At 38.1% G+C, this 72,089-nt stretch overlaps 3 protein-coding genes across 3 annotated transcripts; 2 read left to right on the top strand and 1 right to left on the bottom strand.

Annotated features, from left to right (window-relative positions):
- The first annotated feature begins 46,551 nt into the window (after positions 1-46,551).
- Positions 46,552-48,488, top strand: LOC113332012 (protein CURVATURE THYLAKOID 1D, chloroplastic-like). The gene is made up of 5 exons (XM_026578667.1): positions 46,552-46,728; positions 47,036-47,271; positions 47,906-48,010; positions 48,105-48,176; positions 48,264-48,488. Exons 2-5 carry the CDS (start codon positions 47,197-47,199, stop codon positions 48,333-48,335), a joined length of 324 nt encoding a protein of 107 aa, XP_026434452.1. The 5' UTR covers positions 46,552-46,728; positions 47,036-47,196; the 3' UTR covers positions 48,336-48,488.
- Positions 48,489-48,671: 183 nt separating this feature from the next.
- Positions 48,672-51,167, top strand: LOC113296933 (pentatricopeptide repeat-containing protein At5g18475-like). Its single transcript, XM_026545310.1, has one exon. The coding sequence runs from the start codon at positions 48,947-48,949 to the stop codon at positions 50,495-50,497; it is 1,551 nt and encodes a 516-aa protein (XP_026401095.1). The 5' UTR covers positions 48,672-48,946; the 3' UTR covers positions 50,498-51,167.
- A 43-nt stretch (positions 51,168-51,210) lies between these two features.
- Positions 51,211-53,275, bottom strand: LOC113296942 (uncharacterized J domain-containing protein C3E7.11c-like). Its single transcript, XM_026545318.1, has 5 exons — positions 53,018-53,275; positions 52,313-52,390; positions 51,922-51,997; positions 51,660-51,733; positions 51,211-51,572 (listed from the first exon to the last, which is right to left on the bottom strand). Exons 1-5 carry the CDS (start codon positions 53,132-53,134, stop codon positions 51,501-51,503), a joined length of 417 nt encoding a protein of 138 aa, XP_026401103.1. The 5' UTR covers positions 53,135-53,275; the 3' UTR covers positions 51,211-51,500.
- Between the last annotated feature and the right edge of the window lie 18,814 nt (positions 53,276-72,089).

Below are 72,089 nucleotides of genomic sequence, written 5' to 3'. Positions count from 1 at the left end.
AGTCCACCACACTGGGGACTGGAGGAGCCTTACATCAAATACCTCCGGGATAACGAACTACCACTGGAAAAGAAGCAAGCAGTCAAACTCATTCAGAAAGCTAAGAGATTCGTCTATCTCGATGGGATCTTATACCGCAAAAGCTTTGGTGGAAATTTACTGAGGTGCTTAGCCGAACATGAAATCCCTACAATCCTGAAGGAAGTACATGATGGAGAACATCAAGGAAAGAGGAAACTATTTCTTCAAATTCATGAGAAAATTATTGGCCAAAAGGAAGATGATGCAGCCGCACACGTTCAGAGGTGTCACCAATGCCAAACCCATGGTAATCTCATCCACACTCCTTGTCTCCCGTTGAATTCTGTGAATAGTCGTGGCCTTTCTACAGCTGGGGACTAGATATCATTGGGAAGATCAATCCAGCATCTTCAAAACAACATGAATACATCATCACTGCGACAGAGTACTTCACCAAGTGGGTCGAAGCTATTCCTCTTCGAAGCACCACTGGAGTTACGATTGCCGCCTTCATCAAAGAGCACATAATATGCAGATTCGGAGTTCCTAAGCATATCATCACAGATAACGGAACTCCTTTTGCCAATCAAGATGTTGAGAAGCTGCTCAATAAATATGGGATCAAACAAATCTTCTCCAGCCTTACTATCCACAAGGAAATGGTCAAGCAGAAAGTACCAACAAGACTTTGATCAGGATTATCAGTCGGACGATTCATGACAATCCTCGATCATGGCATGAGCAATTACCCATGGCTCTATGGGCTTACAGAACTGCACCAAGGAGCTCGATCGGTACTTCGCCATATTCCCTTGTCTATGGAGCCGACGCCATACTTCCAGCAGAAATCAAAGTTCCCTCAGCCAGGATTGCAGCATCCAGTGGTGTACAATGGGATGAGGCTGAAATCTCCAGATCAAGCTTAGATATGCTTGAATCAAGGAGAACCAAGGTGGAAAAATATGTGGAAGCTTACAAACAGAGGATCTCCAGAGCCTACAACAAAATGGTAAGACCTCGAACATTTCAAGTAGGAGATTTGGTATTAAAGACGGCAAAGCACATTCAACAACATGTCTGCTCCTAAGTTCTCTCCTAAATGGGAAGGACGTATGTTGTTATCAAAGCAGTGTCTAGCGGATACTACAAAATTTTAGCAATCAATGGAGGAAAGGAAGGAAACATCATCAATGGCAAATGGCTCAAAGCTTATTATGCCTGATCCATGAAACAAACTACCTCTTCATCATTTCAAGCATTTTCAAAATGTAATTTCATTCCTCCAAAGAGCATGCGAATGCTCCTTTGTTCATTAAACATTTCATAAATGAGCAAAATTCGTTCATACCATGATCAACTGTTTCACCTAACTAGAAACTCAGATTTATTCAAAAAACAACAACCACAAATGCTCACTCAGAGCAAACCATCCAGCAACGGATAATCCCTGTAAGAAGCCTCGTCAAGCTTCTTCTGAAAAATCTTGGTCTTTGCCTTCAAGTCTTCGACCGCTTTCTCAACCCTTGCTGACTCCAGAGCCAGTATCCTCTCCTCATCCAGTAAAGCGCATTCATGGAAATTGCATCGCAGCCTCTGCCGCCTTATGAACCTTGATTATCTCAAGACGACGACGGAGCCAGCTTACATTGAATCGCAATATCTCACAATTCGAGATCATTTCATCCCATTTGTGCAGTTCATGGTTTTTGACGTCTCGCAATGCATCTGGTTCATTTCCTCGATGATCGGCAATAGCCCCGCTACCGTGGTTAAAAGAGTTGGAAGAAAACCTTTCCACACTTCTGTGGTAGCAATGTGACCATACTCTTCCAATCTTGGTGTACAGAGGCGCATGACATTTGGGAATCACGAATCCACCGACCACTTCATTGTCTGGGAAGGTATTAATCAATGGCTTCGAATAAGTCCAGCGGTTGGGTATTCACGAACATGGACACTGTCTCCAGTCTCCACGGATCCTGCAGAATCTTCACATGCCTGGTTTGCTTTCCTCAACCTCAACCACGGTCACGGACTTTCCACTCTTTCTTCGTCTAGCATCGACGACGACACGGACATCCGCCTACGATGAAACGAAGGAGTGTTAATCCCGGGACTCAGTACAATCTCAAGAGTCATAGGTTTACTTACAGACGATCCAGCTTCAGCACGAGCCGATCCATACCGGGCAGGAGCTCTAACAGTCCGCTTAGGCCTTGCATTATGAGGAGTAGCATTCTTCTTACAGTCCTACGACAAATCATTCTCTTGTGATCAACAATCTCGATCGAACAGAGACAAGAAGAGAAGAAGAAGAAGTGTACAACTTACTGAGATAGACGTTGCTATTTCACGCTTCGACTGAAGATCATCTTGAGAAGAAATGCTATTGCTCGACATGACGGCAAGGAGGTAGGATCAAAACTTCTCTGTACGATGAAACTGACTCAGGAATGGAAGAAATATTTGCGTGGATCATAGATTTGGAGTCTTGAAGATATATATATCAGGCGATAGTCATCACTCGCGAATAGTCAACTCAGTTACGAGTTTCACTGAAACCCTAGGCTTCAAAGATCGATACTGAAGACGCGGAGGAAAATAACGCACTGGGGACTGAACATCACGGGTCAAAGGATAGGCCACGCGGCCTTGTACACGTCATGAATTCTCAGCCGTGTGTTATGTTACTTCTCATGAAAATCGACAAGTCATGATGAATTTGGATGTATGGACATTGGTCCATGTCATGGATTAGAAGAAATCGACGTTAACAAAATGTTCATCATTCAGAAGAAAAGTCTAATTGAAGTAAAGTCATTTAAAGAAAGATATCCACTATGAAGACTAAAAGGGAATGCTCTAACGTTTAAAGAAGATGGAAGTAAAACTACTCGTCGGACTCATCCGAATTGTCAGATTCATCGTCACTATCCTTCTCGGAATCATCTTCTTCAGAGTCACTGTCAGAATCATTGGTGAAGTCCGGTGGACGGAAGATAATATCATCATCATCTGAATCCGAGTCATCTTCTGCTGCAGCTTCAGCTTCAATTTTCTTCATCATCCTCTGATGCTCTCTTTCATATCGATCAGGCTTAATGTAACGCTCGGATGGTTCCCATGTGATCTCTTTCAGAAGCATCAGCATCAGAATCAGAAGGCACTCCATCCAAGAATCGACGCTTCTCCTCAACCCTCTGTCTCTTACGCCGGGTGCGATCTTTCACGTTGACGGGCATCCTCCTTTTTGTCTTCAGCTCTCTTTTCTTGAGTTCAGCAAAAGAGACTCTTCGCTCACCCAAGGGAACATTAGGCTTCGCCCCTTCATGGGTAACCCTAGCCTTTGATTTCGCTACAGGAGCGTCGGAATCCTCATCAGAAGAGCCAGAGGAAGAAGAGGAATACCAGTAATCGTAATTGTTGTTATTGTTGGTCGACATTTTCTGGAACCGGAAGATCAAAGATTACTACTATGTAAACAAACCAACATCAGCAAAAAAGGTAACTCTGAACTCTTACCTCTTTACAATTCTACTAATGGTAGTAGTTATGCCGTAGAGTTAACACCTCAAAATCGTTCGTCTCTTCGAAAACTGCAAAAACGAACGAAACTTTATTTAATTTCCGAAACTGATTTTTCATGAAATCACGGACACAATTTTCATAATGTGAACATTCACACAACTGACCTATGAAGTTTATAACAATAAATATTTCATAAAATATTGTCTATCTTCGAAGGTTCCTCAAAACACACGTTTTGATTTTTCGAAAAAACAATTAATGCAACTTGCATACATAAATTCTCAAGGATTTTATCTAATGAAAACAAATCATGCAAATAAAATATACATCATATTTTGCACAATATATGTCACGGCTGCATATATATAAAAAACTATTTTTCCTTCGTATCGTCGTTATTTGTCTTTAAAACGAAGGTTTATTTCAAAATATTGTGAAAGCTCACATCTCATACATATGATAAAGTTTTGTATTTACATGAAAGCTCATAAGCAAAATTTTTCACTGGACACAAGTTCATCATATATATTTTCCTTCGTGTCGTCGTATTTGTCTTTAAAACGAAGGATTATTCGATTTCGTGAAAATTCCTCTTTTATGATAAAACCTGGTACACATGAAAGCTCATAACTAAGTTTTATCACTGGACCTAGGTTCATATAAAAAAAAAATCTCTCCTAAATCAGGGATTATAGTTAGTTTTCAAAACTAACGATCGAACGAACATACGTTTTCAAAAACGAGGGTTTTTCATAAAACTCACACCAATATACACACATGTATATTTCATCATGATCAAAACATGAACAACTCATGAAGGTCACAACATCAGCAAAAAAAAAAAAAAACGCACGCACCTGGTCGGCCGGAAGTTGGCGCGGCGACGGCGGCGGCGATCAGGTGGCGGCGGAACTTCAAGCTGCTGGCGTGAAGGGGTGAGGTGATGGAGAGCTGGACGTGGAAAATTAAAAAAAAAGGATTAATTCCTTTTATACAATTTTTATTTCCAAAACCTAATTTTCCAAGGATTTCCTTATTGGGCCCGACCCGCGAATCCTACCACCACGGACTCGTCGTCCAAACCAGCGGTTCAACACCAATTATGCTCATCAAACGACGCTCCAATCATGACATTGCCTTCATCAAGTCGTGGTCTGCTCCTCTAAATCCGGTAACGTCTCAACTTACGACTAAGTTCAATTACTGGTATTGTTATTTATGGCCGGAAAATCACCATTTAATGCTGACTGAGGAACACAGCTTTCCTCAGTAAGCAGGGGACTTAATGTAGATGGTGGATTTTCGACAAGGTAAAATCGTAAACTCATAATTATACGAAGCTCTGATCCAGCAATCAGACGTGAGTATCGAGACACGGGTCTCTCATCGAATTCTCAACGGAGAGTACTTTCTCTCAGAGTACATGTAGATATGTAGTCTCACGACTGGACAACGATATCTCATGAATACTGAACTTTCAGTGATTATTTCTATATAGTATCACGAGATGGACGGCTCCTAGACAGCTTGCTCTGCTAGTATAGAGCGATAACGTCTTCAGGAACAAACAACGAGTTTACCCTGACTATATAAAGGATATGACTTACCGACAAGCTCATATCGGGATAATTAATGCTCCTAGACAGCTTGCTCTGCTAGTATAGAGCCACAAAGTTAATTATTCCTAATTAAGATTAATTCTGCCGTGACATTCACTACTGAATTCCCAGAAATCTATTATTGCTCCTATTCCATGGTCGAATCCACGACTGGTCCCATGGAATGGCAATAAAATTGCTCCTATTCCATGGTCGAATCCACGACTGGTCCCATGGAATGGCAATAAACAATTGTTCTGATTCTATGATCGAATCCACGCTTGATCTCATAGAATAACAATAACTATATTATCTCATTACTCCGATTTCATGATCGAATCCACAACTGGTCTCATAAATGGTAATAGATAAATCTTAATTACTCCATTCTATGGTCGAATCTACGATCCCATGGAATGGTAATGCTCACTTTATTATTCTGAATTCGTAGTCGAATCCTCAGCTGATCCTATGAATTAATAATAAACATCTTATTACTCAGTTTTGTGAATTATTCTCCACTGAATTCCACAATTAGTAATAAATAACAACAACCGGGCGTCTGAGCTACCTCTAAGTAAGCCCCGATAATGGTGAAGTGTTCAACGACGATGCACTAACAGTCACCGCACGAACGAGTATTTCAAATACGACGAAACGATTAACCTATGCAAAATAGAAGAAATAATAAATAATTAAAATATTGACCAAGGCGCCAAGGGATTGGACATGACTGGCCGACCGTGCCATGACCAATCCCACGCCAGTTTTATATTTTATATGTTTTTATTATTCCTTTATGATGAAATCTTTATTTGAACAATCTCCTTCGTCTCGAGGAAACTCCTCGACTTCATGGGTTTTCATAAACCCATGAAAATAATATAAAATTAAGGAAAAATAGTGTGGGGCGTGCCCATTGGCCAACGGCCATGCCTTGGTCCCAGCCGGCCCCACACCTTATGGTTCCTCATTATTTTATTATTATTATTATTTCCCTGATTTCATGAAAATTCCTTCAAATCATGGTATTTTCAAAATAAAAAAATAATAATATAAAAATTAGGGAAACACGTGGGACCGGGCCCAGCCGCCGTCCATGCCTCAGCCGGTCCCACACGCCCATGTATTTTATTATTATTATTTTTAGGATTTCCTTCATCCCATGAAACTCCTTGATTTCATGGTATTTCTCTCAAATTAGGAAAATCCCTTCAAATCATGGAAAAAATACATAAAATAATAATATAAAAAATTAGGGAAACACGTGGGACCGGGCCCAGCCGGCCGGCCATGCCTCAGCCGGTCCCACACGCCATGTATTTATTATTATTATTTTAGGATTTCCTTCATCCCATGAAACTCCTTGATTTCATGGTATTTCTCTCAAATTAGGAAAATCCCTTCAAATCATGGAAAAATACATTGAAAATACATAAAAATTAGGGAAACTCGTGGGACCGGGCCCTAGCCAGTCGGTCGCGCCTCCACGGTCCCACCCTTTTTTATTATTTAATATTTTGCTTCCCTGAACTCATGAAAACTCCTTCAATTCAGGAAACTCCCTAAATTCATCAAATTTCTCAAAATTCATGAATTTTTCATAAAATCATCAAAATATTATAAAATTAAGGAAAAGGCACCACGGGACCGTGGCCACGACCGGCCGACCCGATGCCTTGGCCTCGGCGGTCCCACGCCTCCTTATTCCTTATTTTATAATTATTTTCCATCATCTCATGGTGTTTTCCTCAGTTTTGTCGAAACCCTAATTTTGGCATATTTTCTCGAATAGATGCTCAATTGCACGCCAGAAAATATCAAATTCTCAGGACTGAGACGCGGACGCCTTGGGGACACGACACGCTATCTTGACCGACCAAGATTGTCTCTTTGGCTTACAGAAGCCGGTCCCATCAAGTTTCACAGTTTTGACCTAATTTGCACAATTGCACGTATTAGGTCCAAGACTCTTCCAAACACTTTGGATTTTCATGAAGTGATCATCAGGCGGTCACGTGACTACCCAGGGGGTTTCATGACCCATGGTCGGTCCCTCACTCCGTCATAATTAAAAGGTTTTCTCACCTAAGGCTCAGACGAGCATTTTCGAATAAATGATTAAACCAGCATTGATCATTCTTTCACAACAAATCGTCAACTCTTCAGGAGTTCTTTGTATTTTCTCACGTGGGATAGACACTACATGGTTGATCCACGGTCCCATGTAGTCGCTCCCTCCTTCGTCATGGTTAAAATTCTGGCGAACCATGAATTGATCATCAATTGAAATTAGGGTTTCTGAATCCAAGGATCATCAGATTCCAACCTTAATAATTTTATGACGACCTCATGGTCATTAATTTTATTAATTATGCTCGTTCAACGACCAGTATTCTAATTAATATTTTTGGTACGCTGCCAATAATCCATCAGTTGAGCAACACGTGCTCAGATGATCAAATATTCAACAATTCATCACATGAGCAACACTTGCTCAGATGAATATTTTCTCAAACCAAGGAATATTGGTTCAACAATCAATATTCAACGATCCATCGAATGAGCAATACTTGCTCACTTCATCGCAAGAACTATACCTCTGTCTCATGACATGTTCAACTCATAAGTTTCATAACATCATGTTCAACTCAGCAACTACATGTACTTGTCGTCCCATCAAACCACGAAGTCATCAATTGACTAACATACCACGAGACGTCAATCGTGTCACTTTGGAGGATATCACTTAGGGTTTTGGTCTGGCGGTCTACGGCACGTGTGTTCAAACACAGGATGGAATGTGAGCAAGTCGTGCAATCAGTTGAAGGAATTCACGAGGTAGTGGGTGGAAAATCGACCAAGTCTCCACACGTTGAGCAACTGGTTTCAAACACGATCTCCACTTCCCCACTCCTTGATTCCATCAACTGTCACACTTCATGGGATCATGGTGTCTAAAATTCCAGCAATATATATAAGTCTCTGAATCATGATTGAATCATCGGCATCAACAGTATCATCAATCTCACATCTCATCGACAACACGAGATCGTCAACTCATCAATTGAGCAACTACTCTCAATTGAGCAATATCAATCATTCAGAGCTTATCATATTCAGAATTCACACACCCACAATCTTTGATTACCATTGATTCCACACATTTCCCAGCTTCCCTTCTACAGATCAACCCATCCTCTCTTGTGACCGAATTTACCCTGGAACGGTCATTGTCTTGATTTAGGCCGGAGTACTACAGATTGATCTCTCGAATCTAAAGCACCCCTTTTGCAGCGGTGCATCTGTGTGGGGTTTAACATTTCGCTCGGTTCGAGAGGTTTCCACATCTACAGATTGGCGACCACAGTGGGAGATTAATCTCTCAGTTTCAATATAATAATCTCACAAGATGGTTGCTCTTAGGACTAATTCAACTAATTCAAATCAGAATATTTCAAACGGCAACATTCTTCATGTTACACCTGGCGGCATGGAAGGCAGAGAGATCCCGACTTTGGCAGAGTTGGCTCAAATCCTAGAGGTCCATACCAGGAACATGGACCTGATGAAGGAGACGATAAACCACATCCTCGACTTTCTCATCAGATTAACATCCGAGTTAGGCGGTATCTCCGCTCCAGAAGCCTCAACACCGGGGACTGAAGCATCATCTGACCCTCAAATCAACAGCTTCACCACATACGAGAAGCCGGTGGAACAAGAGGTCACACATTTGATTGAAAATCTATGTGAACTCCTGCACTTCTCCAGGGATCAGCGCACATACACATTTTCAGCACTCAGCCAGATATCATCCAGCGTGCAAATAACGCCACCAACACCGTCAGTTGAAGAAGTCTCCCTAGTGCCTGGGCATTCGATCGACAACATCTCTTTTGGAGAAGAAGATCGCATAACGGATGAAGGACATAAGCGAGCATTGTATGTCACTGGTTTCATCAAAGGCAACGAATTTAGAAGAGCTCTTGTCGACACCGGTGCTTCCACCAACATTGTCACTATGAAGACTCTCAGGATGGCCAGATTCCCACAAGGTAAAATCGTTCGCTATCCCATCCTAATGACAGGATTTGAAGGAACTCAAATCCATACATATGGATATGCATACATAGATTTGAGGGTGGGGTCGTTTCGACGGAAAGCAAAGTTTCATGTGATCGAGCAAGAACCTGACTACCACATAATACTGGGACGCCCATGGCTCCATGATAACAAGGTGGTTCCATCAACATACCATCAATGCATGAAGGCCCTGCTCGAAAACAAGATCGTTCGCATTCCGGCTTCATCATATCCTTATGCTCCCTTCTGTGATACATAGTTCCTTGAATATCAAAAAGGTGTCCCGAAACCTCCAAGCAGGATTCACAGTACTCCACTTCCAAGCTGGAAGACTATCGAGAAGGCTGATAAAGATCCGTCATCCTCAGCTGCTAAAATGATCAAGTCACCTACTACACCGACTAAACGCCATAATTATCAAGTCTCAACTCCAGGGTCAAACTTCACGACCGATCGAGACGTAGAAGGGAGAGTCATTTATTGCTGACGGAAAGATTACCAATTAATCGGGGAGAACGATGAAAAGTCTCCCCACCATGAAGTATCGTGTCAGAGTGAGCTATCACTTGAATAAGAAGTCCAGGATGACCCACGACAACTACAGGACGGCACTGACTCTACCACTGACGATCTTGAAACAATCAACATTGGGACTGAAGACGATCCAAGGACAATCCTGATCAGTTCAGCACTATCACCAGAGGAGTGGACCGAGATGATAAAATTATTGAAAGAATATCAAGATGTCTTCGCCTGGACGAACGAAGAAATGCCGGGTCTGGATGACAAACTCGTCACCCATCACCTGCACATCGTCCCTGGTTCCAAAGCTATCAAACAACCGCCCAGACAATTTAGACACGAAGTCGAGGAGCAAATCAAGGTCGAAATATAGAAACTGTTGGCAGTAGGGTTCATCAAGCCTATTCTTCATCCAACGTGGCTAGCAAATGTGGTACCTGTTAAGAAGAAAAATGGTCAAATCAGATGTTGTGTCGACTTCAGGAACTTGAATAAATGTTGTCCAAAGGATGATTTTCCTATACCCAACATTGACATGCTCGTCGATGCAACCAGTGGTCACGGTAAATATAGTGGGTACAACAAGATCAAGATGTATGAACATGACGCCAACAAGACTGCGTTCCGTACTTCCATTGGAAATTTTCACTACACTGTGATGCCCTTTGGATTAAAGAATGCTGGTGCCACCTATCAACGAGCCATGACTGCCATATTCCACGACATGATGCACAAGCAAGTAGAAGACTATGTTGATGATGTGGTGGTAAAATCGAAGACTCGAGCATCTCATCTCGAAGTTCTAAGGCAGGTGTTTGAAAGATGCAGAGAATACAAATTAAAAATGAATCCTTTAAAGTCCGCATTCGGAGTTTCTTCCGGAAAATTCTTTGGATTCCTGGTCATGGCTGAAGGGATTAAAGTCGACCGAGACAAGGGAAAAGTTATTACCACCATGCCTCCTCCATGTACCGTGAAGGAACTACAGAGCTTTATGGGCAAGGTAAATTATATTCGACGCTTCATTCCTGGATTAGCTCAAATCATTGCTTCGTTCACACCTCTGCTGAAGAAAGGAGCAAGCTTCACCTGGACAACTGTTCAACAAGAAGCTTTCCATAAAATACAACATATATTATTGTCACCGGCCGTCATGAGGTCCCCAGTGCAGGACGACCTCTGATTCTTTACACAGCCTCCAGTGACGTCGCCATCGGCGCACTCCTCGCTCAGAAAGACGACGAAGGCGTCGAACGACCGATTTACTACTTCAGCCGCACAATGAGAGATGCTCAACTCCGATATCCAAAGGTCGAAAGGGCATGCCTGGAATTGGTACATGCAATCCATAAGTTCATACATTACTTACTATCTAACAGGGTCGTACTCATCTCCAAAGTTGATCCCATAAAGTTCTTGCTATCAAAGCCAACCTTGATAGGGAGACCAGCGAAGTGGATACTCCAAATGTCAGAATTTGACATAGCTTGCACGCCACCTAAAGCCATCAAAGGTCAAGCGGTCGCAGACTTGCTCGCTACTTTTCCAGGGGAAGACACAAAAACACTACATGAAGAAGTGCCCGGCGAATTCCTAGACATCTTGGTCATCAAGGAAGAAACATGGCTTCTATACTTTGATGGATCTGCCACCCCTAGTAGTGACACCGGATGAGCGGGCATAGTACTGGTGTCTCTATTTGGTGAAGTTTTCTCAAATTCATTCAAGTTAGATTTCCACTGCACCAACAACTCAGCAGAATATGAAGCCTTCCTGTTAGGATTATCCTTGGCCAAGCAAGAAGGAGCAACACACCTTGAGATAAGGGGGGATTCAAAATTATTGGTCAACCAGATGAATGGAACGTATTCTCTCAAGGAAATCACACTTGCTCCATTCAGAACCGAAGCTCAGCGACTGTTGACCTATTTGGCTGATGCAACGATCGTCCATACTGGACGGACTAACAATAGGCATCATGATTGCCTAGAAACTCTCACCTCCAAGATGCAATTTGAAGGAGCAGAGAAAATGATCACTGTACAGAGGCGTACCGTATCTTCAACTTGGCTCACTCAGATAGAAGACATTCCGGCAAACGATTGGCGAGCACCCATCATTCATGAATTCAGCAGCTCTGTTTCAGAAGGCCACGTCAGCCTCAAAGAATTGAAAAACTACTTCTTGCTCCATGGAGGACTATACTATCGAAACCCTGATGGATCTCTATCACGATGTCTTGGGAGCAACGAAGCGGAAGAACAACTCAAGCGCATACATGAAGAAATCTGCGGGCAAATGTTAGTGGTAACACTTTACAGAAAGCTTCAAAGAATGGGATACTATTGGCCATCCATGGAAACTCAGTCAAGAGCTTTATATGGATCTTGTCATGATTTCCAAACACCTCCTCATCACCTAGAGGTTTTGACAGTCCACCACACTTGGGACTGGAAGGAGCCTTACATAAAATACCTCCGGGATAACGAACTACCACTGGAAAAGAAGCAATCAGTCAAACACATTCAGAAAGCTAAGAGATTCGTCTATCTCGATGGGATCTTATACCGCAAAAGCTTTGGTGGGAATTTACTGAGGTGCTTAACCGAACATGAAATCCCTACAATCTTGAAGGAAGTACATGATGGAGAACATCAAGGAAAGAGGAAACTATTTCTTCAAATTCATGAGAAATATTATTGGCAAACCATGGAAGATGATGCAGTCGCACACGTTCAGAGGTGTCACCAATGCTAAACCCATGGTAATCTCATCCACACTCCTTGTCTCCCGTTGAATTCTGTGAATAGTCTGTGCCTTTCTACAGCTGGGGACTAGATATCATTTGGAAGATCAATCCAGCATCTTCAAAATAAAATGAATACATCATCACTGCGACAGAGTACTTCACCAAGTGGGTCGAAGTTATTCCTCTTAGAAGCACCACTGGAGTTACGATTGCCGCCTTCATCAAGGAGCACATAATATGCAGATTCGGAGTTACTAAGCATATCATCACAGATAACGGAACTCCTTTTGCCAATCAAGATGTTGAGAAGCTGCTCAATAAATATGGGATCAAGCAAATCTTCTGCACGCCTTACTATCCACAAGGAAATGGTCAAGCAGAAAGTACCAACAAGACTTTGATCAGGATTATCAGTCGGATGATTCATGACAATCCTCGATCATGGAATGAGAAATTACTCATGGCTCTATGGGCTTACAGAACTGCACCAAGGAGCTCTATCGGTACTTCGCCATATTCCCTTGTCTATGGAGCCGACGCCATACTTCCAGCAGAAATCAAAGTTCCCTCAGCCAGGATTGCAGCATCCATTGGTGTACAATGGGATGAGGCTGAAATCTCTCGATCAAGAATCGCTGAGCTAGATATGCTTGAATCAAGGAGAACCAAGGTGGAAAAATATGTGGAAGCTTAAAAACAGAGGATGTCCAGAACCTACAACAAAATGGTAAGACCTCGAACATTTCAAGTAGGATATTTGGTATTAAAGACGGCAAAGCACATTCAACAAGACATGTTTGCTCCTAAGTTCTCTCCTAAATGGGAAGGACCGTATGTTGTTATCAAAGTAGTGTCTAGCGGATATTACAAAATTTTAGCAATCAATGGAGGAAAGGAAGAAAACATCATCAATGGCAAATGACTCAAAGCTTATTATGCCTGATCCATGAAACAAACTACCTCTTCATCATTTCAAGCATTTTCAAAAATGTAATTTCATTCCTCCAAAGAGCATGTGAATGCTCCTTTGTTCATTAAACATTTCATAAATGAGAAAAACTCGTTCATACCATGATCAACTATTTCACTTAACTAGAAACTCAGATTTATTCAAAAAACAACAACCACAAATGCTCACTCAGAGCAAACCATCCAGCAACGGATAATCCCTGTAAGAAGCCTCGTCAAGCTTCTTCTGAAAAATCTTGGTCTTTGCCTCAAGTCTTCGACCGCTTTCTCAACCCTTGCTGACTCCAGAGCCAGTATCCTCTCCTCATCCAGTAAAGCGGCATTCATGGAAATTACATCGGCAGCCTCTGCCGCCTTATGAACCTTGATTATCTCAAGACGACGACGGAGCCATCTTACATTGAATCGCAATATCTCACAATTCAAGATCATTTCATCCCGCTTGTGCAGTTCATGGTTTTTGACGTCTCGCAAATGCATCTGGTTCATTTCCTCGATGATCGGCAATAGCCCCGCTACCGTGGTTAAAAAAGTTAGAAGAAAACATTTCCACACTTCTGTAGTAGCAATGTGACCACACCTCTTCCAAATCTTGGTTTACAGAGGCGCATGATACTTGGGAATCACGAGTCCACCGACCACTTCATTGTCTGGGAAGGTATTAAGCAATGGAGCTTCAAATAAGAGTCCAACGGTTGGGTATTCACGAACATGGACACTGTCTCCAGTATCCAAGGATCCTGCAGAATCTTCACATGCCTGGTTGCTGCTTTCCTCAACCTCAACCACGGTCACGGATTTTCCACTCTTCCTTCGTCTAGCATCAACGACGACACGGACATCCGCCTACGATTAAACGAAGGAGTGTTAATCGCGAGACTCGGTACAATCTCAAGAGTCATAGGTTTACTTACAGACGATCCAGCTTCAGCACGAGCCGATCCATACCGGGCAGGATCTCTAACAGTCTGCTTAGGCCTTGCATTATGAGGAGTAGCATTCTTCTTGCATTCCTACGACAAATCGTTCTCTTGTGATCAAAAATCTCGATCGAACAGAGACAAGAAAGGAGAAGAAGAAGAAGTGTACAACTTACTGAGATAGACGTTGTTATTTCACGCTTCGACTGAAGATCATCTTGAGAAGAAATGATATTGCTCAACATGACGACAAGGAGGTAGGACCAAAACTTCTCTGCACGATGAAACTGACTCAGGAATGGAAGAAATATTTGCGTGGATCGTAGATTTGGAGTCTTGAAGATATATATATCAGGCGATAGTCATCACTCGCGAATAGTCAACTCAGTTACGAGTTTCACTAAAACCCTGGGCTTCAAAGATCGATACTGAAGACGCCGAGGAAAATAACGCACTGGGGACTGAACATCACGGGTCAAAGGATAGGCCACGCGGCCTTGTACACGTCATGAATTCTCAGCCGTGTGTTATGTTACTTCTCATGAAAATCGATAAGTCATGATGAATTTGGATGTATGAACATTGGTCCATGTCATGGATTAGAAGAAATTGACGTTAACAAAATGTTCATCATTCAGAAGAAAAGTCTAATTAAAGTAAAGGCATTTAAAGAAAGATATCCACTATGAAAACTAAAAGGGAATGCTCTAACTTTTAAAGAAGATGGAAGTAAAACTACTCATCGGACTCATCCGAACTGTCAGATTCATCGTCACTATCCTCCTCGGAATCATCTTCTTCAGAGTCACTGTCAGAATCATTGGTGAAGTCCGGTGGACGGAAGATAATATCATCATCATCTGAAACCGAGTCATCTTCTGCTGCATCTTCAGCTTCAATTTTCTTCATCATCCTCTGATGCTCTCTTTCATATCGATCAGGCTTAATGTAACGCTCGGATGGTTCCCATGTGATCTCTTCTTCAGAAGCATCAGAATCAGAAGGCACTCCATCCAAGAATCGACGCTTCTCCTCAACCCTCTGTCCTTTACGCCGGGTGCGATCTTTCTCACGTTGACGGGCATCCTCCTTTTTGTCTTCAGCTCCTCTTTTCTTGAGTTCAGCAAAAGAGACTCTTCGCTCACCCAAGGGAACATTAGGATTCACCCCTTCATGGGAAACCCTAGCCTTTTATTTCGCTACAGTAGCATCGGAATCCTCATCAGAAGAGCCAGAGAAAGAAGAAGAATACTGGTAATCGTAATTGTTGTTGTTGTTGGTCGACATTTTCTGGAACCGGAAGATCAAAGATTACTACTATGTAAACAAACCTACATCAGCAAAAAAAGGTAACTCTGAACTCTTACCTCTTTACAATTCTACTAATGGTAGTAGTTATGCCGTAAGAGTTAACACCTCAAAATCGTTCGTCTCTTCGAAAACTGCAAAAACGAACGAAACTTTATTTAATTTCCGAAACTGATTTTTCATAAAATCACAGACACAATTTTCATAATGTGAACATTCACACAACTGACCTATGAATATTATAACAATAAAATATTTTATTATAAATATATTATCTATCTTCGAAGGTTCCTCAAAACACACGTTTTGATATTTTCAAAACAGCAATTAATGCAACTTGCATATATAAATTCTCAAGGATTTTAATCTAATGAAAAAAAATTCATGCAAATAAACTATACCATCATATTTTGCACAATATATGTCACGGCTGCATATAAAAAAAAAAACTATTTTTCCTTCGTGTCGTCGTTATTTGTCTTTAAAACGAAGGTTTATTTCGAAATACTGTGAAAGCTCACAATTTATACATATGATAAAGTTTTGTATTTACATAAAAGATCATAAACAAAATTTTATCATTGGACACATGTTCATAATATATATTTTCCTTCTTGTCGTCGTTATTTTTCTTTAAAACGAAGGTTCATGTCGATTACGTGAAAATTCACTTCTTTTATGATAAAACCTTGGTGCACATGAAAGCTCATAAACTAAGTTTTATCACTGGACCTAGGTTCATAAAAAAAATCTCTTCTAAATCAGGGATTATTGTTAGTTTTCAAAACTAACGATCGAACGAACATACGTTTTCAAAAACGAGGGTTTTCATAAAACTCACACCAATATATACACACATGTATATGGTTTCATCATGATCAAAACATTAGAAACTCATGAAGGTCACAACATCAGCAAACATTAAAAAAAAAAAAAAAAAAAACGCACGCACCTGGTCGGCCGGAAGTTGGTCGGCGGCAACAGCGACTGGCGGCGACGGCGGCGGGCGATCAGGTTGCGGCGGAACTTCAAGCTGCTGGCGTGAAGGAGGAGAGGTGATGGAGAGCTGGACGTGGAGAAATTAAAAAAAAAAAAAAAGAGGATTAATTCCTTTTATACAATTTTTTATTTTCAAAACCTAATTTTCCAAGGATTTCCTTATTGGGCCCGTCCCGCGAATCCTGACCAACCACGGACTCGACGTCCAAACCAGCGGGTCAATGCCAATTTATTCTCACCAAACGACGCTCCAATCATGACATCGAAGCCTTCATCAATTCATGGTTCGCTCATGCTCTCTAAATCCGGTAATGTCTCAACTTACGACTAAGTTCAATTACCGGTATTGTTATTTATGTCCGGAAAATCACCATTTAATGCTGACTGAGGAACACCGCTTTCCTCAGTAAGCAGGGGACATAATGTAGATGGTGGATTTTCGAAAAGGTCTAAAATCGTGAACTCATAATTATACGAAGCTCTGATCCAGCAATCGACGTGAGTATTGAGACACGATTCTCTCATCGAATTCTCAACGGAGAGTACTTTCTCTCGGAGTACATGTAGATATGTAGTCTCACGACTGGAAAACGGCATATCTCATGAACACTAAACATTTTCAGTGATTATTTATATATAGTATCACGAGATGGACGGCTCCTAGACAGCTTGCTCTGCTAGTATAGAGCGATAACGTCTTCAGGAACAAACAACGAGTTTACCCTGACTATATAAAGGATATGACTTACCGACAAGCTCATATCGGGATAATTAATGCTCCTAGACAGCTTGCTCTGCTAGTATAGAGCCACAAAGTTAAGTATTCCTAATTAAGATTAATTCTTCCGTGACATTCACTACTGAATTCCCAGAATAATCTATTATTGCTCCTATTCCATGGTCGAATCCACGACTGGTCCCATGGAATGGCAATAACGATTGCTCATATTCCATGGTCGAATCCACGAATGGTCCCATGGAATGGCAATAAACAATTGTTCTGATTCTATGATCGAATCCACGGCTTGATCTCATAGAATAACAATAACTATATTATCTCATTACTCCGATTTCATGATCGAATCCACAAATGGTCTCATAAATGGTAATAGATAAATCTTAATTACTCCGATTCTATGGTCGAATCTACGATCCCATGGAATGGTAATGCTCACTTTATTATTCTGATTCGTAGTCAAATCCTCAGCTGATCCTATGAATTAATAATAAACATCTTATTACTCAGTTTTGTGAATTATTCTCCACTGAATTCCACAATTAATAATAATTAATCAACAACTGGGCGTCTGAGCTACCTCTAAGTAAGCCCCGATCCAAATGGTGAAAGTGTGTTCAACGACGATGCACTAACAGTCACCGCACGAACGAGTATTTCAAAATACGACGAAACGATTAACCTATTGCAAAATAGGAAGAAAATAATAAATAATCAAAATATTTACCAAGGCGCCAAGGGATTGGATTCATTGACTGGCCGACCGTGCCATGACCAATCCCACGCCAGTTTTATATTTTATCATGTTTTTATTATCTTCCTTCATCCGATGAAAATCCTTTCATTTGAACAAATCTCCTTCGTCTCGAGGAAACTCCTCGACTTCATGGCGTTTTCATAAACCCGTGAAAATAATATAAAATTAAGGAAAAATAGTGTGGGGCGTGACCATTGGCCAACCGGCCATGCCTTGGTCCCAGTCGGCCCCAGACCTTACGGTTCCTCATTATTTTATTATTATTATTATTATTTCCCTGATTTCATGAAAATTCCTTCAAATCATGGTATTTTCAAAATACATAAAAAATAATAACATAAAAATTAGGGAAACACGTGGGACCGGACCCAGCCGGCCGGTCATGCCTCAGCCGGTCCCACAAGCCCATGTATTTTATTATTATTATTTTTAGGATTTCCTTCATCCCATGAAACTCCTTGATTTCATGGTATTTCTCTAAAATTAGGAAAATCCCTTCAAATCATGGAAAAATACATTAAAAATACATAAAAATTAGGAAAGCTCGTGGGACCGGGCCCTAGCCGGCCGGTCGCGTCTCCACGGTCCCACACACCCTTGTTTTTATTATTTTAATATTTTTGCTTCCCTGAACTCATGAAAACTCCTTCACTTCATGGAAACTCCCTAAATTCATCAAATTTCTCAAATTTCATGAATTTTTCATAAAATCATGAAAATATTATAAAATTAAGGAAAAGGCACTGCTGGACCGTGGCCACGACCGGCCGACCATGCCTTGGCCTCGGCGGTCCCACGCCTCCTTATTCCTTATTCTATAATTATTTTCCATCATCTCATGGTGTTTTCCTCAGTTTTGTCGAAACCCTAATTTTGGCATATTTTCTCGAATAGATGCTCAATTGCATGCCAGCAGATATCAAAATTCTCAGGACTGAGACGTGGACGCCTTGGGGACACAAGAATGCTATCTTGACCGACCAAGATTGGCTCTTTGGCTTACAGAAGTCGGTCCCATCAAGTTTCACAGTTTTGACCTGATTTGCACAATTGCACGTATTAGGTCCAAGACTCTTCCAAACACTTTGGATTTTCATGAAGCGATCATCAGGCGGTCACGTTACTACCCAGGGCCGGTTTCATGACCCATGGTCGGTCCCTCACTCCGTCATAATTATTTAGGTTTTCTCACCTAAGGCTCAGACGATCATTTTCGAATAAATGATTAAACCAGCATTCGATCATTCTTTCACCAATAAATCGTCAACTCTTCAGGAGTTCTTTGTATTTGTTCACGTGGGCATACGGACACTACATGGTTGATCGACGGTCCCATGTAGTCGCTCCCTCCTTCGTCACATGGTTAAAATTCTGGCGAACCATGAAATGATCATCAATTGATCAAATTAGGGTTTCTGAATCCAAGGATCATCATTCCAGATTCCAACCTTAATAATTTTATGACGACCTCATGGTCATTAATTTTATTAATTATGCTCGGTTCAACGACCAGTATTCTAATTAATATTTTTGGTACGCTGCCAATAATCCATCAGATGAGCAACACGTGCTCAGATGATCAAATATTCAACAATTCATCACATGAGCAACACTTGCTCAGATGAATATTTGCTCAAACCAGGGAATATTGGTTCAACAATCAATATTCAACGACCCATTGAATGAGAAATACTTGCTCACTTCATCGTAAGAACTATACCTCTGTCTCATGACATGTTCAACTCGTGAGTTTCAAAACATCATGTTCAACTCAGCAACTACATGGACTAGTCGTCCCATCAAACCACGAAGTCATCAATTTACTACCATACCACGAGACGTCAATCGTGTCACTTTGGGGGATATCACTTAGGGTTTTGGTCTGGCGGTCTACCGCACGTGTGTTCAAACACACGATGAAATGTGAGCAAGTCGTGCAATGAGTTGAAGGAATTCACGAGGTAGTGGGTGGAAAATCGACCAAGTCTCCACACGTTGAGCAACTGGTTTCAAACACGATCTCCACTTCCCCACTCCTTGATTCCATCAACTGTCACACTTCATGGGATCATGGTGTCTAAAATTCCAGCAATATAAATAAGTCTCTGAATCATGATTGAATCATCGACATCAACAGTATCATCAATCTCACGTCTCATCGACAACACGAGATCTTCAACTCATCAATTGAGAAACTACTCTCAATTGAGCAATTTCAATCATTCAGAGCTTATCATATTCAGAATTCACACACCCACAATCTTTGGTTACCATTGATTCCACACATTTCCCAGCTTCCCTCCTACAGATCAACCCATCCTCTCTTGTGACCGAATTTACTATGGAACAGTCATTGTCTTGATTTAGTCCGGAGTACTACAGATTGCTATCTCGAATCTAAAGCACCCCCTTTGCAGCGGTGCATCTGTGTTAGGTTTAACAATTTCGCTCGGTTCGAGGAGTCTCCTCTGTACGGTCGTCTCCTCAATTCCTTAAAAACCAGCAAATCGTTTTTCCCCATCTACAGATTGGCGACCATAGTGGGAGATTAATCTCTCGGTTGCAATCTAACAATCTCACAAGATGGTTGGTCTTAGGACTAATTCAACTAATTCAGATCAGAATATTTCAAACGGCAACATTCCTCATGTTACACCTGGCGGCATGGAAGGCAGAGGGATCCCGACTTTGGCAGAGTTGGCTCAAATCCTAGAGGTCCACACCAGGAACATGGACCTGATTAAGGAGACGATAAACCACATCCTCGACTTTCTCATCAGATTAACATCCGAGTTAGGCGGTATATCCGCTCCAGAAGCCTCAACACCAGGGACTGAAGCGTCATCTGACCCTCAAATCAACAGCTTCACCACATACGAGAAGCCGGTGGAACAAGAGGTCACACATTTGATTGAAATTCTATGTGAACTCCTGCACTTCTCCAGGGATCAGCGCACATACACATTTTCAGCACTCAACCAGATATCATCCAGCGTGCAAATAACGCCACCAACACCGTCAGTTGAAGAAGTCTCCCTAGTGCCTGGGCATTCGATCGACAACATCTCTTTTGGAGAAGAAGATCGCATAACGGATGAAGGACACAAGCGAGCATTGTATGTCACTGGTTTCATCAAAGGAAACGAATTTAGAAGAGCTCTTGTCGACACCGGTGCTTCCACCAACATTGTCACTATGAAGACTCTCAGGATGGCCAGATTCCCACAAGGTAAAATCGTTCGCTATCCCATCCTAATGACAGGATTTGAAGGAAGTGAAGAAGTAAGGAGCTACAACGACAACATCATCCTTCCACTTGAGGTTAGTGATATTTGACTTGAATTGTTTCATTCCCTAACGTATCTTTCAAGTCGTGCATATTGAAAACAAAACTGCAAAGCATGAATGACACTCTAGTTAGACATAGTATTAAGGAATACAATACGAGGTTTATTGCTTAACCATTAAACTTTTTAGATAAGACATCGACATAATCGTTTGAATGCCATTGTGGTTATGTATGGGTATAAGGTGAAGATTTCATCCTAGGAAACAATGTTTTACATTTGTTTTAAGGAAGTAAATTCATAAAAAAAAAATTGTGAATCGAAAAGGAAATCGCCAGGCATTATTGGTATTGTTATTCATTGCATATCTTGTGAACAACCAATATGTGTGATTAGTATAGCCTCTCATGACGTGTTTATGTTCTTGGTAAAATTATTCACAAAGTCCTGACTTTTGTATTGGTATGAATTTTATTAGTGAAACCGATCTTAAGTAATCACCTGAGATGGTATGATCGAGTTTGTGATTTTATGTATGACCGACTCTGGGTAAAGGGAAATCGATCCTAATAAGAGGTGCAACACATCACAAAGGGGAATCGATCCTTATATGAGGTGCAACAAGTTTTAGCAGAAAGGGGAACCAATCCTATGGACATGTGCAACACGTTTTTAGGCAAAGGGGAACCGATCCTATGGACATGTGCAGCAAGTACAAGTTAGATACCATATATATGTGGGGAACCGATCCTAGTACCTAGTCAACTGAATTTTTGGAAAGCTAGTGTGACTATGCACAATACTCAGATGGAGGTAGAACCGAAACTTGTTTTGGTAGAACCGTGAAACCCATGATTTGTGATTGACTGTTCTTGATCAATCACATAGTTCTTGAAAGTCAGATAAACCAATTCTAAACTTGTTTGGAAGTGTGGAAAATCGGTTTCAAGGTTGTAAGTATGAAAAAGGACTTACAAAGTAAGGATGTCGACATACTTTAAACATGTGCGGTAACGCTAATCTTTAATTGTTCAAAGTTATTCCTTAATAGCTAAAGGAAAAAAATCCTGAATCGAATAAAATAAATTGAGAATCTTTTATTTAATGTTTTCAATTTTATTTTAGGAAATTAAAAATTAGTAATGTGCATTTAATAGTTGGAGATTTTCCAAGAGATTTTCGATCATTATTTGGACAAAGCATTTCCAGGAATTATGGAAACCGAATTTGGAATATATTGCATATCTTGAGAATATTTTCGGTTTTGGAAATTCCTTGGTGTCAAAACTTCCTTGGCCTATAAATATGAAAGTTTGCATTTCAAGCAAACTAATCTTTCGTACAGCAAGAACTACATTTAACCCTATAATTTAATAGCCTTGGGACCACTAAATTTTATTAATTTAAAGAGATATTAAATTATCGATAAATTAATAATTTATTATTTTAAAGATAAATTAATAATATATTAATTTAGATTATATTTCCTATTGTTAACGTCAATAAATTAAATTTGACTCATTTATTTTGAACGATTTGGAATTTGAAGTGACTACAAAGAATAAGATATTCATTCATTGGAATATAATTTGTTGCAATATAATAATGCAACTCCGGGTCTTATGAATGCATTACCAACTATTAGGGATGAAATACAATTAGATTTGAATTTCCAAAAAAACAAGCAACTATTGATTCATAGTTTCCTAAAGTTTGATACGTATAAAAAAAATTCAATTTTCTTATTAGTAATTATTAATTTGTAAAATATTTAGGACCTATAAATACTTAAGGGAGATTTTGGAAATGTATTAAATTACTATATTGTCAAAATTATTATTTTAGCACTATAGGCCCAAGTAGGGGCTAAGAAATTTTATTATTTTAGCGAGATTATTATTTTAGCGAGTATTAATTTACAGAGGTTTTACAGTATCTCAGTTGTACAGTTACTGGTGAAGCCGCCTATTTGGAGAGGAGAGTAACCTAATTATGTGAAATCTCTTATGGCCGCTCAGTTTAACGTCTTCTTTGGGATTGAGAAGCTTTATTAGTACCGTTGGTGGGAAAGTAGATAATTGTGGTTTATCTTTTGTTTTCGATTGATTTGATTGACTAACAAGGTTTAACTTTGATTGCACCTAGTTTGTTTATGCTTGAGAATCTTCTCTTCTGATATAAGATTCACTCAAACTAGATCGAAGTTTCGACGGGGATCTTTAGACTGTTTGTAGATCTAAAGACATCTTGTGATAATCCATTGTTAACATACTCCGTTTTGTGCGTGATGGAGCACAAGAGATTCAAGTTGATTGTGTGCAGGTGTTTATTGAAGATCTAAGAAGATTTGAAGACAAAAAATATATTGAAGATTTCTGAATTGGGGTTCATAATCTTTGGTGTGCACAATACTTGTTTCGGTATATATGATCCAATTATAATCGGTTTATCCTTGTGGTGGATTAGATTGATTAGTTGTGTAGACCGGCATCAATACAATTCTTTGTGATTAAAAGTATTGATTGTAAAAATATTAAGAATTACTTCGGTAGTTGATAATAAGATAGATCTAAGAACCTGACGAAGGAGTTTATTGAGATAAACATAAGAGTCTTTGTCGAACTCACATCACTTGGTTGAAAAGAGTTTCTACCAAACAGATTTGTAATTCCTTTACTGTTTGGAATACGAACCAAAGGAATTGTTCCAAGTACGTGACTTATCCATAAGTTGGAGGCGTGGGAATACAAACGGAACTAAGAAATGCATTTCTTTTTGCAGTGGGATCTTGCCCAGATGAAAGAGCTTTCTCAAGCATATCAGGTGCATCAACAAGAAGCTTCTCACCTTGAGGAAGTTTATAAATCGACATAACTGCCAAAACTGCATATCTTCACATGGATTATTTTATTTTGATCGGAGGTTTTATCAAGCAACAAAATATATGTTTGGAAAGCAGTTGAAAACTAAATTCTTAGGTCTCGATCTACATCTAACCTTTCCACCTCATAAGATCTGATTTATCTTTGATCCGACTAAGATCTGATTTATCTTTGATATATTTGATCAAATATTCATATTGATCGACAACTATCATTTGGTGGTATTCTTCAGTATCCGAATATGATAGTTATGGATCTAGATCTGATTATTTCAGATTTGGATTGATCTTACCCAACAAAGGAGTTTAATAGTTTAAACATAAGAGCATTTGTCAAAACTCAACAAATCTTTATCTTAAAGATTATAGGAGTAATTCCCAAACAACTTTGTTCATTTACAGTTTGGAAGACGATCAAAAGGAGTTGAGTACATAAGACTTTACACTGGTAAAAAAAACTCAAGATAGTGATTTCTATCTAGGGATTCACGTGCGTTGACCCGAAGGTTGTTTATACATGTGTATCCCTACTCCTCTTAGGAAATTAGTAAACCTCAAGCTAAGACTGAAGGAAGAATCCTATATTAGGAAGAAACCCTTATTTGGGCAGAAATTTCAGTTAGGAAAGAGTTTTGTTTTAAGAAACACTCTTAGTGTAGGAAATAGATTCACAATAGAAGATTTTGTCGGCTGAGTACGATGAAAAGTGACTTAAGCTTTAGAAACAAATGTTAGAGCACTGGTCGGTCGAACTCGTAAGCGTTGCTATCTCAAGCTTGTTTGTCATGTTTAGTTGATCAAAACTATAAGTCTTGATTTCTAGTCTACTTATAGCTATGTCTCGGATTAGGATAGAATGTGTAGTTGAGCTTTAGACTTCACGACATTCATTGATTGAAGACGAAAATCTACTGAGGAGAGCTTGGAGGAACTTCATCAACAAAAGGTATGTGGAGACTAAAACTTAATCACTCAGAAGTATATTCTATTATATTTCCTAATGAGACTAAGTCGTATAGCTATATAGACTTTTATATTATACATATTGGATATTTCGAGTTGATTTAACTAGGTTATCTATTTCTCGAAATATGTGTTGGAAGCTTTTTGCTTTAGCTACGTTCATCATATTCTTTACGAGTTTAGTTGGAAAAGTTTATTTGCTGGAAACTAAATAATAAGTCAAAAGATGATCATGTGAAAATTTCCTTGAAACATCTTACATGATTTATGTGAGATAATCATTTGATGTCGACTCGGAAATATTCGTATTGATCATTCGATCACTTGAAAGTTACTTATGTGGATGGGGAAAAACGGGTTGCGGTTTTTCGGGAAAGTGGAGAGTCGAGCGTGATGTCGAGACTCCTCAGCCGGGAAAAATGTTAATCCTCACACAGATGCACCGCTGCAAAGGGGCTGCTTAGATTCAGGAAATCAATCTGTATGACTCCGGCCTAAACCAAGATAATGGTCGTTCCAGAGTCAATTCGGTCGCAAAGAGGGAGATGGTTTGATCTGTAGGAGGGAAGATGAGAATTGTGTGGGATCAGTGATGATCAAGGATTGTGAGTGTGTTGAAGGTTTCTGCAATAATGGTGAACTGATAAGTTCTGATGGATTGATGAATTCCTGAGAGTGATAGCTAGAGAAATTCTAGGTAGACGAGAGTCTGTCTTGTTCAATCATGGTTTCAGAGACTTATTTATATTTTCAGAGTCGTGGACACCTTGATCCCTGTAAGTGTGACGGTTTCCTGAGTGAAAGAGTGGGAAAGTGGGAGATCGTGGTAAAGTCAGTTCCATGTCGTGTGGAGACTTCTGATCGTGCAACCACTACTTTGCTAACTCCTTCAACCGTTTACACGACTTACACATATTTCTCGTTGTGGATGAATCCACGTGTCGTAGACCGCCAGACCAAAACCCTACGTGATATCCCCCCATTTGTGACGTGATTGATATTTCACGAATCGTAGAGTCTGCAGGGCAGACGTGTTTTGATTGTCAATTGTTGACAATGAGTCTGAGTTTCGTTGAATCGAGCATGAATGATGAATGGTCAACGATTCACGGGTCGAACATGTAGTTCTCTGGAGAGATGTCAGTATGATGAATTACTGACGAGCGACTGAGCAAGTATTGCTCAATCCTGCAAATTACTGAGTATTGAGAATTTGATGAGCAACTGAGAAAGTATTGCTCAATTGTGCGAATTACGAGAATTTGATGAGCAGCTGAGCAAGTATTTCTCAATTCACCAAATTACGAGAATTTGATGAGCAACTGAGCAAACATTGTTCAATTCACCAAATTAATGATTTTTGATAACCTAACGTGCAACTGAGCAAGTATTGCTCAATTCGACAAATTATGATGAATTGCTGAATATTAATCAATATTTGAGCAATTGAGCAAGTATTGCTCGTTTCAGCAAATTCTTTACTAGTAAAATATTAATTAAAATATTGGTAGATTACCGAATATTGTATAATTAATTTATATGCTGGTTGATGGATCAACATAAATTTATTAGTGTTTGGAATCGCTCAGAATGATGGTTTCACATAGCGTTTATCCAAAACCCTAAATTTCGATCAATCCTCCATCAATTGGCAAATTGCTGAGGATTGGTCATGAATGAAGAGGGACCGACCACATGGGATGATGAGCGTCAATTTTGTTCCCAGTGCTCGAGTGAGCACGCACCAGGATTCTCAGTTTGAGAGTTGGTGAAAATAATGATTAAATGGTGGATTCACCATTTACTGAAAATATTGTTGGATTCAGCATTATCTGATAAAACTAGGTATGAGAGATGGGGGACCAACCAAGAGAGCATGGGACCGGCTCTTGGTGGTCAGGTGACCATTTTTTGGTCGTTTGGAGAGTTCTCCATTGGTTGGAGAAAGTTCGGGCCCAGTATGAGCAATTGAGAAAATTAGGTAAGAATTACAAAAACGTGTGGGATTGGCTTCGTGCAAGCCCTGGGAATGACCCTGGTCATTTATGAAGTCATGCACGTGTTTCCATGATGTTCGTGTCTCAATACTGAGAGTTTCAGTATTTTCTGATGCGCTTTTGAGCAATATCGTGAATTTTCAGAAGAGTTTCATCTTGACTGAGAATTCTCAATTTTTTGTTGGAGTGAGCATGTATGCTCAATTCATCAATATTTTGAAAATATATTAAAATATTTTAATATTTAAAATTGTCGTGAGAGGCTAGCCGGTCTTGTGACCATGTTGGCTTTTGGTTTTTCGTGATTCGAGCAATATTTGAGAAAATATGAAGAAATCATGAATTTTGCTTAAACCCCAGGAGTTTCACGAGTTGAGAAAATAATAACTATGAAAGACTAGGGATTGCAAGGTGTGGGACCGGCCACGTCTCGGGAATGGCCGGCCGGCTATGTTGCCCGGTCCCGCACACCTTTTCCTATTTTATAATATTATTTTGTGAATTTTTGAAGTTATGGAGAATCCTTGAGGATATGGAGAATCCATGAGTTTTTGGTGAAACAAGGAGTTTCATGAGATTAGGGAATCATTATAAAAAGCTAAGGATTGTGAGGTGTGGGACCGACCACGGCCCGGGCATGGCCGGCCGTCTGGGATGCCCGGTCCGCACACCTCTCCTTATTTTATAATATTATTTCGAGAATCCACCAAGTTATGGAGAATTCACGAGTTTTGCAAAAATAAGGAAAGTTGTTAAAATCAAGGAGTTTTTGTGAGTTCACGAAATAACAAAAAATAAGGAAAATAATGGGAGAGGCACAGACCGACCATGGCTAGGGCACGGCCGTCCGGCCGGTTAGTGGGCCCACCATGAGCGCCTCCCGTTATTTTATTATTATTTAATATTTTCTCCTGTTTTGTGAAGGATTCCCCATTATTTCACATTTTTTGGACACTCATTCGTGCATCCGGGTGCTCAGTCGTGCATTATTGTCGAGTACACTGGCACCATTTTTGTGGGGCTTACTCAGTGATGGTCCAGATGCCCAGTTGTTGAGTATTTATTACCAATTTATGAAATTCAATGGAGAATAATTCATGAAACTGAGTAATAAAAGTGAATAGATGTTCATTATTAATTCATAGGTTCAGCTGTGGATTCGACTACGAATTCAGAATAATAAAACAAGCATTACCACCCTATGGGATCGTAGATTCGACCATAGAATCGGAGTAATATGATTATCTATTACCATTCCATGAGATTAGTCGTTAATTCGATCATGAAATCGGAGTAATGAGATAGCACCGTTGTTTTATTGCCATTCTATGAGATCAAGTCGTGGATTCGATCATAGAATCGGAGCAAATTGTTATTGCCATTCCATGGGATCAAGTCGTGGATCCGACCGTGGAATAGGAGCAATTGTTATTGCCATTCCATGGGATCAGGCCGTGGATTCGACCATGGAATAGGAGCAATAATAGATTATTCTAGGAATTCAGTAGTGAATGTCACGGCAGAAGTAATCTATTTCAGAAAAGATATTAGCCAGTTAAAGCGTCACATCCATTCTGAATGGTGCATAGTCAGGGAGTCACGACGTTGTTTACGACCTGAAGGAGTCAGTGTTCTCAATCTACGGAGAACCGCCTGAGTCTATGCACTCTCTCCACATAATCATGGAACAGTGAGTGTCACTGACGTCCTGAAGGCGTCCTCCGCCCAACTATTCTTCTATGTGGAGCTGGGTCTCTCTCCTGCAGTCATGGAACAGTGAATATCGTCGACGTCCTGAAGGCGTTAAGTTCTCAATCTACGGAGAACCGCCCAAATACGTTATTCTGCATAGATGGCACGACGAAATGCCAGCGATCGAACGCTCAGCTAGTGGAGGCTTTTCGAAAACATATTCGTCATGGCTTCGTAAAATATGAATCGTTGCATGCTTGAAAGCCGTGTCAAAAACATGCCTCATGATTTTACGGTTTTGCCCTTTGTTGAAAATCCACCATCTACATTAAGTCCCCTGCTTAGTGGGGAACAATCATGTTCCGCAGTACGCATTAAATGGTGATTTTCAGTCGACGAGATCAGTGGTTGAACTCAATCTACAAAGGTAGTTTCAGAATCCTCGATTTACTCCAATGATGTCATGTACGAGCAAATGCGCGGAAGAGGACTCTGATAGTAAGGTAGAGTGTCATCTCATGAGCGTGGAAAGATGAGGCACTGCTGATTTGGGTGTTTGGAAGCTTAGTTATGGTCGATATAGGATTTGCGGGACCGAGCCCAAAAAGGAAACCCATGTTTTATTAGGTTTTGGAAATAAATTTGATATAAAAGGGAAGAAGCCCTAAAATTCTTTTTGTGCTTTGATTAACCTACCACTCTTCATCACCTCACGAGTTCAGCAGCCGCAGGAAGAAATTTTGCCAGAGCACCAGCGTCGCTGCCCGCCCGACCACCGTCCAGCCAAATTCCGGTCGGCGCCGACAGTTTGATAGTTCCCCGTGCCTTTTTGCTATTCATTTTCTTCCAAATAGTTTGTTGATGAAAATTGATAGTTGCCCGTGATTTTGTATTGTAATTTGTACCCTCAGGCGAAGCTTTTTTCTTATAATATAAAAATAATAATGAAACTTAATAATCGCTCAAGAACCTAAGCTTGGTACAGTATCTATAGGCTATAGCATTGGATTGTTTGAACATATCAAATTTGTCATTAAGGTCCAGTAGCTGTAGCGGTAGGTTTGGATGAAACGAATGTGCCAAGCATTTGCTTTTCTTGTATCCACTGATGCGATATGCCTATTACGGTTACTTTTTTTTTTCTTGGAAAACTATTTTGCACATGTAGATTGGTTATAATCAAGTCAATATAATTAAGCATCAAAATCTTAAAGAATATAGTCCTTCTTAAGAAAATCAACGCTCACCCAAACCTAGTGGTAAGTACTGTTTTCGAAGGTGGATGTGGTGCTAGATAACGGAGTGAGGTTTTTGAAACTCATTGCAATAAACCATGATCTTATTCATGATCATAGTAGGAATTAAGTTTAAGTTATGTTTTCTACCCTATACATTCCCAATATTTTCTTTTGGTTTCCAAACATAGTCGTGGTTCCGAATATGGTAGGTTTTCCGAATTGAATTTGGTTTCGATGTCTTTTTCTTAGGGTTCAAAACACTGTAGGTCTGGGTTACCTTTTTTTCGAATGTGTTCTATTTCAAAACCAATCATATGTTGCCAAGTGTCCTCACCAGAACGCTCTTTTCACAAAACTCAAAAAAAAAAGTTTGTTTCGGCCAATAGGAAGCGAGTGTTTCCCCACCATTTAACATGAGATATTTATTCATCTAGGACTTTAAGTCTTTAGATTAGATACAAAAAGGGATCAACCATTAAATTAAAGAAAACATGATTGTTAAAGTGTTTTTCTCTTTCGCGAGACACAATGTCGGTGACTCTCCCCTAAGTTTTTCTTCCCTCTGGCTTTTTATCTAAGGAGAGAGATTGGGAATGGTAATAAAAGACTCCGGTTTTTGGTCATGTCGTGACCTTAAATTTATCTATAAGATTTAGCGTTAAAGCAAGTTCTTGGCTGAGACATCACTCGATTAAAATTACGGAAATACAAGTTTAGTAGTAGAGACTTACTAAGTTATAAAAGAAACATTGGTGAGCGTCATTTGGATCGACATCCTAGAATGTAGCATCGAGCGCGAATTTGATTGGTGTTTTCTCCTCAAAATGTTTGACATCTCCAAAAAGATCAATGGTTATGTGGTAGACGCGAATCATACTACCCTCAGCGATATTTGGGTTAGCATTTTGTGACAAACCCATTATCCAGTGTCAATAAGAATGACAGTGCATATTGTTTGAACTTTCGCTTTCGTGTGAATTCCAAGCTCTATTCCATGGAACCTCGTCGAATACCTTTATTCGGGAGCTATTAGATTTAATATTCCACATAAGTCTTAGTCTTATGGTGTGGTAATCTAGCAATCCACGTCAGATAGGACAATCTCTTAAGTCATGTGGCAGTGTTAATCTAGCAGCTAGATTAGCATTCTCAGCGCTGTTTGGTTCAGCTTAACCAATCTCAGCCGTCAAATCAAAAAGTAAATCTAGGAGCAAAGAACTATTCAACGAAAAAATGATTTTTATGGCGCTGCTAGTTCAAGTGCGAGCAAATGTTGGGAGAGAGAACTAGTGCTAACACATAGACAACACTTTTTTTTTAACTAAAACACTTTAATCTAGCAGCTCAATCTAGCTCATAGGACTTAGCCTAACTTGGATCTCTCGTAAATCTTGTTTTATTAGTAACTACAGAGCTCATCTGGAAATCCGTTTTGAGCTAACACTTCGGTTACATCACTTCCGATGGGCCTGGGCCAGGTAATACGACAACAAAGAAGAAAACTTTAGAACCATTTTTTGGGGACTACTCAAAAAATCGGGGGGATTACTCTTAAGTTTTTGGGGTGGATATTGGTAGTAATTTTCAGTCACCCCTTATCTGATTTTTTTAATACCTACTTTACCCTTGATGATTAACTTAGTTGGTGTGATGATTAACTTAGTTAGTATGATGATTAATAACTGATTAGTTAGTAGTGATTAGTGATTTATAAGTGAGATTGTTTTGTTATAAACATTATTATTGAGAGATAAGAAGAAGAAGAAGGAAATAGGAAGAAGAAAATGGGTGAACCCAAAAAAACCTATTTTGAGTTTAGTAATTATGATATGGGTGATTCATGTGATGATACCTTATCCTCAGAATCAGAACCCCCTTCACCTCCTAGTGTATATGTCAATACTTCTAATGATCCGGAAATGAGTTATTTGTTAGATGATGATAGTTTTTTTCCCCAAACTCAAGCTAACAAACCAAATGATGGATTTTATCAGCCACAACCTGAAGATGAAGCTATGGGTACTCAGGTATGCCTCATATTTAGTTAATGTAGCTTGAATTGTGCAAAACTTTGGCCAAACTGAAAATTTCTGGAAAGAATTTCGGTTAGGTCAACCTAGTTCGGTTATCTAGTCTGCAGAATAGGTAACTGAACCTTTCTAAATGTGTAGTTCGGTTACTAAATTTAGCAGACGCAGGTAACCGAACTACATGTTAATGGTGGTTTTTGAGAGTTCGGTTATGTTTTTCCAGAAAATGTAACCGAGCTATTTTTATAGAGTTTACAGTTCATAGTTCGGTTTAGTCGATTTAAATACTTTTGTTACCGAACTTTGTGTTCGGCAAGATCGCATAATATATATATAGAGCGTAGCTAACCGAACCTATATGTTCGGTTTAGTATAGTTTTTCATTTTTATGGCCGAACTTTTCCATAGAAAATCTAAAGATCGAGTTCGGTAAGGCCCCAAATTATGTCTGGAAACTACATAACCGAACTTTGGGTTCGGTAGGGTCGATAAATTTTTTTACATTACCGAACTTGTAAGTGTTTCTTGTTTATGGTATTAACGTTATGCTATTACCTGTAGGTTCCATGTGATCCAATAGAACCAATGGAAAACCAACCTTCCCCAGTTGGTATTTTGTACGATGACACATCCCATCACTACATGAATGACTTGGTATTCAAAAATCCGGAAGACGCAAAAAGTTGGGATAGACAACATGCACAAAAAGACATGTGCGTATTAGTATTGAATGGGAGACAAAGCAATACTCGCTTTGAAATGGTTTGTGATAGAAGCGGTGGTCCCGATAAAAGCCACAAGAGGAAGGATTATGTTTATAAAGGAAAGACAAATAGGAAGAAAAAAACTTTCTCAAAGAAGATTAATTGCCCATTCAAGCTTGCAGTTAATTACAACGAAGATTTGGGTGGATGGGTTCTCTACAAGGTTATGCAAGGTTGTCATAATCATCCTCGTACGGAGCATCTTGAAGGACATTTCATGGCGGCAAAGCTAATTCCTAAAGAGATGGACAAGGTAGCTAAAATGAGGACAATGGGTATTTCACCGGTTCAAATGCTCCAAATACTAAAGGAGGATAAAAAGGATAACCACTCATCTTTGTCCACAATTTAAAATGCAATTGAGATTAGAAGGAAGGAATGGAGAGATAGACAAGTAATGCAACAATTTGTTTTTTTTTTTTGGCCCAAGAGAAAAACTACGCGGTTCAAAAGGATGTGGATTCTGAAGGAGAGATAACACAACTCTTTATTGCGCATCCGACGAGTGTTCAATTAGCTCAATGCTTTCATGAAGTTCTAATAATGGATTGCACTTATAAGACGAACAAGTACGAGATGCCATTGTTAAATATTGTTGGGCGTACTTCGACGAAGTCACCGTTTACCGTAGTGTTTTGTTTCTTAAGAAATGGGCAAGAACCTAGTTACATTTGGGCACTAAAACAAGTTAAAGAAATCTTCCGAGGTGATGATATTCCCTGGGTTATAGTGACGGATAATGATGTCGCATTGATGAATGCAATAGATGAAGTGTTCCCACTAGCACATAATATGCTTTGTACGTTTCATATATGGTGTAATTTGATAAATAGGTGCAAGCCAATAATTTGTCCACCCAAGAAAAAAGGATATGAAGAGATTAAGATGCTACCGAAGCATGAATGAGCGGATGCAAAAGAGGAAGTTGACAAACAATACGATATAAATTACGCTAAATGGGTTGCTTTCAACGGTTAATGGGAATCATTGTGTTGGTCTCTTACCGAGGAAGAGTATCATCTAAATCTTGCGGAGTTTATCGCTAGGCCTGTCAATATTTGTCCGATATCCGGTATCCGTTTCCGAGTATTCGAGATCCTATAGGATTTTATCCGTTTTATCGGATATCGGATATCAGATCGGATATTTTATCGGATATTTCTTCCTTAACATATCGGAAACGGATTAGACCCCATCCGAAATGTTAATATCCGATATCCGATAGTATAGGAACTTATTTGTAATTTATCTTAATTTCGAGTCTAGTATCGGATATTATCGGATATTGTCGGATAAATATCCCATAAGTGTCCATTATGAAAATATTTTACAAGGGTTTTTAAGCTTTTCTGTTATAACCGGATACTATCGGATATTTGTCGGATATCCGACAGCTTAGCCTATCGGAATCGATATCTGATTTTGATATCCTGTAGGATATTATCGGATATCGAATATCCGGTAGTGCTTAACATGTCGGATATCGGATTTCTAAATATCCGACGGATATTTTTCCATTGACAGGCCTATTTATCGCCCATTGGGATACTCCCGATTACCCCGGTGTTGTGTCGTATGTTCTTCGCCAATGGTTGGAACCACACAAAAAGAGGTTTGTTAATGCCTATACTAACCAATATAAACACTTGGAAAATCAAGCGACAAGTTTAGTAGAGTCGGCTCACCATCGGTTGAAGAAGAATCTCTTTGGATATGTTGATAATTTCGTAACCGTGTGGAATGCTATGGAAAATTACTTGAAGCGGGACATTGATAGAATTAAAGAGAAGTTACAAAAAAGCCGTATATTCAAAATGAACGGAAAATATTCCGACCACCCATTGTTCAAAGGAATCCATTACAACGTATCTCAGCAATGTATGAAGTTGTTGATTATAGAAGTCAAGTTGATTGATAAGTGGGCAACCAAGGCGGATGAGGTGTGTGTATGTAAAATGAAGAAGTCTATGGGACTACCTTGTCACCATATGATAATCAACTACGAGCATGGCGTAATCCATTTAAGCGACATTGATCCATTTTGGAAGCATCTAAGTTTCATCCCTCCTCCAAAGGGAGAAGAAGCCGGGGAAGAGTTTGGTGATAACGAAATGGGTAGAACCGTACTAGAGATGTATCGTGGCATGAAAAAGCTCCAAAAACAAATCTTTTGGGATGACATGAGGAAAATCATATATCCACAAACTTCGAATAATGTTTATGAACCGTCAAAAGACAAACGCAAAGGTAGACCAAGCAAAAAAAGAAACTAAAAAGAAACTAAGAGAATATGCAAAGGTGTTACGTAAGAAGAAAAGTGAGCAAACCCCATTTATTAGAGATCCTTCGGCCCATGAGTATACCGCGGCAATGTACTTGGAGAAAAAAAACAAACGGGGTAAAAGTATTGAGGAGAAAGGTGAAACAAGTGAGCGAGATTTGAAGAAAAAATGTCTGATTTGTCCATTACAACCAAGCCAACCATCTTCCGTCAACGTGAAGCTTAAGTCTCCAATGTGCCCCATCCAACCATCTTTCCTAGACGTGAAGGTTGAGGCTCCAAATAAAGACTATTTGAATGAGCTACCTCTATACATTAGAGAATACATTATTTCCACCGACGACGTTCCTCCGGATGGTAATTGTGGTTTTCATGTTGTCAATCAACAACTTGGGCCTTTCATCGAAGGTGCGAAGCGAAATAATGGGTGTGCAATCACTCATATAAGGCAAAGGTTGTTGTCCAAACTAAAGGAGAATCTAGCCTTTTACAAGACAATGTTTTGCGATGGGGAGGGTAGTCTCAATGAGCAATTTGTTAGGTATCAAGTCGTCTTCATGGGGGCCATCTGATGACATCGGATTATTGGATGAGCATGCATATATGTGGACACTTAATCGCCGAGGAATTCAATCGTCTGGTTCATTATTTCTCAAAATATGCTAGTTTCACCTTCATCCCGAAAATAACCGTATGTGTCGACCAACTCAAACGAAGGAGATGTGTAATAGCATTGACTAACTACAACCACTTTATAGGCCTCCGGTTAAAACCCGATTGTCCATTACCTCCAATATGTGGAACCTCTTATTGGCCTGCATTTAATCCGGATAGAATGTTGGGTTGGTGTATCATGTATGAGCCTAACATGGAGATGTGGAATGCTTTGAAGAAGTCGGAAGAAATTGTACATGAAGGTCAAATTTCTCTTGAGGATGATTAAATGACACATGTAATGGAACTAAGTATGCTTATCAATGGAATACTATGTTTTTTGAAGAGTGGTATTAATTATTGAGTAAATGTTAGTATTTTATGGAGTTACCAGATAATAGTTCGGTTGGCACATATTATTATAGAGATTGCCGAAGTCATGTTCGGTTAGCTGCCCAAATATTTCAGGTAGCCGAACACCTATTTTTTCGATATTTTTTTTTTTGCACTACCGTTCGGCAACCTAAAAAAATTCACCAGGCAACCGAACAAGATGTTCAGTTAGGTTTATGAATATTACCAGGTTGCCAAACTGTAGTTCAAAACCCCAACATATTAACTGTTGAATTTGACATTGAAGTTCGGTTAGGAAATGAAATTACAAGACAATGCCGAACTGTACGAGATAGAAGTTTGGTTAGGTAACGAAATTACTGGACAATGTCGAACTTTTACAGGACTTTCCAAAATAATATTACATAACATTTAATATCCGAAACACGTTATGAAAAAGTCTTTAAGGAGGAGGAAATGATATTCATATTTGAAATCATTTCTCTTCCATCTTCGTCATTCGTTTTTTTATGTTAAAATGATTTCGTCGAATCCTTCACCCCTAAGTCGATACCGCCTTACAATACGAAATAAAGCCATAAATTCCACAACTTTATCTCTAATCTTTCCAAATCGAATGAACAAAGCTATATGATCACGGTTATAAGGGTTTGTTGTGTCGGAGCAGAATTTCTCATGAATTTTCCCCCATTAACTTTGACTCATAATACTATTCATTCTTCGTTCTTCACCCCTCTTTGGATAGTATAATATGTAGTTTCTGCAAAGAGAAAGATCTTCATCTAGAGTAAATTTAGGACTAGTAGCTGCCATTGTTAGCAGATTTTGAAACAAATTGTTAACTATGAGACACATATATATACCACTTAGGTGTATAACGGCTATAAAATTAGCCTTTACTTGATATTACATTCTAATTTCAAAATTATGTACTATATTTGTGTCAGATAAAGTACATTTTAATTTCAAAATTGTAAGTTCCATTAGGAAACAAAAACTTGCGACCAAACCGAAACCCTAAGTTCAGTTACATGATAAATACATGTGGTAACCGAACTTTTTTGTGAAGGCTCACCGACAAACTGAACATATATATGATACAAAAAACACTCCAAAACAAACCTAAGAGTTGGTTTCTGTGATTTCTGTATCAAGAGAATGACTTTTCCAACATGTGCAATAGCAAAATTTTGAGTCTCTAGAGAATATTTAGGTTACCTAAGAAATTATGCTTTGTAACCGAACTGTGTTAGAGCATTGCTCGGTTGAACTCGCATGCGTTGCTATATCAAGCATGTTTGTCAATATTAGTGATCAAAACTATATGTCTTGATTTCTAGTTTACTTATGACTAAGTCTCGGTCTAGGATAGTTAAGTGCAGTTGAGCTCCAGACTCCATGGCGATTATCTTACGAAGACGAAGAACTACTCGAGGAATAAGTGGAACTTCATCCGAGAAAAAGTTATGTGGAGACTTGAACTTATCTGTCAATCAAAAGTATATTCTATCTCCTACTATTGAGACAAAGTCGTATAAGTATGATAGTTTTCATACATACACATTTTTTATTTCGAGCCGAGTTTACTCGCATATCTTTTTCTCGAAATATGTGTTGGTGAGATTTTTTTTTAACCATTTTCATCTTTACTCGTGACACAAGTCATGAAGACGTTTCAATCTTGAAAATAGCTTTGATGACGATAGTCGTGAATAACGATTGTTATAACATTATAGAAGAATGTTTCAATGATTGAAATGTAGAGTTGAGATTACCAACTATGGATATAAGCATATATAGTGTGTTCGCACATTAGTGTATAAATCCATGTGCCGGAAACCAAGTGCGTGCATATGTGTGCATGTGGTATTGGTGAAGGAGACAAGTTGAGTACGCGTACCCGTACGCATACCTGCGGAAGTTTTCATACCGAAAATTTCTGCTGAGTTTGTAAGTTTGCAAACTAGTAAACCACTCACCTTAGGTACGCATACCCGTACGCGTACCCACGGAAGTTTTCGAATCGAAAATTTCTGCTGAGTATGTAAACTCAAATCCGGTAGCTAAGGTACGCATACCCGTACGCGTACCCAAGCTGGTTATTTCTCAAATCGGTTGTTCATGAACTTAAAACAATAAATTATAAGGAACGCAATCTTTGCAAACCGTGGGTATATTTCTCATGAATTGGTTCAAGTGAATCAAACCGATTTTGTTTAAAATTGTGTCTATGAATAAAGACCTAAGCAATTGAACAACTCTTGAACTAGTTCTTATCAGCCATTTGAACTAGTTATGAGAAAGATGAATACGGTTAATATGAAAGTGCTCATATGGCTAACCATTGGTTAACTATTTGTGAACCAAATAAGTGTACACGTTTAGGTACGATTACTCAAACCTAAATGAATACATTCATTTGTCTGTGACAAGCTAAGTTTCGATCTAATGGTTGAAAGATATTAGTTTGGAGAAATCAGGTTTTTTCATCTAACGTCGAATATTGAATGCTTTGTTACCAACGTAACTTGGATTGCAAACCCTGATTTGAAAACTATATAAAGGAGACATCTAGCAACTGGAAAAACTAATCCCCACACCTTTCGTGTGATACTAGTTGGTTTTGCTAGAGTCGATTCTCCTTTAACCGTAGGTTTCTTCTTGAGACCATGTCAGTTAACGACTGAAAGACTTCATTGGGATTGTGAAGCCAGACGAAACTACTTTCTTGTAGTTGAGCGATCTGATCTTGCCATTTTCTATAGTACGAGTTCAACTGAATAATTGACTTGATATTATATCTCTGATAGGGCAAGATAAAACATCCTCGTCTCATCGTTTGTGATTCCACAATATCTAGTTTCGCTACCATACAATTTAGATTATTATTAGGTGATTGATAATACTAGGTTGTTCTTCGGGAATATAAGTCCGGGTTATCAATTAGTTCTTGTTCACCTTGATTTATCAAAAGACGGAAGAAAACTCATATGTTTATCTGTGGGAGACAGATTTATCTATTATCATAGACTTTTATGTGTGATACAGATTTGTTTATTGAAGTCTTCGACTTTGGGTCGTAGCAACTCTTAGTTGTGGGTGAGATCAGCTAAGGGAATCAAGTAAGTAGTATCCTGTTGGGATCAGAGACGTAAGGAGCGCAACTGTACCTTGAATCAGTGTGAGATTGATTAGGGTTCAACTACATTCCAGACCAAAGTTAGTTTGTAGTAGGCTAGTGTCTGTAGCGACTTAATACAGTGTGGTGTTCAATATGGAGTAGGTCCCGGGGTTTTTCTGCATTTGCAGGTTCCTCATTAACAAAACTTCTGGTGTCTGTGTTATTTCTATTCCGCATTATATTTTGTTATATAATTGAAATATCACAGGTTATGTGTTGAGATCAATCAATTAGAATATTCAACCTTTGGTTGTTGATTCAAATTGATTGACACTTGGATATTGGTCTTTGGTACCATCCAAGTTATTATCCTTGTATTTGATAAAGACTCGCAAATTTCTATTTGCTTGAGTAAAGATCAAATCAAGTGAGAGAGATATTAACTCCTCGGTATACTTTTCTCTCGATTGAGTCTGACTGTCTAGTTGATTCTCTAGAAAGTATATTGGAGTTAGTCCATACAGATTGCTAATCGAAATATTGAGTGTGGTTGTTGTACCCCCGCTTTTTCAATTGGTATCAGAGCAGGCAAACACGTTTAAGACCTTACAAGTCTGTGTTTGTAGCGATCTGACTCTATGGACAGAGGTGTTATCTCTATTAACGTACCACCAATCTTCGATGACTCTAATTACTTACGGTGGAAATTTTTTATGCGAGCTTTTCTTCAAGCACGTGATTTTCAGTCATGGGTATATGTAATTAATGGCTATGATGCTCCCGTTGTGGCAGTAGGAAATGTAAACGTTCCCAAGAATATTGGTGAATATAGTCTTGCCAAGATACTTGCTGCAAAGAAAAATTCCGACGGTTTGAATGCCATCATACATGCCATTACCCCAAATCTTCAGATCCATATGTCAAATTGCACTAGGTCTAAAGATGCGTGGGATATCTTAGAAACCGTATTCGAAGGAAATACCAGTGGAAAGGAAGTTAGGCTTCAAAACCTTAATTATGATTGGGAAAACCTTCATATGGCAGATGAAGATTCATTTGATGAGTTTAATCACAAAGTGTCTGAAATTTTTAATGCATCTTTTGCATTGGGTAAGACTATTCCTGAAAAGGACATTGTGATGAAAATTCTCAGATCACTGCCATCTAGATACGATTCTAAGAAGCATGCCATCGTTGAGGTAAATAACCTTGATACACTTTCCAGAAACACTCTTATTGGAAAGTTAAAAATTCTTGATCTTGACATAAGCAGAACGTTCGCGCTCAATATTGTGACCAAAACAGGTGTATCCTCTCACTTGTCTTGGGCTGATGAATGTTGCTCCAATCATGTTGATCTTGATAAATCACTGATAATCAGAAAGGTCAAGGATTTGATAAAGAGTAAGAATATATGTGATGAATATCCATCTTCAGTTAATGCTTCAGATGATTCAATAGAAGACAAATCTACTCTGGACGTCTCAGATGAGTCTACTACAGATTCTCTCTTCACTTCAACTTTTGATTCATAATTTGAGTATGACACAGAGCTTCTTTATCTCTTGAATAAAGAGATTCTTCAAGAGAACCTTCACTTAAAGGCCTCCTTGAAAAAAATTGAGTCGTCACTCCAGGCGAAAAATATTGAGATAGAGCGTCTCAATGATAAGCTCGCCGGAACCATGTCTCTAAAGGAAGAAGAGATTAACACTCTCAAGTATGACCTGCAAAGGTTATCTGGAAGCTCTGAAAAAATTACAGCAATGTTATTTGGTCAGAGATCCTTTGGAAACACTAATGGTTTAGGGTTCAAAAGCAAAACTCAAAGCTCAAAGTTGTCCATTCCAACTAATCAAGGAACAACGACTGTTGATTGTTGTGTTAAACAGAAAGAGTCTCATAACGACGAAAAATCCTCATTAATTTGTTCGTTTTGTGGACATTCTAAGCATGATCAAAACATTTTTTGGAGATTCAGAAGGAGCAATAAAAGAATCACCAAACTTCAAGAGAACATGCAGAAAATGAATTTGGGTCCGGATAACCAAGCCTTTTTAAAAAAATCCAGATCCAGACGAGGTAAGAAATTTGTTTACACGACAACCAGTGATAAGCCACACAAAAATAAGAAGTGTGAGCATATGGATCACTCTGTCACCAACTAATGTTGGTGACGTCTGCATCCTCATTTTTAGCTTGGGAAAAATGAGGTTTGCACTAAAAGTGGCTCAAGTTGTTATTGTTGTAAATCTTTTTCTTATATTTGTTAAGAGAATATTATCCTAAGAAGATGGAAGGCGGATAACAAATCCTGAAAGACTTTTTCGATGTCTTCTAGGGTTTTGGGGTCATAAATCCGTTTATTTTTGTCCTCTCTTTCTCATTTCTGTTCAAAAGATACAATCTCATGGCTCCTGTGACTAGAGGGATCACAAAAAGAGATGAAGTTGAAGAAGTTAATGTTATATTTGCGAAGGAATATCTTCCTCAAGAGTAAAGAAAGTGAAGTCGACAATCAATGGAAAAGGTTCTTCCTCTAACTGTCTCTTGTCTGTTTGTCATTATGATTATGATTTTAGAGGCATGGTGAAAGATTTCATCAACAAGAGAAATGATTTAAAATCTCAAATTGTTTCCTCTTTGGAAAAGATAAATCACTATGAACAAATGTTTACTCTAACCAAGAACACCTTGTGTGAACTAAAAACAGAACTTAGTGAGTTAATTGACATTTCTGAAGATCTAGAGGAATTGAATGATCCCATAATCAATAGTTTCTTCAATAAGGAGAAGGAATTCTCTGTAGATGCTCTGAGAAAGCTATATAATATCTAGTAAAACTTCTTAAAAGTATTTTATTCTTGTTTTTTAAGAAGGATAACTAGGGTTTGGAATAGCCATTATTGTGAGTATACATAACTATGTCCAACGTTTTCATCTTCATGTTTTTAGATTTATTTGTTTAAATTCTAAAGTTTGGTTTGGAAGATGATTTTTGCAGTATTAATCTTTATGGTTTTATATATTGCAATGTGTTATGGGATATGTGTGTTTGCGTCCGTGAACTATTATTGTCCCATATATTGTCAAAAGTTATCTCGGTTATATGTCGATATGCATGTATTGATACAAGATCGGTGAACTTTTGACAAACAAAAGTTAAGCCTATTATGCCATTTATTGATGGAAGATAGGTTAAAATCTTTTGTTTACAAGGATTATGTCTATTATATGTCATTGTGCAAATAGTGATGGAAAATATAATGAATCCTTGTATATTCTGCAGTATTGATCTTCCCTGATCCATATTTTATGTATATACTGTGCGTCTTCATAAGTCTTCTTGTGTGAGCATTTCCAACTAGACTAATCATAGATTCGTTTGTGGTTATTTTGGTTGTGTATTCCGATTAAATTAATCATGAGTTCTCTTGTGATTAGTTTAATTGAGAATTTTGGATACAAAATCATTTTGTGGTTTTTGGTGTCCAAAAAAATCCTTATTTTCTCGTAAAAATAAGGTCGCTCTTGTTGTTCTTTCGAGAATGATATCAAATGGGAGAGTTCTTTTGAACTTGCGCTTAATTGCCATATCTTTTCCTTTGTTCCTAATGAACAAAAACTAAAGTATTAGCAATGTTAGACCTTAGCTCGGTCGACCTCGCATGCGTTGCTATCTCAAGCATGTTTTTCAATGTTAGTGATCAAAACTATGATTCTTGATTTCTAGCCTACATAGCTAAGTCTCGGACTAGGATAGAAAAGTGTAGTTGAGATCAAGGAATTCATGGCGATTCATCATACAACGACGAAGATCTACTCAAGGAATCGTGGAACTTCATCAACAAAAAGGTACGTGGAGACTTGAACTTATCTATCACTCAAAAGTCTATCTCTTCTATCTCCTACTTCTTATGAGACAAAAGTCGTATGCTATATAGACTGGATCATACACATTTGATATTTCGATCCGAGTATATCTCGCCTATCTATATCTCGAAATCATGTGTTGGTAAAGCGTTTCGCTTTGATCAAGTTTATCTTCACCTAGTGACGAAAGTCATGAAAAGTTTCAATTACTTTGAGAATTGCTCTGACGCGAAACGGTCTGTGAATAACGGCTATATAACGTCCTCTGAGAATGTTGCAATGATTGGAATGAGAGTTTAGATTACATAACCATGTATTCCTTAATCCGAAGTTTTCGAACTTTGTTGATTGAGATAAACCATAGGAATTCGCTTTGCCAAGTCCGCGAACTCAGTCTGCGAACTGACGGAAGTTCTTGTACCGAGAATTTCTGCTGGGATTTTCCAAAAACTCGTTTGCGTGTAAGTCCGCGAACTCAGTCCGCGAACCTAGTCTGTGAACTGGCGAAAGTCTCTTTGCCGAGATTTTCCGATGAGTTTGGAAAACTCCACCGGTTGTCTTAAGTCCGCGAACTTGTTTGTGAGCTTAAGAGGTTATGATCTAAAGATGTTCTCTGAATATGAAACTTAAACTACTAAGGAATGCTTTATGCAAACCGTGTCTATAAAGTTCATGAGCCGATTCAATCGAATTTAATCATCTTTGTTTCAATTGTGTCTTGTGTAGTTACATAAAATCTCATAGCAATTGGACAACTCTCTAACTAGTTCATTTTAGTCAATTGAACTAGTTATGGTGAAGAAGAACAAGGTTAATATGAAATGCTCATATGGTTAACATTTTGGGTTACTATGTTGAACCAACATACATGTACACGTTTGGGCATGGTTTTCACAAACCCAGTAAACGTCTACCCAAGTGTGTGTGACAAGATAAGTTTTCGATCTAACGGTTGAGAAATATTAGCTTGAATCTAAATCAGGTTTTCATCTGACGGTGAATATGGATTGCTTTGTAGCTAAGGCAAAACCCTGATTTGAAGGCTATATAAAGGAGACATCTAGCATTGTGCAAAACTAATCCCCACATGTCTGTGTGATACTAGTGCGCTCGCTAGAGTCGATTCTCCTTTAACCTTTGGTTTTCTTCTCTAAAACCAGGTTAACGACTTAAAGACTTCATTGGGATTGTGAATCCAGACCGATACTACTTTTATCGTAGTTGTGTGATCTGATCTTGCATCTTCTATCGTACGAGTACAATCCTTGATTGGCTTGAGATCGTGAGAGTTCTCCGATAAGCAAGATAAAGAAGTCACAAACATCTTCGTCTCACTGTTTGTGATTCCTCGACAAACCTCCTGTGTAGTCAGGAAGGATTGTAGAGAGGTGATTGATTAATCTAGGATGTTCTTCGGGAACATAAGACCGGATTATCAATTGGTTCCTGTTCACCTTGATTTCATATCTTAAGACGGAACAAAACCTAGGGTTTATCTGTGGGAGACAGATTTATCCTTTGATAGACTTTTCTGTGTGAGACAGATTTGTTTATTATCAAGTCTGTGATTTTGGGTTGCAGCAAGTATTGGTTGTGGGTGAGATCAGCTAAGGGAATCAAGTGCGCAGTATCCTGCTGGGATCAGAGGCGTAGGAGTACAACTGTACCTTAGATCGGTGGGAGACTGATTGGGGTTCAACTATAGTCCAGTTGGAAGTTAGCTTGGAGTAGGATAGTGTCTGTAGCGGCTTAATACAGTGTGTATTCAGTATGGACTAGGTCCCGGGGTTTTTCTGCATTTGCGGTTTCCTCGTTGACAAAATTTCTGGTGTCTGTGTTATTTCTTTTCCGCATTATATTTGTTATATAATTGAAATAATACAGGTTGTGCGTTAAAGATCATCAATTGGAAATCCGACCTTTGGTTGTTGATTGATATTGATTGATCCTTGGACATTGGTCTTTGGTACCGTCCAAGTTAACTCTCTTTGATAAAGACTCGCAGATTTCCATTTGCTTAAGTAAAGATCAAATCGAGAGATTGAGATATAAACTCTTTGATATATATTTTTATTGATTGAGTCTAACTGTCTAGTTGATTCTCATAAAAAGTATATTGGAGTTTGTCCATACAGATTGCTAAGCGAAATATTGGGTGGTGTTGTTAGACCCCCGCTTTTTCAAGCTAAACATAATAGAATACTGTGTTATCAAATCAAATAGAACTAAAGAATGAAGTAAACACAACATTTGGAGTTAACAGACTATAGTTCGGTTACCTGGTAAAAATTGCTAGGTAACCGAACTACATATTTCACAAGATCGGTGACCTGATAAAAAATAGAGAAGCAACCAAACTACATATTTTAAAAGTTCGATTAGCAAACAATTTTATCGACAAAACCGAACCATTCTTTCAAAGGAAAAACTGAGTTTGGTTACGAAAGTTTTTTTTGCGAGCACACCGAACTATGTAGTTCGGTCACCAGATATTAGGTTACTTAACCGAACTGTTCTTATTTTTGGAAGTTCGGTTAGAAAATCTAGGGTTACACAAAAATCTCCTAGCCGAAATGTCTACTGTAACTACCATTTTCAATGAGTTTTCATGATTTCTAATCGATTTCTTCAACAAATAACGAATTAAAAAGAATGGGTATGAAGGAAATTACCCGCGGATTTGCATTTGACTCGAATCAGACTTCTTTTCTCCTGTTGGATGCTTGATTTGGTCTCTCAACTTTGGTTGAAGTTGTTTATCAATTTGAAATTGATTTGGGAGATTCGCTATACTTGCAAGTTCAGGACTCAATCCTGGAATTCTTGGTGTCTTCTTAGAACGCATTATTTATAAAGATTGATCAATCGACGATGAATTTTTTTCGAAACGACGATTAACGTCGATGTCTACGAAAAAGAGGAAAAGAAGAGAAGAAGAAGAAGATGAAGAAAAGAAAAGAATCAGTTTTGAAACTTATTTTAAGTTTTAATTTAGGTTTTAATTTAGTGGGTTATATTAGTGGATAATGGTTAAATTAGTGGATTATTAGGATTAGTATAACATTAATTAGGATAAGGACAGATTAGTCTTCCCTAATCTTTTAGGACACCCCTTATAATGTAGGGTGGACATTTATATCACAAAATAGTCCCCATTTTTTTTGAGTAGTCCCAAAAACCGAATTATCAGAGGAGAAGAGTTGTTTTCAAAACACACAAAAAAAAAAAAAGTGGAAGAGTTGTTGAGTTTGAGAAAGCTTTGCAGCAATGGAGCTCTGTAACACCAAAACCATCTCAAATCTGAATTCCCATTGTTCATTTTCCTAACCAAATACTTCCCGTATTCACTCTAAGGCATTTCTTCCATTTAAGAAAATCAATGCTTCTCAAAGAAATCCAGGTTCATTTTTTCTACTTTTACTTTCCTTTTCTTTTTTACATTTCATATAAACCCTAGCTTCCTTGTTTTAGTTTATTCCTCCGGTGAATTTTGACAATAAAGTGTGAGTATTGAAGTATAAATGGGTGTTTAATTGATTTTGGGATGAGATTTCGGGGTTAGGGTTTTAGGGGTTTTTGACAAAGGGCAACAGCCAAGATCTTTACCTTTTTTTTGTCACCATTTAGATATTTGATTTCATGAGATTGGGATCATTGTTTGCTACTATTCCAGTTTTTTAATGGAAATGTTATTTTGTTGGTTCCAGGATTGCATCATATATCAACCTCTTTAGTGAGGGCGATAAATTCTGAAGAGGCTTCAACTAGTACCGATGAGGATCTTGACGTATTTGCTGAAAAGACTACAGTGGATGAAACTCCTAAATTTTTGCAAAACACGGTTTATGAAAAAACATCTAAAGAGGAAATGCCAAAAGAAGAAGCAGCTTATTTGACTGAACAAATGATGTCTTTTGATTTCATGGACGGGCTCAATCTTAAGGTTTTGTTCTTTCCCTTTCTTTTAACTATGAAAATACAAGTTCTATAAGACATGCTATTTACAATTAATGAAAGTGGTAACTGGCTAACTGTAGTGTTGTCTTCGATATATGTTCGAGTTTTGCACAACTATAACTATTTGTGTGAGAGTCTTTTTATGGGTACTGAAAAGAGTGCCATTATTTCAAAATATAAGCATGGATGCTCCATCATATGTATGCATTTGGCGCACTTTTCTTTATGATTTGCTTTGGATTGATGGAGATTTGGAGTAGCTCTCATCTACAGTGTGCATTTATAGCTGTTACAAAATTGTTTTTGTCATCCTGGAGGTGGGGGTGTATCTGTTTGGACTTCGGATGCAACACCGATCTAAGTTGAAATCTTCTGCAAGTAAAGTAGATGTAAATCTGTATTTCTCTAAATAGGACTCTTGGCATCTCCATCTATGTCATTACATTGTATAATTACAGATAAAAGCTATGTCATACCAACTACTGCAGGATTGGAAAATTACCTCTCTCTCTCTCTCTCTCTCTCTCTCTCTCTTTTTTTTACCTAGCATTCTTATCTAGGATCTTGGTTATTCATTTTGTGGACTACTTTGCTAAAATTATGATCACTACCATCTGCAGTTTGACTCGGAAGATGCATACTCGTATCTAGTGTATGGAAGTGGTGCTCTCATCACTCTGTGGTTAGCATCGGCTGTTGTTGGTGCCATTGATTCCATTCCAGTGGTACTTTTTTACTTTTCCCATGAGAACGTTCTTTTAATCGTCTGGGCAGGTTCATCATATTAACACCTCTAGTCATGTTCTATTCTTTATACAGTTCCCCAAGGTTCTGGAACTCGTTGGTCTTGGCTACACAATATGGTTCAGCTCACGCTATCTGATTTTTAAGGTGCGAGGCGAAGCACTTTTCAGTTGCTTATCTTGTTGAGGGTTTAGTATCCATAACTGACTAATATGTGTTTCTTCAATTTTACAGAAAAACAGGGAGGAATTGTTTACCAAAATTGTAGAGCTTAAAAAGGAGGTTCTTGGATCAACTGATGAATGATGATTCTCTGATTGATGTGTGCAAATCCCCTGCACCTCTTGCATAGTTTTCTTGTCGCCTTTGAGGGTGCAAGTCAGAGTGATACTGAATAATTTAGTTTCTAGTATAAACCTTCTTCACATGTGAATTCATGGTTCATATTGTTCGATAAGATTCAGCACTGTTTATCTTAAAATTCTGTTTGTGGAACTAAATTTATATTCATATTTGGTATTTTTTTGGTAAACAAATTCCTAGATGAAGATCAGTAGATCACAACAAGACTTCATTGGGAGGTTGTCAAACTGGGAACATAACTCAAACATGATTCTGGTGTAATTCTTGGGATATGTTACTGGTACCACCTTTTCAGCGCCACTTGAGATCAGTCAAAACGCTCGTTAAACTTGAGGAGACGATAGTCCGTTTAAGTGGGCAATGGCCAGATAGTGCGGCGCTTGCACCGTTAATAGGGCTGAACAGGTTTCTCAAAAAATTTAGAATTAGAAATCTCAAAACCCCCAGCTTTATGTTTGATTTTCTTACTCCCAGTAGATTTTTATCAAACATTTGGCGTGCCATCGATTCCACATTAAGATGATTTCAAAACTTTCAATCTTTTAACATAATCCATGAACTCAATGAGAACATCTCTGAATCCCAAACGTGGGTTCTCTTCATCATCTTCAATTCCATGGATATCTCCACTCCAAATCCTAAAACCTTCATCACCAAAACCAGACCCACCTCCATTAGAACTTCCCACTTCTCTAGAAGAAGAACAATCACAGAGAAGAACAAAGCCCAAATTCATTACACATGATTTTGCCATCACCACAATTAAGAAAGAAGAAGACCCTCAAAGAGCTTTAGAGATTTTCAACAGGGCATCAAAACAAAGAGGGTTCAATCATAACCACAATACTTACTTTACATTACTTCACAAGCTTGCTCAGTGCAAGAAATTCAATGCTGTTGATTCAGTTCTTCATCAAATGAGATACGAAACTTGCAAATTTCAAGAAGGTTTGTTTCTTAATTTGATGACCCACTTCTCTAAATCTTCATTACATGAAAGAACACTTGATATGTTTTACTTAATTCAACCAATTGTTCGCGAAAAACCGTCTCTTAAAGCTATTAGTACATGTCTTAATTTACTTGTTGGGTCTGGTAGACTTGATTTAGCATGTAAACTTCTTTCTGATTCGAGAAAAACATTTGATTTGAAACTTAATACTTGTATTTATAACATATTGGTTAAGCATCATTGTAAGAATGGTGATCTTGATATGGCTTTCAAAGTTGTGACTGAGATGAGTAAAGCTGAAGTTAGTTATCCTAATTTGATTACTTACTCTACTTTAATGGGTGGTCTTTGCAAAATGGGGAGATTAAAAGAAGCAATGGAAGTGTTTGAGGAAATGGTTTCAAAGCATAAGATTTTGCCTGATGCTTTAACTTACAATATTTTGATTAATGGGTTTTGTCGAGGAGGAAAAGTCGATCGAGCTAGAAAGATAATGGAGTTTATGAGAAAGAATGGATGCAAACCAAATATGATTAATTACTCATCTCTTATGAATGGGTCAAGTAAAGAAGGAAAATTGGAGGAGGTGAAAGAAATTTTTGAAGAAATGAGAAGTTCTGGAATGGAAGTCGATGCTGTTGGTTATACTACACTCATTAGTTGCTTCTGTAGAGCTGGGAGAGTTGACGAAGCAATGAATGTGTTTAAGGAGATGAGGGGGAAAGATTGCCGAGTTGATGCTGTAGCGTACAATGTGATACTTGGGGGTCTCTGTAGGGAAAAAAGGTTCAGCGAGGCTCTGGGGATGCTTGAGAAGTTGCCTAATGAGGGTGTACGTCTGAACAAAGCGAGTTACAGGATAGTATTGAACTTCTTGTGTAAGGAGAGAGAAATGGAGAAGGTCATGGATTTGTTAGGTTTGATGCTTGGAAGAGGATTTAACCCTCATTTTGCGACTTCGAATCAGATTTTGGTGAATCTATGTGAGGAAGGTAAGGTGGTTGATGCAACCATGGCATTGCGTGGACTATTAGAAATCGGGTTTAAACCAGAACATGAATCTTGGGCTCACTTAGTTAATTCCTTGTCTAGAGATAGGAAACTGGTGATGGCATTTGAGCTACTGGATGACTTGGTTACTGAAGGGGTGTGAAACCTGACAGGATTTTGGAGGCTCAGACGTTGAGATTATGGAATGTGGAAGGATGACCAAAAACTATACCTGTATTTATGCTTGGGAGTGTAAAAGGAAATTTTTACTCATTTTGCCATGGCTAGGCTTGTTTATATTTCTTGTCTAGGCACTATTGTGTTAAAACATAGCTGCATCATGCCACCTCGACAGCCCTGCTTCATCAGTTCTTATAATCAGGTACTTCAGGGGAAGTTATATGAATGAGAGTGAGACTTGCTTCATTTTCTGATCTTGGCGCCAATGTTAAACTGTTGGGAACTGCTCCACCATATCTGCAGCTGGTAGTAGATTTGGATGCTTGGTTTGTGGCAGCTCCCATTTTATGTATTAGATTTGGATGCTTGGTTTGTGGCAGCTCCCATTTTATGTACTTCACTCGCTTGAGACTGCAATCAAGGTATGCATGGGTGATCGAAGGATGGTCCAGGATTTTGTTAACAGGTTTATAATGTTGTGTCAGAAGTTGAGAACTGGGGCTGAACTATGCTACAGATTATCTCTAGTTTCCAGGGTTCAAACTGTTTTCTTGTTTCAGTTTGAAGAGTTCCTGTAATTGCCTGAAAACTTGAGTTTTACCACTCAAGTTTTTCAGAGAACTGGTGGTTAATCTTGTTTGTTTCTCACTGTACATTTCCATTCAATTTCGTTGTGCATTTCCAAACATGAGGAAGTGTTGAATGTACGCAACTGATAGAACGATTCTAAAGCAATTGAAGCAACAAATATTGAAATTTAATAATGGTGAAATATATCCATATCACCTTTTTTCTATTATACATGAAGTTAGACTCTTTCTTTTCCTACTTTTGAATTCATAGACAGAGAAAAAGTTACAAACATTCAAAAGACAGCTCCTAGTTCCTGCTAGTGCTACCAGAGGAATTTCCAGAAACCCGTTTGCAACACTGTAGATTTTATCGAAGGAATTTCCAGAAACCCGTTAGCAACACTATGTGGAGATTTATAATATCGACTGCTTCACACCAAGTCCGTTGCATGTTAAAATCAGACCCTTGTATTTGTTTAGGTAATCCTGCAAAATACAGAACAGCCACAATCAAGAGAGGAAGCTTACACACCAAACAGATGCAAAATATAAAATACAAGGGAATTGACTCACCATGACATTGCAATCATAAACATACAACATTCCTTTGCTGTCGTACTCTTTCCTTTTGACGGGATCGCTTAGAACTGTTACAAAGAAACCACCAATCTAGGGTCAAATTCACGTCGCTTTGTCTGTTAGTATATTGACATGAAAACTTGTCTTCACTTCTTCACACTTGTTACAAGTACGTGGAGGAGTATATGTTGTATTCTATTTCTATTTAACCCTGAAGGTTTTGCAGTTTATCGAATGAGCATAAGTAGATGCAAACCTGAGTAGGCCTCATTTATCTGTTGAAATCTTGAAGTTGCACTGTCCTCATCTTTTCGCTTATCTGGATGCCATTTCTGCAAGGAATATGAGAAATTAAAAACAACTGAACTCATGTGAAATTAGAATTGCTGTTCTTGAAAACTTATACTACTTAACATGAATGCAGACACTTCAAACCACCAATTTTTATTGGACAAAAAAATGTGACCACGAGCCACTTGTTACAAGGTCATCGATAAGCTTAGCCATAAAGTAACAAATACAGGTATAGAGTATAACTATAATAACAAGATGAGCATTCTGACAATATATATCTGAACTAATAGACTTCAATCAAAATGACCAACTGATTATCAATAAAATTTAGACATAAAAATTGAGGCACAAACCAATGCAAGACGAATATAGTTGGACCGAATGGTATCCTCCGAGGCATCCCGATCCAGTTCCAGTATTTTGTAGTAATCCTACGGCGAAAATTAAAATAAATTTACTAGATGTCAACCTGAAAGAATCCATCATATAAGATAGACCAACATAGAAATGTAAAATTGTAGTGGTAATCTGTTGAATACAACCCCAAGAGTTCTTCAACAAAACCACGAAAGGAGTCACATTTGTATCAGTACTTAACACGAAAACCTGACTATCCAATCAATTTACCTACACCCGCGAGATAATGAAGGATACAAACTTGGAACTTCTAGCTAGTTTACAACTTCAGTTTACAAAATCCCATATAGGAACCGTTTTATGGTGTGTCACAAGAATATAGAGTCCAACAATGGAACTGGGGCAAAATCCCTAAACTCAAACTGTTAAACAAAACCCGAACTAGCGAACATGCAGCACATCTTGAATCCAAACTGACAAAAACACTGTAAAATCTATGGAAACGGCATCATAAACGAACTAGGGGTGAGCTAAAAAGTAAGCAAGTTTAAACCTTTCCTGAGATTCCATTTGAGAAACCCTAAGTTTTTTTTTTTTTTTTTTTTGGGGGGGGGGGGGGGGGGGGGTTAACATAAATTACCAATTTTTTCTTATCAACAAGGGTTTAGCAGAATTTAAAGCCGAAGGGTAAAAGAAGAGACCTTAGGATTAGATAAGAGCGAAAAGAAGTCGAACCCAATGTGATTATCTTGCTCTGTTTCTTCTTCTGATTCTTGATGTTCTTCTTCTTCGAACCAGTCGACCTCCTCCCAAATCATTTTCTCTCTATCTAGTCTTGTCAGTTTCTCCACTTTTTTCTTGTCAAACACCGAAAAGTAAGTTCAAAAGTAAATGGAGATGAGATTTCTTGTCAAACACCGAAAAGTAAATGGAGATGAGAAATGGTGACTTTGCTCGCCACGCTTCTATTTCTTTACAGAGATAAAACTGTGGGTGTCAAACAAGTCCTCTTTTCTTCGAGTGATTCGAGGAATACTGTGGGTTGAAATCCAATCCCATGGTTTGTACGTAGTGAAACAAAAAGTGGGACCTCAAACCCCCCACCCCACCCACACACATCCCGTATTTAACAAATGGTGGAGTATTGGGCGGGTTGGATCTCACATTTTTGTTTCACTCGGTACAAGTTGTGGATTCAAACCCACCATGTATTTATCATATTTCCTTTTCGCCAGGTATTTTTGGACAAGATTTGATGGAGTTGTAGGTAGAAAATGGTCCATAACATTTTGTTTCGGAGTTTGAATTTGACTCGGCTCGAGTCAGACTTCGTATTACTTGTTTATTCTTGTCTTTGTTTTTCGATTTGCATAGTTGGACCCATTTTTCTGAGTAAACTCAGCCAGTTTGACCAGCTTCGCTGTCAATCCAAACGTTATCCCAACAACATGATTCTCATCTCATTTGTAGAAGAGAAAATAAGAGATCCAACCCTTGCTCATGGGAATCGATCCCCTACCTCTCGTCAGCACTACGTACGAAAGAGGGTGTGTTATCCACAGTACTAACAGTGGAACACTTGTTGTTTATATATACCTAATTTTTCTGACTTCAATTTAAAAGAGTTTGGATGTAGTTTAGGGACCACTGTACTACCCTATCAAAAAAAAAAAATGCCCGACTTGCTCTGTACATCTCACTTAGAGTTTCTCATTTAGGTATAAAGTTGTACTTGACTCATACGACACATATCATGATTATAAAGTTTTGTATAATCCTAACTTTCAGTTAGATATAACAAGTCAGTTTCAGAAGTAACAAGAAGTAAGCCCGTTATAAAAATAAATCTTTAAACAAAAATATTTACATGTTCATTATTTTATTGTTTTGAGTTTGACTCGATTTTGTCTTTTTACTCTTTGTTTTCTCAGCTATGTTCTACTTTTATTTTCTCTAACTTAGTTCTTTCTTTTCATTTCAATTTTCCCCCCATGTCCTTTCTTTTCTTTTTTTTTTGATAATTTTTATCTTCATGGAGAAGTAAACCTTTTTTTTTTGCAGAACTAATTATAGTCATCCATTGGTGGGTGTATTGATGGTGATTACACCATTCGACATGACAGTAGTGTCCTTTTTTTTGCAGTAGTATATTATCCCTTTCATGGTGGTTATAAATAATTGTTAAAGATTTTTACTCATTGCAATCAATCCCACAATCAGGATATTGTCATCGAAGCCTTCAATCTCATTCTCATTTCCCTAAGATTGATCTTGAAAGTCAAAAATTGATTTTTCCCTCCTAAACAGAAATATCAACATTTCATATAATATGCAGCAAAATTGGCTCTAATTCAAATTCAAATTTTCGTCAAGTCCAAAATCGTCATGCGATCTTCCTAAGATCTTGTAATCGCCTAATTACTCGTTATCTTTGGAAACATAATATGTCATATGCCATAAACCAAAGAAACCCTAACATAAGTTTTTTGGCTGATACTGCAACCAGGATCAGTTGAAGATGCTAGCAGACTAGTTACCTCCTTGATTGCAAAAGAGAGCAACTTTAAAGATTGTTAATTTGTTTCTTCATGTAAAAGCATTTCATTGCAAGATGTCTCTTTTTACCACAATGAGAAGAAAACCGCGAGATACCAAAAGAGGCATTCGTGGTATGACTACGATTTGAAGCTCTGTTTGGTACAAATTTCTGATGTATATTTCGCCATCGTTTATCGGTTGAAGCATAAATGACTTTATCATTATCAGATAGTGCATCTAAAAGAATATCAGAGAATTTATCAGATATTGATATGAGTTTGCACTTTAAATCTGTATTTTTCTTTTTCAGAGAAATGCACTACTCATTTTCCAAAGTGAAATCTGATTCAGCCTTTTCTTTCAAGCGACGGAGGCTATCCATTGCTGACGAATGAGTCTCCACCAACTATCTTTCTCGTGCATAACCTTTTCTAATAATATGTTCAAGAATTGTTGAGTTCTTGAATGATTTTATTGATATTGTTGAGTTCAGACTCAATTGCCTTACAGAGAGTGCGTTCTCGGTCGAAAGATTCGTTGAGATCGTTAGTGCACTGAGCGTACTTCGCGTAAAGGTCGTTCATATTCGAGATTTGATGTTCAAGAAACTTAGAAAGGTTTTCAAGATTTCTGGCTGGCTCTCACTTGATTCTGCGTCAGAATCTACTAAGAGCTTGGAGAACATATCTTCTTCAACAGATGACTTAACAAGTTATTTACCTTTGGATTCAGAAGAATCAACTAAGGAGTTATACTTTGAGGTAATTTCAATCACCTGACATAGTTAAGGCCGGAGGGAGCCATATTAGTAGGTAACATCGCATATTTGGATCGCTTACAAACACATATTTGTTAGGTTTAACAATGTTTTCCCGCTCTGATACCAATTGAAAATGAGAGAGCACCAAATACACCACCAACTTTTTCGTTCGGAAACTTTATAGATAAAACCTAATACAATCACAAGTAGGTCAAAATAAAAAACCCTTGAATCACATTGTATATAGTTTTTCTGTTTCTCTTCCACAATCAATATATATATAGACCAAAGGTTCGTGTACATGATTGTGTAGAAGAGATCTTAGATGATCTCATAAATTAATATCCAAGATCAATCTAGTCGTATCTAAATTATAAGGATATGAATTCTAACAAGTATAAAACTTGTAATCTATCTTTCAAGATATGAATTCAATAATAAAAAGAATCTTGTTTTTTATCTCAAACAATAAAGACTGCAACTATCTAGATTGATTACATACTACTTCTGTTATTCCTATTATAAAAATAAACAATATAATGCGAAAAAGGAAAATATAAGACACCAGAATTTTGTTAACGAGAAAAACTGCGCTGGAAGAAAAATCTCGGGCCTTGTCCAGCTTTAAAAACCACACTATATTATACCGCTTCAGATACTATCTTACTATCAAACTTCAGACTGGATGTAGCTGAGATCGAATTAACCCTCCAAATAATTCAGATGTAGTCATACTCCTTACATGTCTTGGATCTCATAAGATTTTACGCATGTGATTCCCTTATATGACGTCCTTTACATCCTAAGAGTTGCTCTAACCTCAATGATGAAGACTTTTGATACCTATATTCCTCTAAAACAAAAGCTTATTTGATGTCCCTTTTAATATGTTTCAATCTAGGTTTGGAAATATGTTTGCAGTAGACAAAGTCCAGCAAACCTCAAGGATCCAAAACACTTACACTCTTATCAAAGAGAAGCCTAAATCACTAAGTACCTCTCAAGAACGATCCAAACAAATCAAACAAGAGTTTAGATATCTATCTCGAGGAATCACAAAGTCTGAGAAGAAAAGAACTTTGTGATTTATATTTATCTTGTTAATGATCAAAAGTTCGTGAACTTCAATAACCAGTGGAACAACATCCATATATAAGAACTACCAGGTAAAAGATTGTCTGACAGGGCTTCACAAATCCTTATTAGAAATCTTCAAACTCGTAGCCTATAATCAGTTCTTTAAAAAAAAAAACTTAGGTTATAAAGTATGACTCTAGCTTTGCAACTAGGACACAAGAGTTCTATGGATCAATAAATCTTATTGCAAAGTCTCTCTATTTATAGATTTTCAATGCTATATATAACTTTAAACTCAACTAGGGTTAACTCGAGTTCAAGAAAATACTTTCTCAGTTTAGAATATGAAATTCCTAGTTAGGAATTCATGTAAGTATGTGAAAAGTATTCCTTGAAATTACACAAGACAGTATGCACTATGATCTGGAGTTATAGAATCGTGCACAACGATAGTCCATAGTGGATAAGTAAGCCTTTGAACTTACTAACACTCACAATTATCCACATGCCCAAAGCGGTTTTGTGAATAAAATTATCTTAGAAGTGCCTTTGAGATTTGTAGAAAAAATACTACAAATTATACAAGACAGTTTGTGAGTTTCTGTTATCTTGAATTGTATAGGTATGCAAACCGGGTTTGCAAACCTCTTGGCAGTTCGCGAAGTCAAGCTTAAAGGGCATGCGAACCGGGTTTGCAAACCCATGGTAGTTCGTGAAGTCGTAGGGGTATGCAAACCGAGATTGAAAACCTCCTTTATTCCCGAACACATATGTAAAGGGATGCAAATAGGGTTTCCAAATCTCTACAGTTCGCGAATTCAGATTGACTAGGTATGCATAATGGGTATGCGTACCTTGATCCAAACAATTCTGAAATTCTCTCATTTTTAAATTTGAAACATTCCCAATAGCCATAAATAATATCCAATGTTTTCGTGGGCAATTTCCAAATGATCAACTTGAACAAAAATAGTTTGTGTACAATAAATTGTTTTAACTAAGATTGCTAAGGATATATGAACATATATTGCTCGAATCATATTTTGAGAGTTTAACCAAGACAAGCTTGAAATCGACATTTCATATTTGCAATAATAAATTTACTAAAATCATACGACAACGTCCCATAAGATCAAATGATAGTAAATAAGATAGGTAAGCCTTTAAATCTTTATTGATGAAGTTCTCGCAGATGTCTTCGTTTGTTCTCCAGTCTTTAATATTCGAGGGATATTTAGTGATATTTGATACTCAACTACCATTTCACGACTTACTCACATTTCTCATCGTGGGTGTACACATGTGCCGTAGGCCGCTAGAACAAAACCCTAGTGAATATCCCCCAATGTGACATGATTGATGTCTCATGAATGTGGAGTCTAATTGGCCAATTGTTGACTTGACTAGACCATGAGTATTAGCCTTGATGAGTCGAGCATACTGGACGAATGTGATATGCTCTGAGACTCGAGCATGGTGTCTGCTGGGACAGAATAATGCATAGACGTTGAGTCTTGATGAGTTGTGATATATCATTTTACCAGTTGAGGTAATAATGATGTTTTGATAATTTGGATCGACGCGTCCGATGAGATTGCTCGATGATTTTGTTTTTGATGATGTTGTAGTAATGAGGTTCAAACTCTCGGACTTGTGAAGATTAAATTTAAAGATTTAATAAAATTATATACAAAAATATTAACAAAGTGGGCGAGAGGTAACCAAGACACTAGAATCCATTATTACACATGAATGATGTCAAATATTTCATAACTCTAATTATCCTTTTAATCCTTTATTTCTTAATCCACAAATAATCAAACATATTCTCAAAAATTAATTGTATCCCTTAAGCATAGATTATCTAACCAAAGCATAACCTATCTAATTGAATCACAACTAATGAAGAAAATCATGTAAACTTTTAAGAACTCTGCAAAAGCAGTGATTGAGTGAATTATAATTAAATATTAGAGAAAATTAAATAGTTACCCATTGTTCATGTGTGAATAGCTTCATCCATTGCCTTGGTTACGAGAGAATTAGCCGCTCATCATGTTGGAAAACCTCTCAAAGAATTTCATTGATGCTCAAAAATGGTTTACAAATGATGAGAATATGAGAAATACAATAAAACCGGGTTTGTAACAATTATATTTGTTACAAACCAGAGAACTACGACCCTCAGTGACAAAATAAGACTGCTGCAGCTGTGTCGCAAACGCTGTAGCAAATAAGTCTGCCTGATGTACGACGCACAGGTGTGAGTCGTTATTACTGTAGAAAAACGACTGCTGGTGCAGGTCCGTTCTTCGTGTTCTTCATGTTCATCAGCAGCAGCAACAACAGAAACCGAGTTTGGGAAAACTCGAATTTCTTCTTCTCTGGCTCTCCTCATCCCCCAGACTCTCGACACCCTCTCTATGTGCTGCTAGCAGCCTATATATACCCATTCTGACCGAGAATATGTTCTCATAACTCCAAATAATTCCCGTCAGTTAATAAAAAATATTCCCATGCAAGATACGGAGATTTTTTCCCTGTTTTGAATCTTCACGCGTCGTTGCACATCTGACACACTCCAATTAGTCTGAAACACGTCCCAGAAGTAGTTAAACACACATCCATCTTACGTCATGCACAGAAAACACGTACAATCCCGTTTAAAACTCTTCTCAACTACGCACTCCCCTGTTTTCTTCTCACCGAGAATCTAGCCAAATATACCTATTTTGATATGTCGAGTATTCGACAGATATTGTTGAATTATGCAGAATGCTCATTCCCGACCTAATATGTCATGAATAGTCGAATGAAAACGTATGATTCAGAGTATTGGATTCGATTTGAATATTGGATGGTCGTCTGTTCGAACCATATTGCTTGGTAGCACGACCGAACATTAAATATAAATTAAAATATTGGTTGCTAGAGATGGAGAGTTGTCCAATGTGGGTGAAGAAATTTCGACCAGTCAATGGGCATGAGAGCCGGCCATGGTGGGTGGACGTCCGAGCGCGCAGAAATATCCCTGAACGAGGATTCATTATTGGAGAAGCATGAAATATATGCATTATTATTATTAAAATAATAATGGAGAGACGTGGGGCCGGCCGGCCATGATGGCCAAGGGACCGGCCAGGTCTGGTCATGGTGGTGTATGGGCCACCATGACCCTCACACGTGCATTCCTAATAATTATAGGTATTTTTGTTGCTCGTTTGAGCAATATTCTAGATTTTCAGAAGAGTTTGATCTTCTTGACTAAAACTCTCAATTTTGCATGAATGAAAAAATATAACTTTGCTCGTGCGGCCAATATTTTAGAATATTAAAATAATAATATTTTAATATTCTCCGTAAGAAGCCCGGACAGTGATCACTGTCGTATGCGTCAAAAATAAATTACACTTTCTCACTGCTCAAAATATATAATATAACAAGGGTAAGAAAGGATCGTTCCCACAGAGAGGTCTAGGTTGTCGTTTGTTTCGATTTCTTATATAAACAAAGGGGGGAGTTTTCTGATTTTTATATACTAAAATAAAATAAAAGCAAAACAAATAAATAAAACAAAATCAATAAGATTATAATATTGGTTAAGGATTCATCTTCATTCACAAACATGCTTTTAAACAATAACTAGAATTGATATTTAATCTCAACTTTATTAAAAGTCCTAAGATATCTTGATCGCAAGTATATCCCGCTAATTCCCTGATTTCATCACAACCACATTAAAAGATGCATATGTGAATATTTCCTAGAAAGCAACCTAAAGTGTAAAAGCACAATTAAGTTTAACTCCCTAAAAGCACTAAATTCTATGGAATAAGACTAATCAAAGCAAACGAACATATAAAAGCACTAACCCGTTTTAACAAAGGTTATGATCCACTTGTGACTATTAGGATGCATCACTACAAGCAATACTCACAATTATGCTACTTGCAATCAGGAATTGTCACTTTTGCGTATAATAACCCTAATCTAGCAATAGATATGAAAACAAACTCAATCGATTCGCGACTCAACTAAACTAGCATTAAAATCATATAACAATATCAATAGTGAATCATATGCAACAAGTATGGAGACAAAACTAATTCATTGCACAAAACCCATGCTTGGAAATCCAATTTATTCCTTAACCAAAAGAGAATTATCTACTCATATCGTTGGAGTTCATAAACAAGAAGAAGAATAGAACTATCATGTTCAAACCCTAGGATAAAAGTAGAAGCAAAGATAATATCTTAGGGTAGAGAGATCCTTTCTTTTTATGTTTCTTTCTTTCTCTGTTTAGGTCATGGCCATCTGCCAAAGACCAGCCCTGAAACAACCCAGGAATCAAGACCAATCTATACTCTATACAGGTCCAGGTCCACTTGAGTCAGCTATCTGACTCGATGAGTCAACTCGTCGTGCTTTGACCGATCCAAGCTAATTTCAAGCCTTTTACACTTCTGCTCTTTCCCTGCACAATATGCACATTCCATGCAACCAATTTCCTTCACTGCAACATAACCAGCTGCAACACTCTCAGTTCCCAGCTTTATTTCTATTCCAGCTCAGCCGAAATACCCATTGCAGTACCCTCTCTTGTTCTTGACAGTAAACCTCACAGCTGCAGCCAATATCTTTAACTGCAGTTCACTATAACAACAGCCAGTTCAAGTCATGCCTGCACTTCTCATACACACATTACCAGCACCTACGACTCCTTGTTATTCCAGCTGCAATCAGCGACACAGCTCTTATCTCCTGTAATTGCTTCAATCACCTGTAATGACTCCATCTAGTCCCTGGTACTTTGTTAACTGTACACACCACCAATCTTCAATTGCTTGTATCTGGCAACAGATTTCACCATTTCCTCTATTCTGCCAGAAACTCACAGCATCACAGAAATATCTGTAACTTCTCAATCTTCAATTCTCTAACTGCACTTCTCAAGTCCACTGCATCAGTTACTCAGCTGGATTCTCCATTTCATTTATCACTGCAATTTCAGCTCATTCAAGTTCAGCTCTTCCATATCCTTTCTTGCTCACAGCTGTAATACAGCCCATAGCAGTACCTGCATCTGCATTTGTTCATTGCACTTGGTTCATGCACCTAAGCATTCATCTAGTTATAAATCCGCTCAACTGCATAACCTGCACCTAAATCATGTGCATCTTCCTGGTCACAGACCACCATCTCATCAATTCAAACTCCAGCCAAGACAGCAACAGCATCACCAGTTTCACTGTTCTTCTTTGCAATTCCATGAGCAACAGCAACACCAATTTCATCTCAAACAAGCCATCTAACCTTACTTCCACTTTCTACAGCTCAAAACCAAATCCATCTCAAACCCATTCATACCAGCATCCATCTCCTGCAATTCAGATCTTATAACTCAGCCACCACCATCTGTTTTATGCTCTTCGTTCTGCTACCTACAAGTCAAGCCACAATTCACAACACACTCCCTGTAGCTCATTCTCACTGCAACTGCCATTTTCTTCTCCATCTAAGCTTCCACTCTGCAAGACAGCACACTGCATCTCCATACCCATTACCTTCAATTCCAGTTCTTCCTTTTCGCCAACAGTGCATCACACTCCAACTATACGCGATTGCGAACAACCAACACCTACACTCCATCCAGAACCACGAACTTTCTTCTCAGCTACAGCTTCTGGCCTTAACCCTTGTAATCTCCAGCACAAATGCAGCAAAAGTCTTCTTGGCTTCAACCAACCCATTGCAGCACCACCTCTGCCTTCATATCCGCATCACTAACAACACTCCATTAGCACCACTTGCATTTCATGTTCACCTGTAACAACATCATTAAACCCTTCCAGCATCAAATACTCAATACCCTCAGCAACACAGTACTCAACTCCAATAGCTAATTCAACACCAAACCCATATCATCTCAGGTCCTGCAATCCATCACCAACATTTTCTCCATCCATGAAATGAAAAACAACCATTGCAATCTTCATCTGCAAGAACACCAACACAAACCCATCTTTGTATATTCAACAATCGAAATCATTTCCTCTCCTCAGATTGACCACCAACAGCAGCAAACCCTAACTCAATGTTATCTCAACTGTTCTTCACTTCCGATAAAATTACTCAGCAGAAACCACCTTGATAGCTCTCAATCGACCATCCAACCCTAATTGAACCTCTGCCATATCCAAAAACTTCATGAATCGATCAAAAAACCATCATCTTCATCAGCTGCAACTATCAGCTGAAAACCCCATTTATTTCAACTCATTCGAACCTTAAATTTCTCCATCTGAATCTTCACGAATTCTTCCATTGAATCCTGATCGATCTCCACTCTCATCTCTGAATTTTCTAATTCTCAGACACAGCAGCCATTCACTCTCTTTCTTCATCTCTTTCAGACACAAATGATTGAGAATTGATTTCTCTTGGTTTTAAGGAGTAGAAATGATTTGGCCGGGTATTTGCCACCAGTAACTTCGATAAGGGCTACCCATTTCTTATATGGCTTGTCAGTTTCAGATAACTGACTGCCTATTCTCTTCCTTGCTCAACTGTCGGTTGTGGAGAACCGACAGTTCATTCTTCGCTCCTTCTTGCGTAACCTATCCGGCTCCAAGTATAACTTGCATGTGAATTGACCTTTTCGCCTTTTTCGCTCTAAATGGCTAATTTCTCCTTCTTTTGCTTCAAACGACTCCATTGCACCTAATAAACTCAAAATCAAACATAAGATACACAATTCATAAAGACAATAGCAAAGAAAGCATAAATATTAGATATAAAATTAGGTATTTTAGACACCTATCAAATTCCCCCACACTTAGACTTTGCTAGTCCTCAAGCAAATCAAATAAAATAATTTTAAAACATACATACAACTACGTGTCGCCGAGGATACGGTTACTCTTAGCATGAATAACAGGCCTTTAAACCCCTAAGTGTCCTTAGTGGACGAGTTATATTCTCGTGAGGTCTTACTAGAGATATACCTACAAAACCTATTTTCCAACTTACTAGTTCTCCGAAATGATAGCATCCAACGCGCTAAGAAGACATAGAGATTATGCACACTAGTCATAAGAAGTTAGACACATAAATGAACACAATCTCATCCTTAAAAGTTTAGAGAGAAATAACCATCCCTTCTCGAAAGAAATTCGGGTTCGGAGTGATCAAAAATCTCGACTCTGCCTCACAAGAAAGGGTTTTATGATATTGCTCTCAATAATAAACAACTTTTTATGGGTCACACATGTGTCGAGGTAGGAATGAAGAGAGAATCCTGTGACACGTTGAATAGGTAGGAAGGCAAAAACCCTCCGAATTGTTTTGAAAACCCACATCTTTTATTCATTTTGAAAACCCATATTTCTGACGATCTCTAAGACAGGAAATCAACCACTTAACGAAGGTGGGAATATGCTTACTTACCTCGTTATCCGTTCGGCATGCAGTTAGCACCACTCTCACAGCATTCATAGAAACGTCTTCGGTCTTCAATCATTGTCTTCGGTCTTCAACTCTTGATGATGAAATCTTGAACTTCGTAGAATCTTGACAATGTAACTCTTTCCTCTAATTCCTTGTTGCTTGAAACCAAATTATGGATATTTCTTCTTCCATTGGCTTTATTGAATAAATACAAAACCAAAAACGAACTAAACAAACCAAAATATGATGCAATGATTTTTCTTTTCTTTTCTTTCCTTTTTTTTTTCTTTTTTTTTTTGCAAGATAAAGTAAATACAAAATGAAACAAAACAAAGTAAACAAAACTAATAATGTACCTAACAAAATTTCTCTTGTCTCTTTCTCTTTTTTCTTTTTTTTCTCTTTTTTTTTTTAAGACAAGAGAAAATAAAATACAAATAAAAATAAAGATAAAATAAAATACAAAGGCCACGGTGTAAGTAATTTACCGCTCGATTCTTCACAACTTGTATGTCTCGATATCATAAACTTCTTGACTCTCATCTTGATAATATTTGCTCTCGTACAATAGTCTTCAACTTGTAAAAATTCTGCTCCTTGTCTTGGTGCTATACTTAAATCTGAAATCTTCTCATTTCTGTAACGTTGCTTGTAAACCTTAAACGTCTTCAACTTTCCTTCGAATTTGTGATGCTCCTCTTGTTGATGATGATGGTGTTTCTATGGACCTGTTGGTGTAGAGAGAGATAAAGTAGATGGTGTTAACTGCGAACAAGAATACAAGTGGTATGTAAGTTAGTAATTCGATGTCACCATCATGATTGATAAAATAGCACTCAAGAGATCAAAATAGTGGTTCTATTGGTGGGAGGTTGGGTAACTCACCATTCTACCCGGAGTTTACATACGGTGACACACACTCTAAAAGCACATATTTAGACAGGTACAAAGAAGTGAAGGTCGGTGCCTCTCATGATGTAACATGGGTAGTATCCACTATAGGGGACCATTACTCTAATACTGAATTCAGTCTACACCTCATTTGCCACTGGGATGGTTAAATCCAAGTTTAACTCTCATACAAGTAAGAAACCCGATCATGTTCTCTGTCATCTTTAAGTTCAGTCACTCTTGTGAGAATCTAGATGTAATCTTAGCGACATGTATATTATGTGACTTTAAACTAACCACAAGTTGGAGTTTGCTTATTCACTATTTTACACAAAAGTTGAAAAAAAAATGAAAAATTTACAATGCAAATGCTTAAACACTCCCCCACACTTAAACTTTACCTTGTCATCAATGTAAATTGAATCGTCCAAAGAAAGTCAAGGTGGGAAATCATATAATGATATGCGACAAGAAATCAGAAAAAGTAAATACGAGACAAGAAAAGGCTAAAAACAAGACAAGAAATAAATACAAAACAAAAAATACTCATCCTATGGGTTGCCTCCCATTTAGCGGTTGGTTTAAAGTCGTCAGCCCAACTTGCAAGACGAATTCTCCATACACCAATAATCTGAAAAGTCGGGGATCCTTCCATCTAACCTGTTTTGCAAATAGTAACTTCACACAAACATTAGTATAATAAAGCAAAAGTGAATCTATAGCCCAATAGAAGTTTACCTCACAATTATTCTTATCCACACTTGGAAGTGTATAAAGAACATAAAATTCAGGAACTTCTATGGTTTCTTCTATGCAAATATTCATAATATGAGAATCAAATGTTTCTGATGGTGGAAATCGAGAAACAAAGTCATTCAACAATATTCTTGAAGCATATACATTCAAACCAACAAGAGGTAATGGAGGAGAAACAACATGCAAAGAGTTAGACAAACCTTGCACAATCTCTTGTATCACGGTATCCTCTTCATCCTTGAAAAACTCAAGTGAATTTCTCACCTCTTTTATATCATGGTCCTCTATCAAACCTTGCAACCATTCTTCGTTTGTTTCTGCCTTAACCAAAGTCTCGACATAAACATCATCATTACAATTCTTTGCAAGCTCAATTGGGTCTTCCACAATATTGGCCATATCGGTTTCATTCTCAACACACTCCTCTTCGTTGTAAGGCACATATTCTTTTGCGGATCCAAATTTCGCTATAAGGAACTTTTTTAGAAGACTCAAAAATGCATCATCCTCAAGCTCCACCCTTTGAATAGGCTCTTGATCATTATAAAGATCAATGCTTGAGTAATCTACACAAGTGTGAACATATTCCTATTCGTCTTCATTTTGATCCCAAAAAGATTCCGCTGTACACCTTTGAGAAATGTCACCATGAGTTGGTTCAAGCGATGTATCTTCATAATCATCATCACTTTCATAGTTAACATAAGATTGGATCTCGCTGAATTTAGTGTTGCTAATCTCAATCTCATCCTTTTGAATAGGTGAATGATCATTATTAAGATTAAGAGTTGAGGTAGCTACACAATTATCAACGAAAGACCCCAAAGGTTGGCCCTTTTCAACATTAGCATCAATCAAATATTCATCACAAACCATAGGCACATTAGAATAGTTATTGTTTTTAAAGCAAAGTTCTTCCTCATACCTTTCTTCTTTGATTTGATCAATACCTCTTTGTAAGTTAGCAATACCTTCACGAAGTTCTTGGAGCTGCTCTTCTATAGCCTCTTTATCTTTTTGGAAATCTTGTTGTACAAAGTTGGAAACTTTGTCTAGAAAGTCAGAGACTTTTTGTTCATGAGCATAAGAATCCTCCCATCCTTGTGGTTGTTCACACACATACCCGCCATAAGTTTGTTGAGGAAAACCATAAGGATCCATGGAATATTGGTCATAGCCAATGAATTTTTGACTATACCCATGGAATTGTTGGAAGTTGTCATGTTGTTGAGATTGTTGGAAACCGTATCCATTGTTCCAATATTCTCTATCCATAATAGGTAACTGAAACAAGAGTGCTCAAACAAAGGTTAATAACCAGAAAAATAAGAAAAACAAAAATAATAAACAAGCTAAAAACAAAAATAAGAAACCAAAAACAAGTGACAACCGCTGCCTCCCCGGCAGCGGCGCCAAAATTTGATCGCTGTCGTATGCGTCAAAAATAAATTACACTTTCTCACTGCTCAAAATATATAATATAGCAAGGGTAAGAAAGGATCGGTCCCACAGAGAGGTCTAGGTTGTCGTTTGTTTCGATTTCTTATATAAACAAAGGGGGGAGTTTTCTGATTTTTATATACTAAAATAAAATAATAGCAAAACAAATAAATAAAACAAAATCAAAAAAATAATAATAATGGTTAAGGATTCATCTTCATTCACAAACATGCTTTTTAACAATAACTATAATTGATATTTAATCTCAACTTTATTAAAAGTCCTAAGATATCTTGATCGCAAGTATATCCCGCTAATTCCATGATTTCATCACAACCACATTAAAAGATGCATATGTGAATTCTTCCTAGAAAGCAACCTAAAGTGTAAAAGCACAATTAAGTTTAACTCCCTAAAAACACTAAATTCTATGGAATAAGACTAATCAAAGCAAACGAACGTGTAAAAGCACTAACCCGTTTTAACAAAGGTTATGATCCACTTGTGACTATTAGGATGCATCACTACAAGCAATACTCACAATTATGCTACTTGCAATCAGGAATTGTCACTTTTGCGTATAATAACCCTAATCTAACAATATATATGAAAACAAACTCAATCGATTCGTGACTCGACTAAACTAGCATTCAAATCATATAACAATATCAATAGTGAATCATAAGCAACAAGTATGGAAACAACACTAATTCATTGCAAAAAACTCATGCTTGGAATTTCAATTTATTCCTTAACCAAAAGAGAATTATCTACTCATATCGTTGGAGTTCATAAACAAGAAGAAGAAATAGAACTATCATGTTCAAACCCTAGGATAAAAGTAGCATCAAAGATAATATCTTATGGTAGAGAAGATCATGGGGTAATTTGCGATACCTCCCCTGGCGAAGATCATAATTTGAGTTACCTCCCCTACAGAACAAATATTAGTGAAACCTCCTCTCGTCACTTTTTCCATCCAAACCCAGTTAGCTGAGTCAGTTGCTTCGTACAGCTGGACAATTTCTTACACGTGGATTTTATACTTTCCCATAATACCCTCATGTATGATCATCCAACGGCTAGACACGTGTTATGGTCGGATTTTCTGAGATTCGACCGTTCAACGGTCGAATTTGTGCGGTCACCTTCAACAGTCACCTGCAACCGTCATCTTCACCATCCAGTTCTATATAAAGCATATATGAAGAGAAAATATTTTGCACCTCTCCTTAAATCCATTATCACAGACCTTCTCTTTTCAAACATAACCAATCACACCATCTGAAGTGCTGCCAGAACTATGGGTGATTCATCTTCAAACTCCACCGATGTAAGTAAAACCACCATTAGAGGAGGTAACACTAATTTTTATATTTATAGTTAGGAGGTAAAACTAAAGAATTTTTCATATTTTTGCAGTGTCTTGAACATCTGTGTAGCTGTCAAATTTGCAGGGGAACTACCCATTTAGCCATGAAATGCCCTTACCTCTATTCCAAATGTAGAAAATGTGATGGCTTGCGTAGAGTTTGGGAAGCAAACACTCAAGCCAACAAAGGAAGGAGATTCTTGAGATGCCAAAACCAACCAAAGTGTAATGAATTTGAGTGGTTGGATAAAGCTGCTGTAACAGAAATACCAAAAACAGAAAAACAACAGTTAGGGGATGGGTGCTTCAAGTGTGGTAGTGATTCTCATTGGGTTTCACAATGCCCAGAAGCTTCACCTGCATCCAACAAAAAACTCACACCAATAGCTGGCCTCGATGGGTGTTTTATCAAAGGGAAATATTCAATTGAAACACATGACATGAAAATGGTCATTGATTCAGATGTTAGTGACAGTATGCTTGCAGAAATATGTGACAAGTTTAAAGGTGCAGTGACTGTGGAAAAGGGAGAACAAAAAGAAAACTAAGAGCATTCACAAAAGTCTTATGTAGCATTCACAAAAAAGGCAGTTTCATCATCTGCTTCATCATTAGCTATTGTTATGTAATAGCATTCACAAAAAAAGGCAGTTCATCATCTGTTTCATTAGCTACTGTTCAATTGCTATGTAGTATTATGTAATAGCATAATTAGTAATTAAGTAAAAGTCTTAAGTTCCAAATAAAGATGCTCATATTGTTAGTTAAATCCTGCATCTTGGTGGCTTGAATGTCTGAGAAGCTGGTCTATTTGGTTCCCTCATTCCATCTGGCATAGTCCCATATAGATTCTGATAATTTCCAATAGTGGCTGATCTTGATGCTGACATTGGGGAAGACCTTCCTCTGCCTTGTGTTGGTGTAGACCTTCCTCTGCCTGATGATGGTTCAGTTGTTGTCCCAAAAAGCAGGTATTCAAAGCCTCTTCCCCTTCCTTGTGTTATGCCCCTTCCTTGTGTTGGTGGTGTAGAAGCAGCTCCCTCCCTGCCCATATTCAATCAGTCTAGGTAAGATAATTGAGTTAAGATATTATTATGTAAACATTGAAAAAAGGCATAAGAGAGAAAGAAAACAGTACTGACCTTCCCACAGCATGTGATACATTAGGTGTAGATGAGGATGTTGTGCCTCTACCTCTGCCCCTTCCTTTGCCACTGCCATTTGGGGGTGTAGCCCTTGCATTTCTGGTTGGGCAAGTCCTAATGTTATGTTTAGTAGACTGGCAATTGGTACAAGATCTCTTTGCCTTCTTGTGTGGTTGTTCTCCTTCTACATCAGACCTAATTCTCTTAGTTCTTGGTCTACCTGTCTTTGTCTTGAACTTAGGCCTGTACACCACCATTGGATGCTATCAAGTACAAAAAACAAACAATTACACTCAACTAAATAATACAAATGAATGCTAACAGTTAATCAATTGTATTAAATGACATTACTAACTGACCTCCTCATTCCAGTGATCTTGACTATCACATGCAACAACTTTTCCAGCATAAGCCTTTTTGTAAGATGAGATTTTGTGATAATCATCCACCAGACTGCACAAAATCAACAAAAAGTATCAAATGAATTATTAAATGGAAGCTGAAGTTACAAACAGTTAGCATGAAGTGTTTAACTGACCTATTGATATCCAGTCTAAGGTGACAAGCAACAACAATAGCATGTACACAGGGTATTCTTGTAAGTTCCCATACATTACAATTACAAATCTTCTTCTTGACATCCACATTCCATCTACTTGAGGTTTGATGTTTCTGCACACACCAACAGAACTCAGAAGAACCATACAAATGGTATCTTCTCTTCTTCTCAATCCTGTTCTTGATTATCCTGTCAGCTCTAGGGACAGGAACTAAACCTTCAGCTTCCCATTCCTTCACCTTCATCTTTCTATCAAACATCAGACCCATCATTTTCAAATTAAACCCTTCAAGGATCCTGTGCAGAGGTTTGGATCTTACATCCAAACTCCAACTATTAAAACTTTCTGAAAAATTATTTGTCACATGCTCACATTTTGAAGTAGTATCAAAAGTAGATCTTGCCCACAAATGTGTTGGGATATCAGCAAACCAATCCCTTGCCCTCTTATTATCTGTTTCCATGGTAGTCATATACTTATTGTGATATGTGTTCCTGGTAGTACATCAAGCTCTTCTTCAGGCATATCTAACAACTCATCCACAGTATCATGTTCTTCATCTAGTGCAATAATTGATTCCTTCCTCTTGTTCTTCTTTGTTGCAGGTGACTTCTGTGGAGTTTGAGGTTTGGATGCAAGCTTCTTCTTTGTTGCAGGTGACTTCTGTGGAGTTTGAGGTTTGGATGCAAGCTTCTTCTTTGTTGCAGGTGACTTCTGTGGAGTTTGAGGTTTGGATGCAAGCTTCTTCTTTGTTGCAGGTGACCTATGTGGAGTTGTAGTTTGGGTATGCTGAGCAGTCTGAGTTGGCTGCTCTGTTGTCACTGCAGTCTGACTTGGCTGCTGACTTGGATCATCTTCAGACACTTGTGTCATATGCTGACTTGTTTCCTCATCTTCAATCAAACACCCAACAACATATGGCTCTGTCTGAGATTGTGTGAATGGCACAATATCTCCATCACCCACACCATAATTCACCTCAACTTCTTCATCCACACCATAATTCACCTCAACTTGTTCACCTGGTGGCACAACTTTTAGGGGTCCCTCATGAGTCATGAACAAATGAACTTCATTAGGAACATCTTGATCTGATTCATTCCAAAACTTCAGCAAATCTTTATCATCCACAACATCACAAAGAAAGCCACTCTCCAAGTACTGAAAATCACAATGGTGGCCATCTATCCCATCAATATACTCATAAACATTGTGCAACAGATCCAGCATGTTCAGAGTGTCTCCATCATACTTAGGCCAATACACCTCCTTTCCATTCATATAATCAAGGAAACTGAATCCACAAACAGGTTGTTGCCTAGGCCATTCTCCATCATAGTGTAAATAGACATTCTTAGTATCATAAACAACACTTTCGCTGCAACATAACCAAAAACCTAAATTAATCACCACAATCAACACCTTTAATAGACTGTACAATATACAAAAAACCCAAATCACATGAACAAAAAAAAAACAGAGCGTCAAATACATAAATTATAAAAAATGAAATTAGGGTTACTTTGAAAAACCCAATTCCTACACTATATCACATTAGAGACCCTTTTCTCAACTATCACCAACTCACACACAGGTAATTTCTACAATCGATTAAGCATATAACATCCATCCTAAATCAGAGGATAATGATAAAGACCCAAGAACAGCATGCATAACATCAAACCCATAATCACGTATCGAATCATTAAACGAAAACAGAATGGAAGAACATAAACCCTAGAAAAAAAAACTCACAATCTTCGTCTCCGGTTATGATTCATCACG

The sequence above is a fragment of the Papaver somniferum genome, chromosome 1 (genome assembly GCF_003573695.1).
Source record: "Papaver somniferum cultivar HN1 chromosome 1, ASM357369v1, whole genome shotgun sequence".
Classification (NCBI taxonomy): Eukaryota; Viridiplantae; Streptophyta; class Magnoliopsida; order Ranunculales; family Papaveraceae; genus Papaver; species Papaver somniferum.
This window is presented reverse-complemented; position numbering and strand designations above follow the sequence as displayed.

Bases quoted from the DNA above. Each gene is read 5' to 3' on its own strand.
- LOC113332012 (XM_026578667.1), top strand. From the start codon at position 47,197: ATGCCAAAAGAAGAAGCAGCTTATTTGACTGAACAAATGATGTCTTTT. The intron at 48,011-48,104 runs GTACTTTTTTAC...TTCTTTATACAG, and splicing joins CCATTGATTCCATTCCAGTG to TTCCCCAAGGTTCTGGAACT. The intron at 48,177-48,263 runs GTGCGAGGCGAA...TCAATTTTACAG, and splicing joins CACGCTATCTGATTTTTAAG to AAAAACAGGGAGGAATTGTT.
- LOC113296933 (XM_026545310.1), top strand. From the start codon at position 48,947: ATGAACTCAATGAGAACATCTCTGAATCCCAAACGTGGGTTCTCTTCA.
- LOC113296942 (XM_026545318.1), bottom strand. From the start codon at position 53,134: ATGATTTGGGAGGAGGTCGACTGGTTCGAAGAAGAAGAACATCAAGAA. The intron at 51,734-51,921 runs GTTTGCATCTAC...TCTTTGTAACAG, and splicing joins GATAAATGAGGCCTACTCAG to TTCTAAGCGATCCCGTCAAA. The intron at 51,573-51,659 runs GTGAGTCAATTC...TGTATTTTGCAG, and splicing joins TTTATGATTGCAATGTCATG to GATTACCTAAACAAATACAA.